At 37.6% G+C, this 72,089-nt stretch overlaps 5 protein-coding genes and 2 long non-coding RNA genes across 11 annotated transcripts; all 7 read left to right on the top strand.

Moving 5' to 3' along the window:
• Nucleotides 1–6,567: 6,567 nt before the first annotated feature.
• LOC114825224 (serine carboxypeptidase-like 8) lies at nt 6,568–15,006 on the top strand. 5 transcript variants are annotated; one of them, XR_011581001.1, is made up of 10 exons: nt 6,568–6,868; nt 7,117–7,178; nt 8,273–8,341; nt 12,750–12,851; nt 13,110–13,196; nt 13,617–13,784; nt 14,005–14,076; nt 14,181–14,299; nt 14,405–14,518; nt 14,639–15,006. XR_011581001.1 is itself a non-coding variant. In XM_029103643.2 (9 exons), exons 4-8 carry the CDS (start codon nt 12,822–12,824, stop codon nt 14,259–14,261), a joined length of 438 nt encoding a protein of 145 aa, XP_028959476.2. In that variant the 5' UTR covers nt 6,568–6,868; nt 7,117–7,178; nt 8,273–8,341; nt 12,750–12,821; the 3' UTR covers nt 14,262–14,299; nt 14,639–15,006. The 5 variants fall into 5 exon arrangements, 3 of the variants coding, with proteins under 3 accessions (XP_028959476.2, XP_028959477.2, XP_070677732.1); XR_011581002.1 differs by having other exon boundaries at nt 13,994–14,076; XM_029103643.2 differs by lacking the exon at nt 14,405–14,518.
• On the top strand, nt 12,025–12,483 carry LOC139196133 (uncharacterized). The gene has a single exon (XM_070821793.1). It carries the CDS (start codon nt 12,025–12,027, stop codon nt 12,481–12,483), a length of 459 nt encoding a protein of 152 aa, XP_070677894.1.
• A 4,496-nt stretch (nt 15,007–19,502) lies between the features above and the next one.
• LOC139196000 (uncharacterized) lies at nt 19,503–20,372 on the top strand. The gene is made up of 4 exons (XR_011581093.1): nt 19,503–19,673; nt 19,773–19,872; nt 19,998–20,048; nt 20,172–20,372. It is a non-coding gene; the product is annotated as an uncharacterized lncRNA (long non-coding RNA).
• Nucleotides 20,373–21,992: 1,620 nt separating this feature from the next.
• LOC139195922 (uncharacterized) lies at nt 21,993–23,938 on the top strand. The gene is made up of 4 exons (XR_011581000.1): nt 21,993–22,092; nt 22,179–22,289; nt 22,357–23,219; nt 23,859–23,938. It is a non-coding gene; the product is annotated as an uncharacterized lncRNA (long non-coding RNA).
• A 4,882-nt stretch (nt 23,939–28,820) lies between these two features.
• LOC139196132 (uncharacterized) lies at nt 28,821–31,334 on the top strand. The gene is made up of 2 exons (XM_070821792.1): nt 28,821–30,687; nt 31,240–31,334. The coding sequence occupies exons 1-2, from the start codon at nt 28,821–28,823 to the stop codon at nt 31,332–31,334; spliced, it is 1,962 nt and encodes a 653-aa protein (XP_070677893.1).
• Nucleotides 31,335–46,902: 15,568 nt separating this feature from the next.
• Nucleotides 46,903–52,764, top strand: LOC103401929 (serine carboxypeptidase-like 1). The gene is made up of 15 exons (XM_070822367.1): nt 46,903–47,095; nt 47,236–47,376; nt 48,983–49,059; nt 49,181–49,306; nt 49,397–49,499; nt 49,589–49,626; nt 49,751–49,852; nt 50,018–50,104; nt 50,203–50,361; nt 50,436–50,507; nt 50,598–50,722; nt 50,840–50,953; nt 51,072–51,129; nt 51,221–51,279; nt 51,632–52,764. The coding sequence occupies exons 1-15, from the start codon at nt 46,969–46,971 to the stop codon at nt 51,714–51,716; spliced, it is 1,473 nt and encodes a 490-aa protein (XP_070678468.1). The 5' UTR covers nt 46,903–46,968; the 3' UTR covers nt 51,717–52,764.
• On the top strand, nt 52,108–56,241 carry LOC139196131 (uncharacterized). Its single transcript, XM_070821791.1, has 6 exons — nt 52,108–52,821; nt 52,912–53,336; nt 53,922–54,127; nt 54,239–54,340; nt 54,518–54,756; nt 55,654–56,241. Exons 1-6 carry the CDS (start codon nt 52,108–52,110, stop codon nt 56,239–56,241), a joined length of 2,274 nt encoding a protein of 757 aa, XP_070677892.1.
• The last annotated feature ends 15,848 nt before the right edge of the window (nt 56,242–72,089 follow it).

The following is a 72,089-nucleotide window of genomic DNA, read 5'->3' as shown; positions in this document are numbered from 1 at the left end:
ACCGTCAAACTTATTTGTATATGCTTTGAGATCGCATAAGCCAAAAATCACAAAAAAAAAATACAAACATTCAGAGATCAAGTAACGGGACAAAACTTTTGATGGTTATAAACGAAAAATCACGATTTAACGGTTATTTTAACTCTAATTTTGATGTTTTTTTTACAGCTACACTCCTTGACCCTATATGAATACAATGAATGAATTCAATCTTCAATTTAAAATATTTACACTTGTGGATACCCAAAAATCTTATGTTAATACTTATTGAAAGTATAAATAAACTCAAAGAGTTAGTGAATCTATCGTTTTGATGGGATACGTATTTTACGAAACTAATTTCAATGATCCAACCGTCAAACTTGTTTGTATATGCTTCGAGATCACATATGCCAAAAATCACAAAAAAAAAAAAACATTCAGAGATCAAATAATGAGACAAAACTTTTCGACAATTATAAACTAAAAATCACGATTTAACGGTTATTTTAACTCTGATTTTGATGATTTTTTACAGTTACACTCCTTGATCCTATATGAATACAATGAACTAATTTGATCATCAATTTTAAATATTTACAGAAGTGGATACCACAAATTCTTATGTCATGATGATCGATGACAATTAAGGATTTTGTAAAAGGAATAACATGCAAGCTTTGAGTTCCATTGGCAAGGTTTAAACTTTTAAGAAAGGCTTCACAACCTTGAAAACAAAAACTCTTTCATTTTGCATATCCTTGCACATTTAACATTTTGTAATAAACTAGTAGTGTATGGATGCTTGTTTATTAGGCTCTTATTTTTTAGTGTAGATGTAGTACTTAAATGACAAACGTATTTTAATTTTTTGAAGTAATATTTATGTGGCAATGTGTGGTATGTGCAAATTTAAGAAAAAATATATATTTTTCTTAACGGGTCATAACGGGTCGGGTAAAGTGACCTAACCTGTTAAGGACCTATTAAGATAATGGGTGAGACATGACATGACTTGTTAAGATAATAGGTGTTACACAAAAATGACAGACACGACCCGTTTGCCAAGCCTAGTTGCGTGCCACGTCATAAACTCATCCTTAAGAAAGATGCAAGAGAGGAAGAAGAAAACACGGGGGAGAGTATATAAAAACCATCAATCTGTCGCTTACAACCGACACCAAATTTCAAAATATTAAAAAAAACTAAAATCTATGTCACTCAGAACCGTCGCAGGCTTTAAATTATTTAAAAACAATAATTAGTGTGGCCTAAAAGCGACACCCATACTTTATGTCACTTAAAAACGACACTGTTTTATTTAAAGCGACATCATTATTTAAAAATTATTAAAATGTATGTCAGTTATAAGCGACATTAAATGTTTACGTCAGTTTAAAATCGACATAGACATTTTATGACGCTTATAAGCGACAGTAAATCCAACATCATGTTCAGTAGGTGTCACAACTGCCTTGTTCGCCACTATATTATATTAAAGCGACACCACCCACTAACACTATAAGGCCTTTTGTAGTAGTGCTTAATATGGCACATCCCCACATAACGGGTATAGATGTATATGGCTATAAGACACAGTTGATGAGGATGAGTAAGATATGACATATGATATACCCCCAGGTTCACTAGCCACGGCTAGTGTCGGTATGGATGTATGCTATTTTATACAGCTTCACCTTTGGGTAATGGACATGTCATTTAGCTTCACATCCGGGTGATGGACAAGTTATACAGCTTCACCTTCGGGTGATGGACAAGTACTGCCTTTGGGCGACTATGATACCTAGAGTACAATATTGAGGAGATTTGTGGATTTTCCTTCGAGCGGTGTTTTCAGCATTACTGGGCATGGTTTTGCACGTACATGTTTACGAAGGTTTTGGCATGGCATGCTAGGGTTTTCATAAAGTCTACTATATAGTAATATATTTGTTTCCAAAACAAAGGGTCACTATGTTCTAAAATAAAATGGTTTTCCTATTATTAGTATTATTATTGTAAACTTTGGTCCACTCACTTTTTCTGTTTTGCACCCCCTCAAGAGTTAGAGTCGAGACACATAATCCCAACGTCAGGACACCTCTGCATAGGCATATTCGAGTCTTCTCTAGGTAAGACCCATTCCTCGATTCGTGCCTTTCTATCATAATTCTTTCACTTGATTCTTGGTTAGTTGTATGCTCTAAACATGATTCTGCACTAGTGTATCTTTTTCTAATTACATATTTTATCGGTATGTATTTTTTAATGGCTTCGTCACCCTTAGGTGTCGGGCAGCACGTGCCTATCCTGATATTTGGGGATATTGGGGTTGGGGCATGTTAGTTTGGTATCAGAGCATGGTTTGTTCAGAGCATACTTAGGATCTTCTTTTACTCGGTTAATGTGTCAGCCTTGATATCATTTGGATGTCACAGCTTTCGTTTGTTGATGTCCTTCTGCACGATTGTGCAACACCCATTCTACCTGATTAGTCACATCTTATTCAAAGTAATAGAAATTCATGTCGAGATTGTGCCTCAAGTTTGACGTCATAGGTTACAAATGACTTTCAACATCCGACCGCTACTCTGCGACATGCGTTCCCAATGAATGGCGGGTAGTGTCAGTTCTGCATAAAATGACACGAATTAGAAGAAAACTTAGTAGGATGAAGTCTAGTTGGGATCAGTTAAGGATCGAGGGCGATGATGGTTCTCTACGACATGTTTTCTTAGGAATGGCGAGTAAAGGCATACCTGTTTGGAAATTGCTTATGACATTCGAAGTTCGTGTTGGAGAAAATTATGGAAACACCAGTCGTAGGCAAAGTTAGTAGGTATCTGTGAGCTAGACCTAATCAGCTTCATCGGACTTGTTGCTTCCACTAAGGAAATTCATGTGGAATCTCAGGAAAATCTCTTAGTGATTGTTTCACTGATAATATCCTTGTCTACTTCAAGCACGAGGTTAGTTACTAGACATCTACAACCAGCTTTATAAAAATTCCTCAAATGTCGACCTCGCTTGGACTTCGTACCTTTCTGGGGAGACATGAGCATAGCAGAAGTTAATCTTACCAAATCCAAGGTTATGACAGTCAGTAATCGATGATCCTCTTGAGGGTCGTGAATTACAAAATATGATTAATCTTGTCGATTCCTATCGACAATTGTCATTGATTCATTGACCATAACCCAAACTCTCATCTTCAGTTAGGAAATGAGTCAGTTTTGCTCATGATGTTGCCTTACCCTACCATTGTTCTTAAATTCTTCGGTGACATCAATAAATTTTCATTTGACAGTGATGTTTTACTGAAGGTGTAGTTGTGCACTGACGTAACATGATTGAGTGAACGCTTTTACCTTTCGACGGTTGGGATCATCTGATGCGAACCATTCTATCTACGACCTTGAGTTATCTGCTACCATCTTGGCTTGGAAATTCGATGACACATCTCCGTGGCGAAATTCATCAGATCGTTATTAAGCTCGCACTTTTCCTAGTTATCTTCACTCGAAAATAGCTAAATCTTTGATAGCGGCGATGGATATGATACATCAATGTCTACGATTGCACCATTGCGTACCACCCTGATTGTGCAATTGTAGTTACTGACGATCGTAGTAGAAAAACACTTAGGTATCGAATGCTTTTCAAGCAGTTCTATTTTCACCTTATGCAGAACCCTCGAATACTTTTGTGATGTTACTTGTTTGATCATCAAGAAACCTTGTTAACTAGTCTTCAAGTTCGACCTTTCTATCCTTGGCCTAAAATGACAAGGAACTGAGTAGTCATTTAGCATAATTCTTCATTTTTGAAATCATCAGACTCTCTTACGTTTTGGTCTGCATTTGCTTTGTTCGTAATCCCATATTCACCTCCTGGCACTAAAAGATGTTTTAGTCAATCATGGATCACTCTTCTATTTTTCGTATCATTTCTAAAGTAAACGGACTGCCCAGGAAGACCACTTAGATGTTGAAGTTTTTAGTTGAGGTCATGAGTCCTTGAATCACCCAATCAGCACCCTATCGACCGAATCTTCACCATTGGTGATTTATTATTCCCAGAACTACCATTGTAACGAATTGTTGTGAATTATGGGTCAAGGAAAAATCTAAGTTCCCATTTGTCAGTTTCATTAGATTATCGTCCAAGTAGAGTTAGGTTCGACCATTTCAAGTTGTTGTTACCTAATTAAGTTAGGTACATATATGTACTCAAGCATCGAAGTTGTATATTCAATCCAGAGATCTTGTACTCTAGACTTAATGGAGTTGTTTTAACCCTCAAATTCTTGAGTGTTCTTTTAGTCTTCCTAACATGGTTTCTTGCTAAATCCGTGAGGAATTCAGGATAGATCGACTCGACTGAAATGTGTGCCCACTTTCATATCGATTTTGACAAGAACATTAAGAGCATAACCTTTTCACACGCATACCAGACTTATCAGGAAGAGTTCGAAGTGGTTTTGAGGTTAAAGTTGTTTTTTTAGTAAGGGATTGGTGAAAGTAATAATCCAAGTGGTTAACAGATTACATCACCAATCACTATCTTCACGTATAAATGAATAGTCACATCCTATTATCTTTCTACAATTCATAGGCATCATATCATACTCTAGTAGTTATTTGACAATGATTTTGCCTAAATATTTTAAGGGTATTTCTCACCCAACCCTAAAACACATTTTATATGCATCGACAGAGATTAAATTCCATCTTGGGTTCCGAGTATGGTGATCGTAAGGCTAGTTCTATGAATAGTTTGAAGTAGTAACCATTATTCGGAGAAAGTGAGCAAATTTATGGTTCTTTTATTATAGATTTCGAGTTTTATACCTCTCGACCAGGAGAGCGACAATTGTGGTTAGTCATAGAGGAATGTTATATAACATGTGTTCATCTCTGCACATCTTTCAGCTACTTCACTCTAGGATCTTATTGTTCGTGGGAATGTGGATGTTGAGGCACTTCTAGCAGTTTTGATTGGTGCGCGCTGGGATAGTGCGGGAGCATGATCGAGGCGTCAATGGGATGATCTAGGCATATTTCACATTAAGGAGCACAATAACGCTTTGGCAACTTCTCATTTGCTTACCGAAACAATGATGAGTTATTAGCATTACAAGCTGCAGACTGTAATATCGATGGCTTAATTGTTGGGTTCACTAAGCAAGTGGGCAAGTCGGCAAGTTGGCCCGTCTACAGTAGGAGGTAGGAGTTATGAGTTAGCTATGATTAGGACTCGACTCAAGACACACAATCATTCTCGAAGTACATGACATGACGAATGCTTGGGCAAGGCCTATTTTCATTTTTGGTTTTGATTTTCCGTACAAACATTTTGAAAATTCATTATTTTATTTATATAGGTAATTTTGCCATTACAAATTTTGGGTGAGTTATTTCCACTTTCGGTTTTAAACTTAGTACAAGCATTTTAATTCTATGTTATATATCTATTTTAGAAGTTGTTTTCTTATACGTATATATATTTTTGAATTTATGTTATTGCATAATTATATGTATTTGCAACTTTTTATTTTTATATGAGTATTATACTACTATATTATTGAGGAAGGAAGAAGGTGTGAGCTTGGAGGCATGAATGAGGATAATTGCAATCTGATTACAACGGAATGACATTCTCTTTTGTGCAGCTGCTCTAACTTGATTTTTTTCCTTGTATATATATTTATACATATTTTCTACCTAATTTCGAGTATTTTACATATAACTAGTTATTTCAAAATTTCGGGGACGAAATTTTCTTAAGGGGGTAGATTGTAACAACCCGTCCCCAATTATTACGAATTTTATAATTTTAAAATGTGAAATTTTGAAAATACCCTCTGAGGCAAATGCATTGACTTTTGTTGACTGTCTTGTCATGTCACGTACGATCTATTTTCTTGGCATATCCTCGTAGTACTCGTCACTACGAGTGCGTGGGTGTAAACGGAACATAACTTGAAGCTATAATGAAGGAGTTATTAACGAACGAAGTTGAGGGTAAAATGGTCATTTGACCATAAATCTGGAAGGCTCCAGATTTTGTTGGAGCATTGATTTGGTGCCATATGTGTGGCTAGGATGAAGAGATAAAGAGAAGGAGGAAGAAAATGAGAGGCACGAGAGAGAAAATAAGGAAGAGGGTGACCAATCAAAAAGCAGAGAAATGAGAGAAATGAGAGAGTTGAGGGAGCAGCCAATCAAAAAGCAGAGAAATGAGAGAAAGCAGAGAAATGAATTATTAACAAACAAAGTTGTGGGAAAAATGGTCATTTGGCCATAAATCTGGAAGGCTCTAGATTTTGTTGGAGCATTGATTTGGTGCCATGGTTGTGGCTAGGATTGAGAGACAAGGAGAGAGAGGAAGACAATGCGGGAGAGAAAATAAGGGAGAGGGTGACCAATCAGAAAGTAGAGAAAAGAGAGAAAGGAGAGACTTGAGGGAGTAGCCAACTGGACCCTTTCCTCTTAACCCGTTACACAGCGACTCGACACATGTTCCGATGACTTTTCCTGACGATTTTCTATCCATTTTTTCGCTGATTTACGGCCTTCCACCCCTACCAAACAACTCCTTGGCCTTCCTTCTTCCATTTCCACCCAAAACCTAGTTCCTTTAACCCATGATTTGAGGAGAACGGAACATGTGGGTTCCCAAATGGTCACGGTGAGAACCGCCAATCCTGCAGGTTCCGACCACCACTACCAACACCAAACCACTCCTCTACAAGCCAGGAACAAACCCCAAAAAGTTTGGGGGCGGCAGAGCATCGGAAGAGACGAATCAATAATCACCCATTTTTAGGGTTCCAGCGAGAACGCGGGTCAATCAGGGTGTTTTCTGATCAAATTGGACTTCGACTCAGGTATGAAAGTTGTTCCTCTCATTGAGATCTACTTGCCTATAAAATTTAGGAATTTTTAGAGTTAGTCGGAAAATTAGGTTTTCATTCGTCGGGAACCGCTACCTCTTAACGGTTCGTGTGGCAGCGTGTGGGGGAACCCGGGGTCCTTTCTTAGGTTTTCTGACATGCCAAATCTGAATCCGCCATCCGTTTTCCCAAATTCTATCGTTTAGGTATAGTTTTAATAAAAGGTCTCTAATTGTGTTTAGGCGCGTTGACGGGAAGCGGCATCATCCTCTCTAGTTCGAGCAGTTCTCGAGCAATAAAATCTGTGAGTGGACCCCTTCTTAACTTGCTTGTTTTTATAAAATATTAGCCTAGCCTAGCATGCATTCCATATTTCATGACTTGAAGATGATTTATAATATGCTTTATGGACTTTTATAATTATGGTTTACGAAATAGTTTGATTTATCGAAAATACATTTTATTAAAGGTATTGAATTGTTGGATTTGCTTATATGAATTTATATGGATTTCGAATATGACTTATTATGGATTTACGAATATGATTTACCATGGATTTGTGAGTTGAGTTTAGGAGTTTTTGAGTTTTTGTTTGGATATGAGATTTTGAGGTATGTTTTCGGTACTTATCTAGTGGGTTATCATATGGCACATCCGCACACCACGAGTATAGATGTATATGGCCATAGGAAACAATTGATAAGGAGGAGTTAGATATGATATATGATATACCCCCAGCTTCACTGTCGAAAGTAGTGTCGGACAGCTTCACTAACCACGGCTAGTGTCGGTGTGGATGTATGCTATTTTATACAGCTTCACCTTTGGGTGATGGACATATTATTTAGCTTTACCTTCAGGTGATGGACAAGTTATCCAGCTTCACCTTTGGGTGATGAACAGGTTATACAGCTTCACATTCGGGTGATGGACAAGTTATTCAGCTTCACTTTCGGGTAATGCACATGTACTGCCTTCGGGCGACTATGATACCCCTAGAGAGTACAGTATTGAGGAGATTTGTGGATTTGCCTTCGGGCAGTGTTTTCAGCATTATTGGGCATGGTTTTACACGTACATGTTTACGAAGGTTTTGGCATGGCATGCTAGGGTTTTTTCAAGCGACTATGATACCCTTGGAGAGTACAGTCTTGAGGAGATTTTTAGATTTTCTTTCAGGCGGTGTTTTTAGCATTATTAGGCATGGTTTTACACGTACATGTTTACGAAGGTTTTGGCGTGGCATGCTAGGGTTTCGTAAAGTCTATTATATAGTATTATATATGTTTTCAAAACGGGGGGTTACTATGTTCTAAAATAAAATGGTTTTCCTATTATTAGTATTATTATTATTATAAACTTTGGTCCACTCACCTTTTTTATTTTGCGCCCCCTCAGGAGTTAAAGCCGAGGTACAAAATCCCGGCGTAAGGACACCTCCCTAAGGCATATTCAATTCTTCTTTGGGTAAGACCCATTCCTTGGTTCGTACCTTCTTATCATCATTCTTTCACTTGATTCTTGGTTAGTTGTATACTCTGAACACGATTCTACACTAGTGTATCTCTTTCTAATTACATATTTTAGCAATACTCATGTTTTTAATGGCTTCGTCACCCTTGGGTGTCAACCAACACGTGTCTACCCTGATATTTGTGGAAATTAGGGTTGGGGCGTGTCATAAATTGAACTCCATCATGATGTCGTGCATCATATTACACAACATGATTATGGAGGATGAGCGAGAAAGCTATATTGATGGAGAGTCTGATGACGACCAAGATGATCCAAATAGGTTAAGGAGGGCTCGTGCAAAAATATATGATGGGCCTAATTTTCCTTTGGATCCAAAATTGGTAATATCTCTTTAAATGAGTACATGAGGCGCCATAAGATGATACGTTCGCGTGCCACAAATAAGTACCTCTAATAGGATCTTCTTGCACATCTTTGGGCCGAAAGAAGCATGGAGTAGGCATTTAATTTTTATGTTGTTAAATGTTTTTTTTAATGTTGTTTAAGTTTGAATAACTCCCCAGAGTAGCACTAGGGTGGAGATTGTGTTGTTTAAGTTTAATGTTATTTAATATTTAATGTTGTTTGATGGCTTAGGTAGTTATAGGAAAAAAATTAGAATTTTTTTAATTTTTTTTAAATTTTGTCCTAAAAAAAAATTCAAATTCAACGGTCACCTGGCATCATGCTGACGCCAGGTAGCCGTTGCATTCAAACAATTGGATCGGCCCAGGGCTGGATGGCTGGCCTGTTTTCCCATTTTTGGTCCGGCGGGGCCCACGCGCCCTTTGGCCTATCCCTCGGTTGACAACGGTTTTCGTGTTATTTCGGGCTATTTTTAGCCCTATGACCCTCTGGCTAAATCGGTTGGAGATGGCCTAAGGTGCACAAGATAAACATACTTTTAAGTCTATAAAACGAACAATCACAAATTACTCAAATACTAAAACCCTAATTATGCAATTCCCCAATAAATCACAAATTACAAAACAAAATTACATCAAATTTCAAATGAACAATCACAAATAGAAGACCAAATCCTAATTCTGCAATTCCACCAAACATTGAAACCCTAAAATACACAATTTTATACACACCAAACCCTAAAATAGAAGACCAAATCCTAATTCCTAAATTCCACAAAACAGTAAAATCCTAAAATACAAATTAAACATCACGTAAATTAGAGAATCCACAATTTTGTACTTGCTTATACTTCTTCTGTCGCATTCCGTCCGCCGTTTCGATAATGAATTTGGTGGAGAATATGTTCGTAAGCTTGGCACCGTAGCCTTTGCGTCCACCGATGGTCTTCTTCACCATATTATCATAGTTGCTACTCATCAGGAGGTGTCCGAAGATCAACTACGTGACATAGACCTCTCTTCTTAGTGAATCTTGACAGGGAACTCCAACACTGTTATTGTAGATGCTAATGCAGACATCAATGGACGGTGACAATGAGGAGATGAGTGAGAGTAGTACCTGATGATATTGAGAGTGGTTGAGATGACGAAGGCGGTCATTGTTGGGGTGACGGAGCAACTGAAGAGAAGATAGAGAGGGGAGATAGAGCATGGCCAAGAGATTTGGATATTAGACAGACAAAAGACTTGTCGTTAGGGGTAGAATTGGAAACTCATTGTTTGAGCCATTTTAATTGGACTGGTTTAATGTTAGGCTTTGTCCTAACCATTAAATAAAGTTATTATATGGTTTTTGGTTAAAATTCAAAGTATTGAAACCATTTTCATTAGTTTTCCTCTCAATAAATAGGCTGTTCGGATCGTAGAAATTGAATATATAATGGCCCCACAATTAATCCTCATTTTTACCAAATTAGAGATTCATTTGAATAAAGGCTATATGTACATGTGCATATATACTCTGTGTGTATGCATATTTTTTTATGAGAAAATAAAAAGCTTAAAGAGATTGATTGCCGTCACTTCCAGTCCCAATATAATGAAAAGGCTAAATAGCCAAAATGGTCCCTGAGATTTGCATAACTCATCACTTTAGTCTCTAACATTTCAAATCGATAAAAGTGGTCCCTGAGATTGTCCACCATCCATCATTTTGCTCATTCCGTTAAAAACTCCATTAAGTGTCCCGGAGCTCTTGGCCGGAAGTTTGGACAATTTTCAAAGCTTCATAACTCAATCATTTCTTAACAAAATTCGACCCATAATATATCAAAATGAAGATAGGAAAGTGTATAATATGATTATATCTATTTGGAAGCCTAATGGCTGCTGGTGATAGCTAGAAATTAGCCTCAAAGTTGGCTGATCTGAAGGAAAACTGGAAAACTCGCCGGAAACTGGGTAAACTTTAAACGTTCATATCTTCTTCAATACTCAACGAAATCAAGTGATTTAAAAACAAAAATCATACTTCTTGATGAGACGAAGAGAATGGTATATTTTTCGATGGCTAAGTCGCAGTGTTTTGGCTGGAAAACGGCTCGAAAGTGTCGTGGTCTCAAGTTAGCCAATTTCGAGCCATTTTTCGGTCAAACCACTGCTATTTAGCCATCTAAGAAGGTACCATTATCTTTTTCTCGTTGAGAAGTATGATTTTCGTTTTTGAATCACTTGACTTCGTTGAGTATTGAAGAAGTTATGAACGTTTAAAGTTTACTTAGTTTTCGGCGAGTTTTCCAGTTTTCCCTCAGACCAATCAAATTTGAGGCTATTTTCCAGCCATATCCGGCAGCCATTGGGCTTCCAAATAGGTTTAATCTTATTCTACACTTTCCTATCTTCATTTTGATATATTATGAAATGATTTAGTTATGAAGCTTTGAAAATTGCCCAAACTTCTGGCCAAGAGCTCCAGGACACTTAACGGAGTTTTTAACGGAATGACCAAAATAATGGATGTTGGACAATCTCAGGGACCACTTTTATCAATTTGAAATGTTAGGGACCAAAGTGATGAGTGATGCAAATCTCATAGACTATTTTAGCTATTTAGCCTAGTGAAAAACATGGCCATTCTTACCACAGACGAGAAAGACCTATTCCAAAGATTAAAATTATAAACTGAAATCAGTATTAGCAATTTTGTCCGCCAAAAGTTTCGCTTCCTTGTGGACATGGTTCCATGAATTGGAATCAAATATGGATGTCAGCCACTGATATCTTCAATGGTTAATTTTATTATATTGTATGCTTTTGTCACATTGTTTTTTTATTTTGGTCCGTTCTGTTATATTATACTATTTACACATTTGAACCTTTCACATGTCCCATTTGATTCAAGAATTTTGATTTAGTGGATTGTCGTCCCAATTAGACTACTTCTAAATCTACTTCTAAAAATCAAGTCCAAACCCCAAATCCCCCAAAACTTTATAAACTCACATCACTAACTCACCCTCATCATTCAGCTCAGCTCACTACAGTTCAAATATTTAATCAATCACTTCTCTTGCTTTCAACCCTTAACAATTTTACCAAAAATGAGGAGCTCTACCAAAGCAAACAAGCAAAGCATGCTAAAAAAAGGTCGTACCCAGTGAACAAGGCTCCCACTTTACGCAGGGTCTGGGAGAGGTAAACAAGCAAAGCATGCTGATGTACATTATTTGTGCACCCATAAGGACCTTGACCAAGGCCAGGAATTTTTACATGAGAAGTGTGGAGGATTGTGCGGGCAGGGTGGGTCATGGTGGTGGTGGTGTGAGCGGTTACACTGCCTCACAAGTTCCGCACGTTCCCAGAAGCTTCAGTATCAATCCTTCGAGTTCTAGCAATGATGAGGACGTGAGGGAGCTTTTTAGAACATCGACGTCAAATAGGAATAACAGTGTAGAGAAATATAATAAGAACAAGTCAGCAAGTAATTCAGATATGCATAGAAGACCAATCGCTCAACCAATTGTTAGACAACCCAATAACACTATGAATGGAATGGGAGTGCGGAGTTACAGTGTTGGGTTGACGATGGGAAGGATTGATGAGGAGACCGCTTGTTCTTTTCGGGAAGATGAAGTGAATGTGAAGACTGATTTGTATCCAAGAAGGAGAAGTTATGCAGTCGAGAAGAACTGTTGGGCTTGCATAAATTGTGAAGTATTAAGTTCTTGATAGTCTAGCCCATTGTTTGTTTCTTTCATGACCAATCGATATTTGGAAATTTAGATAAAAACTAGAAATTAGGCTCGAGCGTTGCCGCGGAACCAGCTGTTTCAAGTGTAATGGGATGAATAAAACACATTTAAGTTGAATAAATTCAACACAATTATGAACAAACAAAGGGATGAAACTGACATCCCGAAAAATTCCTTCTTATACTGTCAAATTTCATGACATCATTGTGCTAGAAATTGATTTCATCTAAAATGGGTTTTCAGGGATACATAATTGGCAATCCAGCTACAAATGTTAAAGGGGATGTTAACTCGAGAATCGAGTATGCTCATCGTATGGCGCTTATATCAGATAGAATATACGAGGTATGCATATCGCTGTTGGTTTTGTTTCAGGTGCTAAGTTTTAAGGTCCCTTTGTACCTTCTAAGAAGCACATAGCAATATCATATCTAAAGTTTGAATAAAAAATATACTTATGAAAAGCAAAGGAATAAACCCTCATAGATAACAATTATACAAGTGTTGAGAACACTGTGTGGCTACATTCTTATAAGATTCGGATGCAATAGTGCACTCAAGTTGCACTCCACAAATTAACAGTTTTAATTGCTTTATTTTTAGTCAACTACAAGGAATTGCAGTGGCGAATACGTAGATGTAGATCCAAACAATCAACTATGCCTCAACAGTCTTCAAGCTTTCCAGGAGGTACGTATCACCATGGTTGCATATCCAAAGAATTAAAGTATTCTGGGGGTCATCTCAAAGTGTGGTTCGATGATTCAAGCTTTCAGAATCTGTGTGAAATTTTTTAAGAAATCAGAAATCGTTGATCATTTGATTATGCTTATCAAGATTTCATTATTGTTTGTCAATAAAGGATTGTTTTATTTATTCTCTCTTAGGTATATGACTAAATAATTTCATATTTAGTTCATGTTTTTATAACGATAATCCTCAAAGGAAAATCTAAAATGTGGACCGGAACTTGACACCCTATATACATTCTTGAGTTTCAATCTGATCATGTAAAGTGTCAAATGTGTACACACACACACACACAATCCTAACACCCTACATGGTTTTGATCTTCTATTATATAAAGTCACTTGATCATTGAGTATGCAGTGCACTGGAAGACTTGATTCCGAACACATATTGGCACCTTTCTGCCCCAAGGCAAACGACTATAACGAATTTACAGTGTTAGAAATGAACTGGAATTGGAAGGCGGGTATCTCACTCCCTGTTGAGGATACTTTGAAAGATTTCCCCTCTTCTCTGCAGTTGTGTCGGGTATCTCTCTCTCTCTCTCTCTCTCTCTCTCTCTCTCTCTCTCTCTCTCTCTCTGATATTCATCGTATGGTAATTTGCTCTTAGTTTAGCATTACTTCTTTTCAATGCTAGAAGAGGTCACAAATACGAATCCACCCTCTCTGTTAACTGAAAAGGGGCTCTATTAACTGCAAAATGACTCATTTTATTGAGTAGTAACAAACTGACAGATGTGTTGCAGGAAGATAGGATCCGCTACGCTGTTCTTTGGGCGAATGATATAAACGTCCGTAAAGCTTTCAACATTCGAGAGGTATATATATCCTAATGCTATCTCTAATCAATTAAATAGAAGATACAAACTTGCAGCCATCTAATTTCAAACAAAAAAATATATTAATAATTAATTACAAACAGGGAACAAAAGGTGAATGGGCTAAATGCAATAAAACCACACCTTATACGTTTGATGTCCCAAGTAGTTTTGAATATCATTGAAACCTCAGCAAAAAGTCCCTTCGTGCTTTAGTCTACAGGTAAATTGTTAAATATGATACGTTCTTCATGTTTTACCGTTCTAAGAAATTAAAAATTAGAAAAAAAATTGAAGAGGCAGCTTAGTTACATGTATTTATCTACAGTGGTGATCATGATATGAGCATACCATATGTAAGCACACTGGCGTGGATAGAATCCTTGAACTTGACACTTGAAGATGATTGGAAACCATGGTTTTCTGATCATCAAGTTGCAGGGTTGGTATATTATACGTATAAAGCTTAGTTTTTATTGTTTTCGTGATTTTTTCGGAATATTTAATACTAACTCTTGATCCTTTGTTCTCATTTTTCTTTTGTCACTGATTCATTTTGCAGATACACAATTTACCATTCAAATAAAGAGTATAATTTGACATATGCGACCATAAAGGCATGTCCGATAACATCCGTACATTAATGTACTAATTAAAATCACAAACCATTTCTGATCTTAGAATTGATTCCAAGTTGCAATTGTGCATGGAGGAGGGCATACAGCTCCAGAGTACAATCCTAAGGAGTGTTTTGATATGTTCAATAGGTGGCTAGGGCATTCTCCTATTTAATCTGTTATACCACACTAAGGCCTCGTTTGATAGAGATGATTGAGTTAAGTATGACTATTACTGTGTAACTACAAGTACATTTACTTAACCGTAACGTCTTTCATAATTTTGGTACATTATGTTTTCCCATATCATAGTTTTTCGTGCTTGATTAAAGATTATGATGACTTGTACATGTGAGTTTTTTTTTATTATTTTTTTTAACAAGCGATATTATTTACGTAGGAAGTGGGGGAGTAAGCTAAACCTCGTAATGGGCTAGTCATAATAATGTAGTTTAAATTTGCCTTTTGTGAGAATCAAATTTATGACCTCTCACTTACAAGTGAAGATGAATACTACTAAATTGTAGTACTATGTAGTGGTAGATGTGAGTTAAGCCAATGGAATAATGTGTTTACTTTCTTGCACTCGAGCTTGAATTCTCTTGAATTAAATTTTTTTAGAATATTCCCTTCTAAATAAATAAAGGCCAAGGCTTTCTCCAATCGAATATACAATTACCTTAGTCTAAAGAATGAGGAGAAATTGTTGTACAAATGAACAATGTTTGGGTCCAAATTTCAATTTATTTACGAGGTTGCCACTACTCTCTTTGTCGCTGATCTTCAAGCCGCGTGTTGATAATTCTGGAAAGGCAGGGGTGCGATGGTCATTTTAGTCTGTAAGGTTTCGAACGGATTGGGTGGGTTAGAGACTTTCAGGGTGCGTTTGTTTAGCTTCCTTAACTCTCACTGGCTTAGACTGGACTATAGTCCAGTGTTTGTTAGATACTGGGATTATGTTTAATGAGACTAAAGGGGACTCGTGTGGACTAACAGGCTCGCTAGAAGTTCTTAGCGAGAGCCCTCGAAAAGGAAGGGACTAGCTAAGATCGTATTCCTTCTCTGCTCTCTTCCATCTCTTCCTCCTCCAACAAGACCTACATAACTACACCACCTCCGACCATCGTCCGCACAAGCCGCCACCGATGGTCTCTGTTCTAACCCGAATCATGGGATCTTTGTGAACCCAATGGTGGGTGAGGAACACGACGGCTGTTGAAACCCAAATCACGGAATCCTTGTGAACCCAGTGGTGGGTAAGGAACAAGACGGCGATGAAGGATTGGAGGCCAAAACGCCGGTTCCCGCGACGGTGATGAAAACGGCAAAGGTCTTGGATTGGGATGACAACGGCTTGGGATCGCCAGCGATTAAGATAGGGTAAGCAACCTGAGAAGCCAAATTGTGGAATTGGTTTTGATTTAATCTCAAATTATGGAATTTAAAATTGTCGGGAGTTGATTTTGATTTGATATGTAATTGCGGGGAGTTGGTTTTGATCTGATATGCAATTGTAGGAAGTTAGTTTTGATTTGATCTCAAAGTATGGAATTGGGTTTCAAAGAAGAGGAAGAGTTTTCAAAAAAGAGAAGGAAGAAATGAGAGAATTAAGAATAAAATATTAATAGAAATATAGATAAATTAATAAAATATTATAATTTATTAATTATCCTGCTTCTTAGTCCGACACTGTATCAAACGCTTCACTAAGTTAGTCCAGCTTAATCTAGTCTAAGCCAGTCCAGCTTAGTCCATGAAGCTACTCCAGTCCGATATAGTCTAGTGCAACAAACGCACCCTCATTTCCTTTCTTTGTGAGCTGCAGTGGGACTCGGTAAGACCATGCCGTCGGAAAAGAGAGCGAGCGAGCAGAGAGAGAAGAGAGAGAGAGAGGGAGGGATGGAGAGAGTGATAGGGATTTGGTGAGAGGAAGGCATACGGCTTAGGCAGACAGAGTCAAAGGGGTGTACGATTCAAGGGAGAGAAAGAGAGGGGGATTGAGTGGTGATGCTCGATTTGGGAAGAGAGAGAGAGAGAGAGAGAGAGAGAGAGAGAGAAAGAGAGAGAGAGCGCGATTTTAGGGTTAGACGACGACGGGAGATAAGGCGAGGGTTGTTGCATCTGTGTCACTCAAAGTGGGTTGCGAGAGAGTAAGAGTGCTGCATTCTAAGGTTTGAGAGTTGGTTTCTAGAAAGTGAGGGGGCTGGATTATTTACAGACAGAGAATGGGAGGTGTCAGGAAGAGGAAGGGAGAGGGGACGTTTTATTAAGGGTAGTATTGTAAAATAACAATGAGTGATAATGTTGTAATTTGTTACAATAACAAACTACATTACTTAGTCATTAAGATAGATGGTTATTCTATGTGAATACTGGTATATATATACCTAAGTGTAATCTTATTGATATGATGGAAATATACACAATATTATTTTACTCTCTCTCTACATTTCTCTTACTAAAACCTCTCTGGACTATAATGAAACCTTCAATCCGGTTGCCAAACCGGTCACTATTCGACTACTACTCACCTTAGCATCTCATTTTGATTGGTTTCTAAATCAGTTAGATGTGAGTAATGCATTTTTGCATGGTAATCTCATTGAAGATGTCTACAGAGTTCAACCCCTCGGGTTTGCAGATTCTGTCAAACCACATCATGTCTGCAAATTGCATATGTCTTTGTATGGTTTGAAACAGGCTCCCAGAGCCTGGTATGAGAAGTTGACAACTGTGTTACACTCTCTTGGATTCTCTGGTTCTCAAAATGATCATTCCTTGTTTGTCAAGAAAGATACTTCTGTGGTGTATGTCTTAGTGTATGTGGATGATATTCTTGTTACAGGACCAGATTCTGCAGCTTGCAAACTTGTGATTTCTCAACTCTGTGCTCTATTTCCTGTTAAGGACTTAGGATCACTTCACTATTTTCTCGGACTTGAAGTCAAAAGGTCTTCCAAGGGTATTTTTGTTCCACAGACTAAATATATCCTAGATCTTCTCAAAAAGGCACACATGGATAGTGCTAAGCCTTGTGCTACTCCATTGAGCAAATCCACATTAGATCACTCTTCCCCATTACTTCCCAATCCTGAGGATTACTAATCCTTAGTAGGAGGGCTTCAATACCTGACTTAGACTCGCCATGACTTATCATTTGCAGTTAATCTTGTCTGTCAGTTTATGCATAGTCTACCGCAATCTCATTTTCAGCTTGTTAAAAGAATTTTCAGATATTTGAAGGGTTTTCTCTCTCTTGGTTTGTGGTTTCCTAAATGTTCACAACAACTCAATTCAGTTTGTTCAAGGACCGGTTTCTTCTTCTTAGAGACAAACTTTCTCTTCGATTACCTCAGTTCAGTTTGACGGGGAATATTAAGGGTAGTATTGTAAAATAACAATAAGTGATAATGTTGTAGTTTGTTACAATAACAAACTACATTACTTAGTCATTAGAGCACTTCCAGCGTTGGCTGGTGCTCAGGGGATAGGCAGCAAAAAGGGCCCGAGAGCCCGAGTTATTGGCACCAACGTGTGGGAGCCCGAGGGACAGGGCAGGCCCGAGCAACAAGCTTGTCACGAATTGCCAGCCCGAGAACCCGAAGGCAACGTGACGTGGGCTGACATCAGGGCGACGTCAGCCATAATATAAAATTAATAAAAATATAAAATATTAATAAAATATTAATAAAATATTAATAAAATAAAAAGAAAAATTAAAAAAATTGTAAAACCCAGGCTTTGAACTCAACGGCTCTCGCCGGAGTTCGTCACTGAAGTTGATGAACACCCACAGACAAATGGCAGAGATCTAGTCCCTCTTCCATCGTAGCTGCCGCCGCACCCCACACCGCCTTCTCCCCCACGCACTCGCGATCCTCCTCCTTCCACTGGCGCACCCAGATCGCACGATTTGGGATTTTTTTTAGGGGAAAAAGGAAAGAGAGAGAGAGTTTGGTTAGGGAGCGGGGAAGATCGGGACCGTTGATGGAGGCTAAGGTGGGTGGGATGGTGAAGATGGAGGAAGAAAGGCGGCAGTGGGGTGGTGAAGATGGAGGAAGAGAGGCGAGGGGGTGTGTTTGGGGGGGGGGGAGGACACGGGTGGAAATGAAGGGCTTTTGGAATGGTGCGTTGGCACCATCTGAAAAGAAGAAGAAAAAGAAGGGCTTTTGGATTGATGCGTTGGCACCATCTGAAAAGAAGAAGAAAAAATGTTTGCCAAAAAAAACAAAAAAAGAAGAAGAAGAAATAATAATAATAATAAAAAGTTTTGGAATGGTGTGTTGCACCATGTGAAAAGAAAAAATAAAAATATTTTTTAATATAAAATTGTACAACGAGATTGATTAAAAATTCTATCCAAAATTACAAATAAAATTATTTTGTATTATTTTAAAAAATTAATATTTTATTGCGAATTGCCAGGGGGAGGGCTCCCACGCTGGAGATGCAAAAGACAGTTACTGTTCATTAAGGGCAATTACTGTTCACTGGGTAGATTAAATAGTGAATTGCATGGGAAGGGCTCCCACGCTGGAGTTGCTCTTAAGATAGATAGATGGTTATTCTATGTGAATACTGATGTATATATATACCTAAGTGTAATCTTATTGATATGATGGAAATATACACAACATTATTTTACTCTCTCTCTACATTTTCTCTTACTAAAACCTCTCAGATTCTAACACGTTTGCCAAAAAACGTGGGTTGCAGAGCTACAACGAGGGAGATGGGCGTGGATTGGTAAGGAGGGGAAGGGAGAGGGAGGATAGAGACTTGCAAAAAGGGGGGTTGGAATGATTTTTCCTCCTCAAATCAAGGGTTGGCGTCGGGATTGAGGGGTGGGTCGAAAGTGGGTATGGTTGTGAGGGAGAGAGGGATGGCAGAGACAAAGGTCATGGAGTTGGGCGTGGGAATTCCACAAATCAAGGGCTGCTATCAGTGGGTGTTAATATCAGCAATGAGCATTACTGGGATGTGAGTTTTCTCAACCTTTTGATTAGTTTTTTATATTTTGGTTTTTTATATAAGCTATGTAAATGTTTAATTTCCATTTGAAAACTTGGGGAATTCTAGGTATATTGTTTATGGAAGAAGCTCAGTCTCAAACCCCTCAAACAATCTCTCGATTTCTTCCCCCCACCCATGGCTAACTCCCTCCTCCCAACCCCGAGAGGTACCGCCGTTGCCTTTACTTTCTGTCATTTTTGGGATTGTGAAATTATTGAGTTGAATGTAGTTTTTTTTTTTTTTGTTTGAAAATTTGTGTTTTAATTGTTGCTAATTTTTTTTTTCTTGCAGTAAAAGACTTCGCATGAGGCACAGCGTTAGTGAAATTATAAAGTTGAAATTGTTAGTGTTTTTCTTTTGGTTTTTGTGACTTATAACCTTTCTGAAATTATTGAGTTGAATGTAGTTTTTTTTGTTTGAAAATTTGTGCATTAATTGTGCTCACTCTTTGTTTTTTCTTTGCAGTAAAAGACTTCGCATGAGCCACAAGGTTACTGAAATTATAGAGTTGAAATGTTAGTGTTTTTCTTTTGTTTTTGTTTTTTTTTTTTGTGAATTATAAGCTTTCTGAAGTTATTGATTTGAAGAATGTTGGGTTGGAATGAAAATTTTGATTTGAATTATTAGATAAGCATGGAGTATGTAGGATTCAATATTGAGTGGTTCTGAATGACCTTCTGATGCCCTTGCCCTCACAGGTATTATTTGTTCTAATTGAAATTTCTAATAAGCAGTTAGAAGTAGGGAAGTTATAGCTTATTGTTCGGCAAAATCCTGCCTACGTCCCCGAAGAGATATTGTTCTTCACTATGAGAATAACTCGTACAAGATACACTTGAGTTAAATCAACATAACTCAAACCCCAATCCCTTATATACTCACAGAATTTTCCCAAGAGCCTCACTCTACCCCAAGAGTTTCTCTCTCACTCTCTATTTTCTCTCCTTTGTGTTCTCCTCTGAATGCACTCTCAATGCATTACTATTTCCTTCACTTATAGTCATGCACCGACAATTATGCCAACAACCAAGACCAAGAAAATCTTAAGTTCACACAGCAACACCCTTTTCTATACCTAGCCTATAGAGTACAACTTTTTCTCCATTTGCCATTTAATGCATAGAAAATAAAACATGCACAATTGCGTTCAAGCAAACACAAAGTCAAGACTTGCTTGCTTCCAACTTTGATTGTGCCAATCACCATGTCTTCTCTTGAAACAAAACTTCCATGCCACAACCGAAAGCCAAACACAAAGTGGCTGCTGCCATTTCCCTGTAGCACTCAGAAAGTTACACTATCAAAATTGTTGCCAACTCGTAAGTATATGAGCCAAACACAACAGAAGGCCGAGTCAAGTCACCAATGACTCTACGAGTTCGCAAATATGTGAAGGTACATATAGCGCAATGTATTAAAAGGCGAAGGCGTAGGCGAGGTGTTTCATGGATAGCCCCGCCTAGGCGTGAGGCGTGAGGCGTGAGGCGAAGCCTGATGGGACCTAAAATTATATATATATTACAATACTTGTAAAACAAATTAATCAACTTCAACAATCAAACAAGTAGCCAAACTACTAGTGACCAATTAATTAGAATATGAAAAAACTTACTTGGTGGTGTGGAGAATTTTGAAACAAATTGAGGTATGAGATTGGAGTAAAATTGAAATATAGGATTGGGAGGGGGGAAGGAGGAGGAGACCTCCTGTGATTGGGTTGCTTGTTGCTGATATATGGGGACCAAATGTTCCTATATTAAAAAAAAAAAGACTTGGCCAAAATGACGTCGTTTTGGGCCAAGTCATTAAAAACATTAAAGGGCTTGGCCAAAATGGAGTCGTTCAGGGTCAAGTTTTTATGAAGAAAAAAAAAACCCTTCTTCTTCTTTGCGCGGTCGTCTACTTCATAAAGACACTGCTGCAACCCAGACTAGGTTTCCAGAAAACTTCAAATTTCAAGCAAGATTTGGGTCACTGAAGGGTACTGGGAACACCAAATCAAACGCCTCAGGCATGCCTTGGATACCTAGGCACACCCCGACGCGAGTTTTTTAAAACACTGATATAAAATGATGTTAAATTTACCCAATTTTTTTATTTTGATTTAGTTCAGAGTTTTTGGGTTTTTTACTATTCAATAGAGCGGTAGTTAAAGCAGACATCTTTGTGTTTGTACAGTTGGTTGGAAATGAAAATTGCCCTGCATTATTTGTTAATTAAACAAACTGTATGCAAGCTTTTAATTATATTGGTTGTTTGGAAATTTCGTAAAATATTTTTTGTATTTTTATAGGTTGGAGCACCAAGAACGTGATACTCAGTCTAAAATCCGAACACAGTGAAGAGCTAAAGCATATCCAACTGCAAGCTGAGAATGAACTGAGAGGTTCAAACAAATAGTTTGAATTGGAACTGCTAATTTAAGTAGAGTGTTATATGCTTACGTTACAAACCAGTTTATCATTTTCATAGAAAATAACTTCAATGAGGAGCGAACATGAAGCTGAGCTGACAGGTTTGCGGCTTCAGCATTAAGATGAGTGTGAGAAGACGCAGGATGAATTGGATCTTCAAAAGTCTAAAGTAAATATCTACCATTAAATAATTGATATTTTTGTACCTTTTACTTACGGAATGATAATTATCGCAGGAGCAGAAGCAGAGGGCATTACTGCAAATGCGGTGGAGAGTTTTGGTAATAAGCCACAAGAGGACCAAGAAGTGAATTCAAAGAAGGCTGGCTTTATAATAGATAACTCTCTCTCTCTCTCTCTCTCTCATATCCACAAACACAGATTAAATTACTATAAGTTGTTTAGTTGCAGTTAATGGGATGTATTAATTAATCTAAATTTTTGTCCACATAAATTACTATGGCTGTGGAAATTGAACTAAAAAGTACATTTCTTTTTTAAAATTGAATTTTTTTATTTTTCCTCCCAGGAAATAGGTGCTTACAAATTATTTACTCCACTAATAAAGAATTTGTTAAATTTCTATAAGCCATTTAAATGTTTAATTTCCATTTGAAAACTTGGGGAGTTCTAGGTATGTTGTTTATGGAAGAAGCTCAGTCTCAAATCCCTCAAATGATCTCTCAGTTGCCACTTTGTTTTCGTAGGTTGTGGAACTTGATTTTCTCTATCCGTGTGAATTTGTGCCTTAGGTTACATTTATCTGCTAAATGTGTATTTTGGAAATGCTTATTTGATGAATGCACTGGTATAGTTGATGTGGTATAATTGATCAGTAAATTACTATGATCAGCGTGTTTCTGTAGAAGTTCATGAAGGGTCTGGATAACAGTTTTTGGGGTTAGATTTTTGAATCTATGGGATTTGTTGACAAAGAGTCTCTGATTTTAGGGAGGGGGCGAGAGAGAGAGAGGGAGTTCATAGTAATGGTGGAGGATGCGCAAGATAGCGAGAGCCCTCTGAAGGAGGCGCACGGTCTCCATTCCTAGACTAAGAGTGTTATGCGCTCATGCGTCCCTTACTTCAAAGAACTATCCGAGTAATCTCTCTCTCTCTCTCTCTCTCTCTCTCTCTCTCTTCTCATTGAATTTGTGTGCTTTTGATGAATTTAATTTCAAATATTAGTTGTGATTTTTTTTTTCTTTTATGCCAGAATGTGTGGTATAAATTCATGCTGGATTGATTTGAACTCAAAGTTTGTAACTTTGATTTTTGTTTTTTAGGGTTTACTCATGCGTATTATAACTTAATTAATGGCCACTGTGTAGACACAATTGTGTTTATGTGTGTGGTTCACTGTTTTTTATATGGGTTGTGTTCTTAGGATTGGCATGTTTAGCTATTTTGTTTGGGGTTCGTGGGGATTTTTTGGGTTGATATATTCTTAAGTTGCATATAAAAGCTTAATTGCAGAGAACCAGTAGTAAATAACTCACGGTATAATGATGTAAAAGTCTATGAATTATGTCATTCTGTTTTGTAAATCAAATTGCTCACGCAGTGTGTTTGATTCGTTTCCTCTTGAGGTACTTTTGGGGCCTGCTGCCAGCCCAATGCAATTGATCGCATCCCACAAGATTAATTTATCCACATTCGAGAATTTCTCATTATACAATTCTACTGCATTTTTTCTTTAAATTTTAATTTTAATTTTAAAATATTGGTTTTGGTTATGCAGTTTGTGGATATATGCTGTTGTCGATTTCTGCTATGATAATGATGGAATCTAGAGGATCGAGGCCAGTCGATTTGAGGTTTGTACTACTCTATCCCTTTCTCTCTCTTTCTGTGAATTTCTTGAAATTGACGATTCTTGCTGTGTTTGGGAGCGGAGAAAGCTCTGGATTAGCTTTGATTGCTTGAATGTCTTATTTAGTTCAGCACAGTCGGACTACATAATCCTATTATTGGGCTATTTCTAGGAAGGCTGTATGTTTATTTTGCTAGTCTATTGACAGTTGGTATGTCTATCATGTTGATGGAACTAAATTGTGAGTTAATTATGGTTTAGATTATTGAATTTTGAATTTGGAATTCCCTTTGGAAACTGTCACAAGCGATGTGTCTGTTGTGGCACAGGAATCAAAAGCGAGTGAAAGGTAAAACTTTTTTCTCAAACATTCATCGTCAACAATTCCAGCCAGAGCCAGCTACATCTCTCCTCTTGCTTTCTTTCTATGATGTTCTTTCTCAATTTCTATCAGAAAGTAAGGGTTTTGGTTTGTATTCTTGGATTAGATTTGTATATATTCCATTGCATCTCAGTTTTGTCTGATTTAATAGCATAATCTGGCTCTTGGTATTCTAACTTTGCTTTCTTTGCATCAAAATTGTATCTGGTCTTGGTTTTCTTGATTTAATTTTTTTTCATTTCTATAATCAGACAAATTAAGGATAAAATTTTCTATTAGTATATGAGTAACCGATTCTGATATATCATTTTCCTCCATTTGATGTGATTTTGGATTATTAGGGACTCCGGCTTGCCTTTGAAAAAAGGCTTTTAGGTGAGTAATTTACTAATGTGGTTTTTATTATCAGAATAGGGGGTTTAATTTGTAATTATTTTGATGCGACAAAAAATTTTAGATTTTACAAATTTTTCTAGTTCAGGATGATAAAAATTTAGGGCTTTGAGTAAAATTTCAGTCAAAAGTTTTAGATTTTACAAATTTTTCCAGTTCAGGATGATAAAATTTTAGGGCTTTGATTTGTTGATGTGATTGAGTAAATTTTCAGTCTTCATCTATTTGTTTAACCCTTAACGATGTGAATTATTGATTGATAATATGTATGCTATTATTGATTAAGAAAAATTAGTTCGTTAATTTGTTGGGCTTGGTTGTTTTGACATGTTGATGTTAATTTGTTGGGCTTGATTGGTTCGGTCTGTAATAGATGATATTGTTTTGTTTGAATCAAAATTTGATCTTTTTTTTTGTGTGAAATTATAATGGAATTGCAAATTTGTCATACCTTAGATTCTTGGTTGCATAATCACCTTCCCACAACTATTACATTGCCTCTTGATTGGATGGATTTTAATAATTTCCAGGATTTACGGTTGCAATGCATTTGATGCATGAAGTAAGGAGGAAGCTACTACTCTTATGGAGCTTCTTTGGCATGGTAAGTTGAAGTTGCGTATCATTTTTTTCGCTCACATAATTCATTATCTTGCTATATTGGCAATTAGCAGACAATTGGTAAAGTGTGGGAATAAATGTGTAGAAGTTTGAATTGTACAGATGAAAGTGAATTTTAACTACTCTAACATAGATTTCTTGATAATTTGATCCGTCTTTCTTTCTTTTGTGTTTGAGTATTTTACTTTTTTTACTTTATGTAAGTACAACTATTGATCGAAAACCACAGAAACTACTTAACGACCGCAAAATTGTTTGTGTTAAAAGAACAGAATATGATGTAAAGCTTAAATTTTGGGCACTTAAATATATGTTTTTTTTTTCAATTACAATCACTCGCATGAAAATTCAATTGGGTTTGTTCTGGTCTCCAAGAATTTTTCTTTGTTTAGTTACTGATTAATTCATGTGGTGGGAGTTTAGTTTTTGCTTTGCTGCCTATGTATGTATGATTTGAAGTGGACAGTTCAATTTGTTGTATATAAATTTGTAATATAAAAGCTTGAAGGAGAGATGAATTGGAAACAATGGTGGGAGAGGGATGGAGTTGAGTTGAGAGTTTACGGGGTTCACTTTAATTTCTGTATGATGTCCCTGGTATTACTAGATCATTGAGACTCACCGTTTGATTGATTAATCAATAATTTGAAATATTTTAAGTGTAACTTTTCTTTAATTCCTTGTCCTTTTGTATTGTCATTGGATTCGTTTTGTTTTTCTGCTTAATTTATCTTGAGAATGTTTGCATCTTAATACTTATCTCAAATATGTTAATTTGTCTCATTTTCTATAGAATGTGCAATGTAAATGTAGGTTATTCTCGATCTTCAAATAGTGAGTATTTGACGATTTCTCTATACTTGGCTACTCAGCCTTTCAAATACAGAGCTGCAGATGAGAGAGGAGTCGGCTGAGCTAGAATTGGGTTTGTACTGTTCTAAATTATTCGTTTAGATGCCAATAAAAGATCGGGTTTGTACCGTTCTAAATTATTCGTTTAGATGCCAATAAAAGGTATGGTTGCCCAATTCAGTTTTGCATTTTCAATTACATTTTATCTTGGGTCACAGTAAAACGTTTAACGATTGAATTTGTAGATAATATTCCTTTGATACCATCTCTGCAAACATCTTATCGTATTCAACTCTCTTTTGTACAACAAAGTAATCGTTTCGCCTAAAAAAACATCTTTGAATTTTATGTTTGACAAAACAAGGAGAAGCAATACAAACAGAAACGACTACGACAACTCACCGATAGACTGTTTTAAGCAAAATTAAGAGGTGGAAGCTTTCTATTAAAGAAGAATCATCATCTCCGGCTTATTTTCTTTAACTTTAATCTAATTGTAGTAATGGTCATTGAACTTTAACTTAATTGGAGCAATGGTTTCTTAACTAAAAATTCATCATCATTGGTCCCTTAATTCATCAAAACGTGCAGCTATGGTTTTTCAACTTTAATCCAATTGGAGAAATGGTCTCTTAACTTGAACTCAATTGTAGCAATGGTCCTTTAATTTTAATCCAATTGTAATATTGGTCCTTCAAACGTAATTCATTTTGACAAAATTGTGAAGAAGTTGACGAAAAGAACCATAACTACACGTTTTGATGAATTGAGGGACCTCAATTGTAGCAATAGTCTTAACCATTGACTCCCATCCTATCCCCCTCTTACGATCCATGATCATACACACAAAGCCACGGATGCCTAATCTTGAAACATAACTCCTTTCATTTTGCAAACCCTTTGAACATTATGATATTTTGTAATGAACTAATGTTTCTTTCATTACGCTCTTATTTTGGGTATGTAATATGCTAATTTAGTATTATGTTTTTCATTTGATTATTTATTGGTTTAAAATATATTTTATTTAATAGGTAACGGGTGGGTCATATTACTCATTAATATTAATAGATCGATTTCGAGTCAAGTTATATTACTCGTTTATTTTAATGAGTGTTACACAATATAGTCCATTAAGATATCTGGTACGACATAAAAACAAAAAACACGACACGAATGATAGGTCTACCCAATCCATTTTTAACAATTTGAAGCCCAAATTTGATGACCCAAATTCGTTGGCAGGGAAATCCCCATCGGCGGATAGAAAATCTCATAAGCAGTGGCGAAGCCACGTGAGGGCGAGGAGTGGCGGCCGCCACTCCCCTCGCCGGAAAAACAAGACTGGAGTGCTGGTTTTGCCCCTCCCCTGCTGGAAAACCCACTAGTTCTTCTGCTTTGTTTGCTCCGGTCGTCTATCTGGTTGGTTCTGCTGTTTAGGCAGCAGAGCTGACTTAATTTTTTTTTTTAAACAACCAGGCCAAAACGACGTCGTTTTGGTCCTGGTAAAAAAATTTTAAAAAAAATGAGAAAATGAAACGGGGCCGTTTTGATAAGTTGGAAGAAATAAAAAATTCATATAGGGGGGACACGCGGTCCCCCATTCATTCAATCTCTCTGTCGAACCCTTTACAACTTCCAATCAAACCAGCAGCAAAGCAGACGCTGCTCCCCCATTCGAAGCAGAAAACGGAACAGAAGTCAGAAGGCCCAATCAGCACAGCACAGCACAACATCACTGTTTGGCCTTTTTTGCTACGCCAGCTCCACTACAGTCGTCTACACTACAGGGCAGCCCTTCAAAGTTTCAAACCCACTATTTAGGTAAATTTTTTAATCCCTAAATTTATAATCCCTAACCCTAATTAATTATTTAAAATGAATTTTGTTTAATTAGTATAGAATCATATAGTAAAGCACTAAATGCACTAATATGGTTATTGATATGAAATTATGAAATTATTTTTTAGGGTAAAAATTAAAATTTGAATTCTCGATTATTGAATTGAATTATTACATAATGTATTATGTATACAATTATTCATATGATTAGTTGAACTGAATTTTTATTTATCGAATAATTTGTATGCTTATTGGTATTGATTAATTGAATTGTTGGTTGGATTAGTTATTATGCATACTATAGTATAATCTACTCTAGGATTAAGAGTCTAAGTATTTTTTTTTTCTTTCTATTTTACAGTTACATAATAGAATGATACTATAAGAAACAATGCTTAAATCCTCCTTCAAACATTTTGGGTAGTCCTTCTCCTTCAAATATTCCGAGTAGTCCTCCTCCTCCTTCAAATATTCCAAGAAGTCCTCCTTCGAATATTCCTAGTAGGTCACAACAAAGTGAGACCACTGAGTTGGATGAAATATTGGCTAATCTTCCTGCAGACCCTGGACATAGATGTCGAATGCTTGATTATCCACCTAATTTTCGTGAAGCAATTCGTAGACACTATCTCCAAAATGATCCTTGTCAACCTAGAGACCACATCATGCCAAGAAAAGTTAGTGACAAAAGATGTTTTATCATCGGTTGGTTTGATAAGTTTAAGTGGTTGGAGTATAGTATATCAAAAAATGCTGCATTTTGCCGTTATTGCTATCTTTTCAAATGTGATTTCGATCAAATGGGTAGCACTGGAAGTGATGTCTTCATTGAGAAAGGGTTTACAAATTGGAAGAAAGGACCCCAAAATCTTCGAGTCCATGAGGGAGGTGTTGGAAGTCTTCATAATAAAGCTATACAACAAGCTAGAGATTTGATGGCACAAAAACAACACATTGAAACATTTGTGAGTAAGCAAACCGATGAAGCGCGCATTAATTATCGTACTTTATTGAATGCCTCACTTGAGTGTACAAGATGGTTGTTGGGACAAGGTTTGCCTTTTCGTGGCCACGATGAATCGTTCAAATCAAGCAATATAGGTAATTATTTAGAGCTTATGCAATTTCTTTCCAAGCATAATGAGCAAGTTAGAAAAGTTGTGTTTGAGAATGCTCCCAAGAATCTTAAGTATACTTCTTCCGATATTCAAAAAGATCTTGTTCGTGCTTGTGCCATTGAAACTATAGATGCAATCACTAAAGATATGGAAGGTGCATTTTTTTCTCTTTTGGTTGATGGATCACGTGATTCTTCAACTAAAGAGCAAATGGCGGTGGTATTGCGTTATGTGAACAAAAAAGGAGAAGCAATTGAAAAGTTTTTGGGTGTGCAACATGTCACCTCTATAACTAATAGCTCACTTGAAGAGGCTATTGAGAGATTCTTTGCTACAACAAATTTGAGTATGTCTAAGTTACGGGGACAAGGCTATGATGGAGCTAGTAATATGAAGGGTGAGCTAAATGGCCTTAAAACAAAGATTTTGAACAAGTATCCTCAAGCATTTTATATTCATTGTTTTGCACACCAAATTCAACTAGATCTTGTAGCCTTTGCAAAGGGAATTGAGGGTGTCGCCATTTTCTTCAACAATGCTAGTATCTTGGTCAATACTATTGGATCATCGTGTAAGCGTCGTGATGTATTTAGAGAGAAACAACTAGAACAAATTAAGAATGCTCTTGATGTTGGTGATCTTGAAACGGGTAGAGGGTTAAATCAAGAGAGTAGTCTCATGCGTCCTTGTGATACACGTTGGAACTCACATTATGGTACTATAGTGAGTATTATTGTCATGTTTGAAGCCGTGGTGGAGGTGCTTGAATGGATTAAAGATGATACCAACCAAGACAATTTCGGAGAAGCAAGTAAGTTATTCCATGACATACAAACTTTTGATTTTGTGTTTCACCTTTTTTTAATGAGACTTATATTGGGAATTAGAAATGAGTTATCACAAGCATTACAAAAGAAAGATCAAGATATTGTGAATGCGATGGCGTTAGTGGAAGTATGCAAGCAAAGACTACAATCCTTGAGAGATGATGATTTTGGGGACTTGCTTAATGATGTACAAAAGTTTTGTGAAGAACCTGATATTGTCGTTCCTAACATGGAGGATTTGCATTTCGTACCCGGAAAATCAAGGCGTAAAGCTCCAAGACTCACAAACTTTCATTACTATCGTGTGGATCTCTATTTTCAAGTCCTTGATACGCAATTAAAGGAATTGAATGATCGCTTCAATGAGGTAAACACCGAATTGCTTCTTTGTATGGCATGTTTGAGTCTGGTGAATAATTTTGCATCTTTTGACAAAGCAAAAATTGTTCGTCTAGCCCAACTTTATCCTCAAGATTTTGATCGTATGGATCTCATAAATCTTCCCATTCAACTTGACAATTACATTCACGATATGAAGATGCATAGTGAGTTTTCATCATTAAGAGGAATTGGTGATCTTGCAAAGGAGTTGGTGAAGACCGGAAAGTGTGCAAGCTATATGTTAGTGTATAAGCTTCTTACATTAGCTTTGGTGTTACCGGTTGCAACCGCTTCGGTAGAGAGAGCTTTTTCTGCTATGAAAATTGTGAAAACACCATTACGTAACAAAATGGGAGATCAATGGTTGAGTGATAGCATGCTTGTTTACATTGAGAGAGATGTATTTGCTTTTATTGATAATGAGCCTGTTATGCGACGTTTTCATGATATGAAACCTCGTCGGCAACAATTGTAATTTGTTTATATTGATAAATTATGGAAGGCCTTACTATATAAAAGGATTTGGTTGTTGCTATTCTTTTGAACCTTACAATCTTTTAACTTCGCCCCTCCCCCAGTCAATTTCTAGCTTCCCACTGCTCATAAGGCAACTCCGAGCTCATCGATTCAAGCAAGAAATTCTCCACCAAGCTTAAAACCCCGATTATGAGATTTATTAAACATTACCACGACCAAATCGATTTTATATTTTACATTCAACTCATCTTCCTCGGGGCTCTTTGCAATTTTGGTTTTAATTTCTGATCAAATATTGAGGGCATTTTAAAAAAAAAAAATTATGAATTCTTGTTTTTGGCCTCTAACTTCAAAGAGTCTTGTTGAGTTTGAGTTTGTATTAGTTGTGGAGCTAAAAATAATTTCAAAAATTTTAGAGGCAACACGTGAACTTTTGCTCAAGAAACACAAGATTGCCCTCATTAAATGGGCAAACTCTTTAGATACTCTCATGCGCAATTCACACCTCTGAAGGTCCCTGCAACTGAATAAGACTGCCCACAGCTCACCTGTCATTGGCTTGGAAAAGTCAAAGCATTAAAGATTAGGATTAATTACCCAAATCCTATCTTTAATACATTCTCAATTGAAGATTGACTCTATTCAAGTAAGTAATCCCTATTTAAATCAATTAGGAATAATTACTCCATTATCTCAAGATATTATTTCTTATTTAAGATCTTGAGAATATTTCTCCATAAACCTTGGCCAATAGGATGTTGCCATGTGTAGGGCAAAACCTTAACACCATGGTCGGCCTTCTCCCCCATATATATATCCCCAATTCTACCAAATTTTAGTAAGCTATTGCTACCCCTAAAAGTCTTAAACACTTACTAAACCCACCCCCCCAACCTTGTTTTGCAGGTGCATTTTTGTCAAAGCTAAGGACAACGGTGCTTTCATTGAGAGTTGATTCAAATACTCGAAGAAGCTTATTAGATTTGGTTTCTCGAATTTTCTGTTACGTTGATTTTCTCAAACATTATATCAATTAATCATTCCTATAAAAATTAATTGATCAATCCCTAAAGAAATGATACAATGGTAGGAAATTCAGAAACCACGGCGAATGAAACCTTGTGCGTATAAGGATTTGGACTGGAGAGCGAAAACGAAGGCAGAGGTAGTACTTTGAATGGCAAAGAGAGGCTGCTCGGCAAGGAAAGAAGAAGCCCCACTACTGTAATCCTCAAGACTTAACGCGATGGCGGGAAGAGCCTTACCACCATTGAGCCACACAACCACTGCGACCACCATCTTGCAGCCCACGGTAAGGACCACTGTAACAGTAGTAACCCAAGTTGGAGCCCAGCTGCATGCTGCAATTACCCACCATATTGCACAGGAGTTCACGGCCCAAGGGCAGGAGGCCTATGACGTGGCAGCTGCCACAACAGGCCCAGGGTAAGAGGCACAGCCTACTACAGCCCTAGCTGTTATCCAGCGAGCCCAGACACTCTAGGCCCAGGCCTAGGTCCACGGGAACACAGCAGAGATGGCCCAGCCAGTAGGAGCAGCCTACAGGTAAGTAGCCTAGGTCCAGCTCGTTGCAACTGAGCCCAGCCCACTGCAAGGCGAGCCTAAGCCTGCGAGGAGTTAGCACCGACCCAGCACGCAATGCAAGCCCAAGGCCAGCCGCCATACGTGCGAGCCCAACGTGTGCTCGTGCATTCTTTGATGACCCAGGCAGGTTGGCCCGACTCGCGACCCGCTCTGGCGACTTGGCCTGCTGATAGGAGCATATTTATGTGACTTAGTAAGCTTGTTTCTTGGCATTTATGTTGTTAGTTCGTAGTTATTTTAGTATTTTAAGCTATTTTCGTGTGTTTGTAGGTCCAAAGGGTTAATGTGGCAAAGAAGTGCATTTTGGAGCATTTTTAGGCATGGAATGGATAGCATATGCTTGGAGCAAAATGAATGGACAAAATTTGAAGTTTGTGCATCATCCTCTCCCTAGCCTATAAATACATCCACCCTTCACCATAACTAGGGAGATCCATCAAAAGATACTACATTCACATCTCACAACTCCATACAGTTACACTTTCATTGCTTGGCCGTGAGCACCATCCATTCATCCATTCATTTCCCACAAATCCCAAAACACAATTCCATACACTCCCTTCCCTTGGCCGAGACATTCACCAATCCTAAAACACATTCAGCCATTCCCTTCCATATATCCATATGCATCCATCAAACCACACCTTGTGCCACAACAAAGAGAAGAAGAAGGACCTTTGGAAGTGCTTGCCATTCAAGTTGGATTGTTGGAGCGTTTTTAGGTGTTTTCATTCTTTGTTTTCAATGTCTAAATTTGTTTATCTTTGCTTTGTGAGTATGAGGAACTAAACCCCCCTTAGCTAGGGGAAATTCGAAACCATGTTCATGATTGCAATATGATTTGATTACTGTCAGTTGTGATTCATAAGTTATGAATTCAATTTACTTATCCATTTGAATTAAAACTGATTTGTGTGTGTTGGTTGAGAGTGCACGCTTAATTTTCATGCATAAATCTGATGCTAGGATATAAGGGAGTTTCACCTAATCGTTATGCACTTATATTCACAAATAGTGAAGGTTGCTCGTCACAACCGTGTTAAGTAAATTCTTAGCATAAGTTTCATGCAATTCATAGTTACAAGTGTTTCGTCAATGCTTATGATTTTCATATAACTTAATGATTCTTGCTTGTATCTCTATTATGCAATTCATGTAGGGAACTTGTGGGGAATACTTTGGGTTGTTGTATGCAATCATCCAATTCAATGAAATTAGGAAAATCTGAGGGTTAATTAGTGCATTTCACAGTTAATCTGGGGCTTTGAGAATTCGTAGTTTATTGAAAAGCAACTGGAAATCGTTCTGTTTGCAAGTGTGCCATGTGTGGAGAAGAACCTCCTAGCTAGCCATTCAATTTACTCAAATTCGTGCAGATTTCATTAGTTCTTTAATTTACTTGTTTTGTTTTCAAATTCGTCAAAACCAAAACCCCTTTTACCTTGTTGAGTCATATTAGTTAGAAACTGATTTAGTTTGTGTTTTTAAGTGTTTCGAACCAAGTTAAAACAAAAATTCATCCAAAAATGTGTTTAGAGTCCAAATCTGCCCAGTTTGTGTTTTTAGGCAGATTTGAGCGTTTTTAGCTTGTTTTGAGTCTTTTGAGTTTGGTTTGAGCTCTTTAAGTCTTGTGTAGTGTTTTTAACTTTGTTTATATGTTTTTAAGTCAGTTTAGAGGTTATTAGCAAGCTCTCCTAATCCCCGGCCTAGAACGATCCCTACTTACATTCTTTACTACAATTGATACAAGAAGGTTTAATTTGTATGTTAAGTTAATAAGGACCACTGCAATAGTAGTAACCCAAGTTGGAGCCCAGTTGCATGCTGCAATTGCCCACTACATTGCACAGGAGTTCACGGCCCAAGGGCAGGAGGCCTATGACGTGGCAGTTACCACAACAGGCCCAGGGTAAGAGGAACAGCGTACTACAGCCCTAGCTGTCATCCAGCGAGCCCAGACACTCTAGGCCCAGGCCCAGGTCCACGGGAACCCAGCAGAGATGGCCCATCCAGTAGGAGCAGCTTACAGGTAAGTAGCTTAGGTCCAGCTCGTTGCAACTGAGCCCAGCCCACTGCAAGGCGAGCCCAAACCTGTGAGGAGTTAGTGCCGACCCAGCACGCAATGCAAGCCCAAGGCCAGCCGCCATACGTGCGAGCTCAACGTGTGCCCGTGCATTCTTCGATGACCCAGGTAGGTTGGCCTGACTTGCGACCTGCTCCGGCGACTTGGCCTACTGTCCAATACAATCTGAGGCCACCTCTGGCGATTCTGATTCCGACCACCAACATCGTGATCGACCCAAGGTTATTTTCACCCTACTTTTATACAGGAATCCCGCTCCAGGCCCAAGTTTTGTACCTGCAGTCCACTACACTTCCACCACACATGGAGACCCCATTATCTAGACTATTCTAATCCAAATAGCTAGCATCACTTGTCCCAGCAGGTCGTCGACTTGACTAGCTTGGTCAACGAGCTCCTTTAGCGCATCAAGACACAGCGCGCCCTAGACGTGGTGTCCCAAAGTAGAACAAGGGTAGATATCGTGATTCATTTAAGCGACCTATTGGCAAACAATCGTTCAACCCACCAAGAACCGCGCACTCGGGTAATGTGCACTCTAGTTTAGGCCATCGGGAAAACGTATTCTCCCATCTTAGTGCATAAAGAAACTTTCATTCCCGACTCGGCTCACGAGTCAGTGTGCATTTGAGGTTAGGTCCACACTCCAACGAACACTCAAAACATTATAAGCAAAGAATCCACACGAGGCTAGGCCCACAAGGAGATCCTCCTGCGATGCACCAGAGTAGGCAACCACATGAAGGACCAATGAGAACACGAGAGCAATCCAGCTTGAGTTCTATTGGCAGCCCTTTCCAAGTGCGATGGTGAGTAGTATAAAATGAACCATGTGCACCGCAACACAGGGGCCAGCCGTAGGCTCTGCTACTTTACCAGAGGAAAATCCAAGAGGAATTACAAAGGCTCGTAACAGAGCAACTGCGTGAATTCCAGCGTATTAAGACCACCGACAATACTCTTCGAATAAACGTAGCCAACATGAGCAGGTCACCATTTACAGATGAGATCAAACAAACGGAGCCATCGTGGAAGTTTACTTGCCACAATTCACCTTGTTCAAAGGAGATGAAGATTCAGACAGGGACCTGATGCACTACCTAAGCACCATGACCCTCTACGGCAACAATGATGCTCTCACGCTCCAAGGCGAGGCGTAAGACTGGTTCCACACCTTGCCACCACACTCAATCCGGAATTTAAGCCAACTTTCCTTGGTTTTCACTAAGGAATATTTGTCATACCGCTCGATTAAGAAGAAGTCTAACCACATTTTCAACATAAAGCATATGTAGGGACCAATCTTTGGCGAAAAGAGGCTCTGCACCCAATGTGTACACTAAGTTCTCAGTCCCAATCAACCAAATCATTCACGACCTCAAGGACAAGCCATGGTTCAAAATGCCGCAGCCCATGAAGGGAGATACCTCTAAGATGGACTAGAATAAGTACTGCGCATTCCACAAAGGTCTAAGGCATGTAACCAATGACTGCATCACATGGATAAAGTACCTTAAGAAGCTCGTGAAAGAAGGCAAATGCAACTAGTATGTTAACAGACCAGCTGCCTGGTCGAGGTGAGAAGCAGATGCTAATGCTGAACCCCCAGCCAAGATAATTCGAATCAACAACATCTTTGCCGAATCCAAGCATTTGGACCAATCATCGGCTTCATCGAGCAGAACGCTGAGGGAGTAGATTTTCCCCACGATGACGCCTTGGTGATTTATGTTCAACTAGCCCACGCCATCGTTGACTTAATTATGGTGGACAATGGTAGCTCATTCAATATCATACAACTGTCAGTCATCCAGAAGATAGACCTGGAAAACATGATCAAACACAAAGTAGAGGTCTTGACCAAATTCAATAAACACATCTCAATTGCCATTGGCATAATCATGCTCGATGTAACCAACCTTCAAATTGTCTTATCGTAGACCTTCATGATCGTCAGCGACCCATCCCCTAATAACAGGATTCTGGGCTGACCTTAGCTAGTGAAGATTGGAGCTGTGACCTCGATCGAGTATCAAAAAATTCAATTTTGCATCCTAGGATGAGTAGTTGGAGAGATCAAAGGCAACCAGGCCATGTCTCGATGATGCATCCTGGGAGAAGGAGTCGAAACCAACTGCTCAGCTTCTTAGACGTGTACTCAGGCTATAATCAAATTGTTATGCATAAGTCCGACAATGAGAAAATAACATTCGTGATCGAGCAAGGCATATATTGTTACAAGGTCATGCCCTTTGGCCTTAAGAATGCAAGAGCTACCTACCAAAGACTTGTTAGCATGATGTTTAAGAAGCAGATCAGAGTAACCATGGAGGTTTACATCGATGATATCATAGTGAAAGGCAAACAGCATTTAGGTTACATTGGCAACTTGGCAAAGATTTTTGGCATCCTTTGAGAATACAAAATGAAGCTCAACCCAGCAAAGGGCACATTTGGAATCTCCTTAGGTCGGTTCTTAAGGTACCTTGTAACCCAGCGAGGAATCGAAGCTCATACAAGGCAAATCAAAGCAATCCTGGACATGAAGTCTCTCACGACTCGGAAGGAGATCCAAAGTTTGACCGAACAAGCAACTACACTTAATTGTTTTCTTTCCCGGTCCACTAACCGATGCAAGCCCTTCTTCAAGGAAATCAAGAGGGCGTAGAGAGAAAAATGGAACAACGAGTGAGAGAAAGCATTTCAGGACCTGAAGTAGTACCTGACATCACCTTCATTACTATCTAAGTTGGAAGAAGCAGAGAACCTGTACACCTATCTAGCGGTATCAGAGGTAGCAATGACCTTTGCCCTCATATAAGAAAAACTGGGGGCCCAATTTCCTATATTCTACACATCCAAAGCTTTCATCAATGCAGAAACGAGATACCCAAAGATTGGAAAGATAATTTTGGCGCTAGTTATTACATCTTAGAAGCTCAAACCTTATTTTCAAGGATATTCGGTCATCGTCGTGATACAGTACCTACTAAGGTCAGTTTTGAATAGTCTAGACGTTTCTCAACGAGTGATGAAGTAGGCGTTGGAACTTGGCTAACACGACTTAGCATACCAACCCCACAGGGCAATAAAGGCCCAAGCATTGGAGGACTTTTTAGCAGAATTCATCCCAAGCTTGAATGACGCTGCAACTCAGCCCAAAAATGCCTTAGAGGCACACTGTAGCCGCACCAGCCCTATCTGCAGGAGATTTCTAGCACTTACACGTCGACGGATCATCCAACTACTCTAGACGGTTCGAAGCTCGAGCAAGTGATCACTCTAAGCTTCAAAGCGTCAAATAACGAAGTAGAGCATAAAGCCTTAATAACAGGTCTCTGATTGGCGAAGGACCTGACGGTGAAGAAGCTCATAATATATTTTGATTCCTAGCCGATCACCAACCAAACCTCAGGGGAGTATGTTGCGAAGCATCTAAGGATGGCATATAGACTGGGAATGGCATGCTCGTTCGCATATTCTTTTCAAGACCACATATCTACTGTCTATCGCATCCTGACGGCCTAAAGACTCTTAGATCAATCCACGAAGGCGTCTGTGAACAGACAATTGAACCGGGGGTATTTTCACCTCATTTCTCCGTGGATTTAGCATATCCAACTCAAATCTCGCGCCTGAAGTCCATTACACTTCTACTACTCAAGGAGACACACATTGTCCAAGCTCTTATCTCGACAAGTCATATAGCTGATAAACGCTTTTGTTCAATAGACGAACTTGGTGAATCAGCTCTTGCAGCGTACCGAGATGTAGCGTGCCCTAGACAAGGTGTCTTGAGGTTGGACAAGAGTAGATGACGAACCTCTCTAGCATCTTCTAGGTAAGTAGCCACTTGACCATTCACGAACCGAGTGTTTGAGTAGTATACGCTCCCGACTGGGTCCCCGAGATAACGTATACTCTCATCTTAGCACAAGAAGGAACGTACACTCTCGATTAGGCCCACGGATGAGCATACATTCACGGTTGGGACCATGCTCTGATAATCAACATGAGCAACCTCTAGGTGAAGTGTTCATTCATGGCTAGACCCGTAAGGAGCATCATCCACCTCACATCGGAGTAGGCAGCACGAAGGATAATGAGAAACAATCACTCAATCCTGCTTAAGTTTAACTGGCAGCCTGCGAGGAACTCGCTCGCCTATTAAGAACGTACCATATGCACAGCAGCCATTGCATAGACAAGCCAAACCCATGGAAGAGTAGCCTAGACCAATAGGTCATAATCGGAGGCATCCGAGAGCTCCGCTACCCTAACAAAGGTAAATTTAGGAAGAAGTAGAGAGGTTCCTGACTGAGCAATTGCGCGATTTCCAACATAACATGGTCATTGATGAGGCACTAAGACGGGACATGACCAATATAAGTAAGTCACCCTTCACGAACGAGATCGAGTAGGCAGAGACTCCATGCAAGTTGAGTATGCCACATTTCACATTCTTCAAAAGGGATAGACACCCAGAGAGACACTTTAAACACTAAAACAGAGTAATAATCCTCTATCGAAATAACAACGCTCTCATGTGCAAGATATTCGCCACCACTTTACAAGGCGAAGTGCAAGATTGGTTCTACACCTTGTTGCCACAATCTATCCAGAATTTCGATGAGCTTTCTTTGGTCTTTACCAAGGAGTATTCATCATATCGCTTGAACAAGAAGAAGTTCAACCACTTGTTCAACGTGAAGAAGAACCCAAAGAAGTTGCTCCGTGGTTATGTGAAAAGGTTCAAAGCAGAAAAGGCAAAGATAGTTGGATGCAATGACTCGATAGCTAGTGAAGCCTTCTAAAAAGAACTCCTAGCAGATCAACCGTTGTTCGAATAATTAATCATGAAACAAGATCTAACTCTGGCAGACTCTTTTACTCTGGTAAAGAAGCATGCACTTTGGGACGAGGCTCGGCGAGTAGACAAAGCACCCGAGTAGCCTAAAAAAGAATCGATAGTAGCTCAAAAAAATGAAGACGGGAAACAGTACAACAAAAGCAGGCAGGAGGCCAAGCGCAATGACCGATCCCTAATTAAAGAAGGCTCGACGCCTAAGAACTACTATAAGTTCTTGATCTTGATCCACCAAATCCTCCACGACATCAAGAGCGAACCATGGTTCAAGTTGCCAAAACAATCAAAGGGAAATACCTCCAAGTTCGACCACACCAAGTATTGCACATTCTGTCGAGGTCCCGATCACACAATCGACATTTGTTACACTTAGAGGAACTACCTATAGAAGATGGTGAAAGAGGGCAAGGTCGACAAATACTTGGACAAGCTAGTTGCATAGCCTAGAAGGAACACAGACGCCAATAAAGAGTCATTGACCAAAAGAATCCAGATCAATGGCATCTTTGCTAAATCCGAACACTAGGAAGCCACCAATAACTCCAAAAAGAGGAAGATCCAGCAAGCTCTATTAGTTTCACAAGTCCAAGAAGTCAACACCTAACTTGGAACTATCGTTAACTTCACCAAGGAAGATGCCGAGGGCGTCGATTTCCCACATAACAACGCATTAGTGGTATCTGTCCAACTAACCCACGATATAGTCGACACAATGATGGTTGACAACGGAAGTGTGGTTAACCTACTTCAGCTCTCAGTAATTCAGAAGATGGGCCTGAAAAGCACAATCATTGTTGAACGGAGGTACTCACCAGATTCAACGGACACACCTCGACAGCCATCGGCAACATACACTTGACTTGAGAACACCGCCAGTTGTCTCAAAGTAGATGTTCACAATAGTAAGCAACTTGTCTCCCTACAATGGGATTCTATGGTGACTTTGGCTGATAAAGATGGATGCCATAACCTTCATCAAGTATAAAAAAATACGATTCCACATCCTAAGAGGAGATGTCGAAGAAATCAAGTCTGACTAGGCCACATCTTGACGATGCATTGTGCAAGTATTGAAGGAGTCAAAAAATAAGACTTTTACCCCATAGAGGCTACCGAGGTCCCAAGGGACGATGAAGCTACCAAATAGCAATCACAGCGGATGGATCAAGAATATGGTGTCTAAATCAATGCGCTAGTAGACGATACAAGATGGAAACCTGAAAATGACTCCGAACACATCATTCTTGATCCCTAACAGCCGAAGAACACTACTAGAATCAGCTTATTCCTGAGCTCGAAAGAAAATTAGAAACTTACATTTTTCCTTAGGGTGAATCGTGAAGTCTTTGCATGGACACCTTCCGACATGCCAGGCATCTACCCCAAGATAGCTTGCCACAAACTCCATGTCGACCCTGCTGCCAAACTGGTAATCCAAAAGAGAAGACATTTTGCACCCAAACGAGTGACCATCATAGAAGTGGAAATCGACAAGCTATTAGAGGTCGAATTCATATAAGAGGTAGCACTCTCAGCATGGCTTGCCAATGTCGTGCTAGTAATGAAGAAAGAGAAGGGCAAATTGAGGGTTTACGTATACTACACTGACCTCAACAAAGCATGCCCGAAAGATCCTTATCTAGTTCCCCGAATCAATCTACTTGTAGATTCGACTTCCAGGAACCAGCTGCTCAGTTTCTTCGATGCATACTCCGGCTACAACCAAATAGCCATGCACGAGCTCAACAAGAAGAAAACCGCATTCGTGATCGAGCGAGGCACTTATTGCTACAAGGTCATGCCTTTTGGCCTCAAGAATGCGGAAACCACTTACCAATGATTGGTAAACATGATGTTCAAGAAGAAAATTAAAGTAACCATGAAGGTCTATGTCGACGACATCATGGTGAAGGGAAAGTAGCGATCAAACCACATCGGGAACTTGGAAAAGCTTTTGACATCCTTAGAAAGTACAAGATGAAACTCAATCCCGCCAAATGCACATTCGGAGTATCATCAGGTAGATTCTTTAGGTACCTAGTAACCTAACGAGGAATTGAAGCACATCCCAAGAAGATCCGAGCAATCCTAGAGATGAAGTCTCTAACTACCTTGAAGGAGATCTAAAGCTTGATCGGACGAGCAGCTGCGCTCAACCGTTTCCTTTCGTGGTCCATCGATCAATGTAAGCCTTTTTTCAAAGCAATAAAAAGGGCAGCACGAGACAGATGGGATGATGGGTGTGAAAGATCTGAAGAAGTATTTCACATCACCTCTTTTAATATCCAAGCAGGAAGCAACGAAAGACTTATACATCTACTTGGTAGTTTTAGAAGTAGAAGTAAGTTCTGCCCTCATACAAGAAGAGATGGGGACCCAACTGCTGGTATTCTACACTTCTAAAGTTCTTCTCCATGCGGAAATTAGATATTCGAAGATAGAGAAATTAATTTTGGCATTAGTTATTGTGGCTCGGAAGCTTGGACCATATTTTTAAGCTTATACAATCATCATCATGACTTAGTATCTTCTACGATCAATGAAATGGGCGTTGGAACTTAGTATCCTCGACTTGTCCAGATGCTTCTCAACGAGTAATGAAATGGGCGTTGGAACTTGGCCAACACGGCTTAGTTTTTTGACCCCGTACGACGATAAAGGCCCAAGCCTTGGCTGAATTCATAGTAGAATTCACGCCTAGCCTGGGCAACTAACATAGTGACCCAGCAATGCCCCCAAGATAACCGAGCATGCCATAGCTACTCCTACTTCACCCATGGAGACTTTTGGCATTTGCATGTCAACAACACATCCAACTACAAGGGCTCGGGAGTAGGCGTGGTTCTTGTCACCCTAGATGGTTCAATGCTTGAGCAGGCAATCACTCTTGGCGATGAAAAAACTTGCAATTTATTCTGATTCCCAGATAATCACTAGTAAGACTATTAGGGAATACACGACAAAACATCCAAAGATGGCGCAATACCTAAAGAAGGTACAAGAGCAACTCGAGGCGTTTTAAACTTACATCCTCACGGCCTAGTCTTTTCTCCCTCAGCCCAATTTAGCTGGAAGAAGGGCAGACGCCCTCGCAAGTCTGTTGGGCCCAATCTGGCCAAACGCTTCACACGCCTCCATTCTCTCTCCGCATACGGGCCCAAGCCCAACAAGGAAGGAGGCCCACACCTTCTTGGTCCAGTCCATTGCACACGTGCCTGGCCTATGCCAGGTCTAACCCAGTGTCCCAGCGCCCTGTCAACTCAGCCCAAGCTGAGTCATACCTGGCCCAGCCAGCCGCTGCTTCACCGAGCCGATGAAGCAGCCCAATGGCAGCGGTCATGCCGTGGCTTCCTAACCATTGTTCACACATTCTCAACCCCGTCGAGCTATATTTCAAGCCCTAAGGTTCCAAAAAATTACAAAAACAAGAAAAAATTAATTTTTTCTTACCTTGGTGCGGTGTGAAGACGAAGAAAGCAACGAAATGCGGTCCTTTGCATGGGCAAGTGTAGAAGATTGCTAGGGGATAGGGAACAAATATCCTCTAGCTTTCTTTCTCTTATAGGGTAGAATAAATTGCTCTCTGAATTGATTTAATCCTATACTTAATGTATACTTAAATAGACTTTGGAAGTGATTTATTTCTCTTTCTTAGAATGATCTAATTTCCAATTAATGTGGGAATTTACATCAAAATAAGAAACAATCTTATGTTTCCTAAAGCAAGGGAAGATCTCTACACCATTGGCCCTTTCCTGTGAGTAGCCCAATAGATGTGGGGGTATTTGTGGAGCCAAAAATAATAAAGTAAATTATGGAGGTGACACATGGACTTTTGAGTATAAAAGGACAAAATTACCTTCGAGGCACACTGGGATTCTCATGCGCATTTAACAAACAATAACGACTCAATCAAGGAAGAATGAAAGGTGATCAAAATGGTATTTATTCAAATCCCTCTCATCACTCCTCATAAAATCCTCACTCAAAGGTAACTCCTAATTTTGCTATTCAATTTAAGATTAATTGCCAAGTTAATTGCAAGATATTATTTCACATAATATTTTGTAATTATACTCACAATTTCACCATATGTGGCCGACCACTATTCTCCAAATAAGGCCGGCCACTCCCCTATGAATAGCCCTATTCTCCCACTAAAAAGTTAAGTCATTTGCTACCCACAAACTCCAAAACACATTTTTCTCAGAATTCTAACTTTGACAACGGTGATTCTTCAGCCAAAGCCTTCCCCTAGTTCATTGTGGACATGTAAGGCTTTTGGACTTAATCTTAGGTGTTATTATTTTGTAGGTGCATTTTTGTCAAAGGAGAAGACGACCAAAATTTGCATCCACAAACTATTTTGCAATTTATGCATTCCAATACAATTATGTATTTTTTTTAAGTATAAATATACATTTTTTATGTGATATAATAAACTTAATTAAAATTTAAAAAAAATCCACCTAGGTCCTACCTAGACTCCTAGGCACTGAGGCCCTGCCCACCGTCCAACTAGCGCCTAGCGCCTTTTATAACCTTGATTTGTACAGGCAAAATGGTCAAGAGAGAAAGAAGGAAGACAAATGAATACGAGAAAGGATGGGAGAGATACAAAAATTCAAGTAAAAAAAGAAATAAAAAATAAAAAATGATAATTAGTTTCCCATGTTGCATAGTTTTATAGGAAAACTAATGAAAATGGCTTGAAAACTTTGAGTTTTAATTAAAAGGACAAAAAATGTGTTGTAAGTGAATAGTATCATGAATGACATTTTAGAGAAAAAATGTCATTTTCGTTAAAAACGTACAGTACTAGAAATATTTCATTAAAACTCCCTGGTTTTATTGGGTGGTAGTCTACACATGTTGCCATATACATAGCTTTAAAACCACATAAGCAAATTTAACGGATTGTGTAACGAATTTAATGAAAACAAGGCAATTTGGAGTAAATTTTGAATTTCAAGAGGTAAGGTACCGTTTGGTACGTGGGACGGGACGGAACGGAACGGGACGAACCGTTCCATCCCACGTTTGGTGCGCCTAAAACTGTGAAATGGGTTGTCCCATTGGACGAAATTTGGCTGATTTTTCGTTCCACCTCTTCCCCCTGGAACAACCCGTTCCACATCCGTGGAACACAAATTTATAACATTTTATGACAAAATTTTTCCTTATCTTTTTCAATATTTACATCATCTGTTCCGTCCCGTCTGAGTACCAAATGGTACCTAAAGTGACGACTTTTGAATTTCGAAGACAAAGTGTGATCAAAATCAAATTTTAAGGGACTTAACAAAAAAAAAAAAAAAAAAAAAAAAAAAGCTTTTAAGTTTTACATTTTTGAACCCTAACTTCTGAAGGTTGGTTACACGTGTTCACAAAGCCAGTGGCTTGGCCAACTGTTGGTTGATGACCGTTAGTTGGATCCGAAAACAAATTAATTTTGGTGACATGTTTTGATGGCTACACAGACGCGTGGTCCATATAAAGTTAAACGAACTTTTGGTTCCAACTAACGTTGATGATCACGAGGTTCCAACTAATGTTCTGTCAATCTGTCAATCTGTCAATCTGTCAGTCTTTGTTGATGGCGAATGTTTCACCTACTCTTGTACTACTAACTTATACGCATGCTTAAAATGATGCATTTTTTATTAGAAATTTTAACGAAAAATTTTCGGTATTGTTAATTTTAACGAAAAATCACATTTTACACTAAAAAGTTAATCATGGTACTATTCACTTTACCTTTTATTTTATCCTTATCATTAAAACTCAAAGTTTTCAAATCTTTTTCATTAGTTTTCCTTTTTTTATTAACATGGGCAGAATTACTGTAGTAAACAATACAGAGACAAAATTGGAAGCGCGGAAGAGAGAGTGGGGTTAAAAATCAAAATAAAATTATAATACTCTTTGCTTTTTAAAATAAATATTAGAAACTTTTGGTACTTAAAGGTTACAACCGTCATTTTAAACCTCTGTAATTGATACAGAGAATTCTCTTAATATATAGTATGAATAATCACCACGAGGTGATCAATTAATTGGAAAAGAATTTCAGATCCGTATTCCACCAGCACATTCTGAATCTAGCATGATGAATCACACGATGATGGACATGAATGCTGAAATGCCTATGTGCCCACATGCACATACTATAGCCATTTAAATATAGCCCAACAGGACAAACCGAACATTTTGGTAAAGAGAAATTTTATTTGAACCCATAAAACCTTTCTCGACATCTAACTTAAACTTTGAATGTGAATTATCCTTTTTACCCTATTGTATAATTACCACTAGCTACAAGATGAAATTAACAATAAACTAAAATTTATCAATAAACCCACATCTAATAATCAAATCCTACCATCATGGAATCTTTATCCTACATTCATTCTAACTAAAACCTAAGACGCTTTCATAGAGAAAAACAAGCTCTTTTTGAACGATGGATGGTGATTTAGAAGTTTTGAATCCTCCAACTAAAGTTTGAATCGATTTTTGCAAGTTTTTTTTTCGTTTGATTTCAATTTTTATTAGGATTTAGGAACAAATTCAGCACATTTTCTAAAGCATAATTACTAGCAAAAACATATATACAGGATTTAAAATTTTAAAGTCTAGCAACTTGTGCGAATGTCACGCTTTCTTCTCCTTTCATTCGTGAAGGGTGGAGGCTATACTTTGCTTGTAGTTTTGATGGCAGTGCATAGCAGCATTATAGCTACTGTTCTTCAATTTAAAGGTCTTGAGATCCTTCTATCCGGTGAAACAAATGTATGTAGTCTCCAAAAGGTTCCCCTTCTTTCTCTTGTTTCAATCAAAATTGTTTTTCATAATTTAATTCGGTTGTTTGGATGTCAAAAATGTTTTGATTTCATTAAAATATAGGAACTTGAGGTTCAAGTAGGTTCATAGCATGAAAAAATATGCCTTCAATTTTAGAGTTGAATTTTTTTTATCTTGATTATGATAATTAAAACATAATCTTGTTTTGATTACGAGATTATTAGGTACCCTTATCGTCATTTAATGGGAAGAAATTGTGCCTCTACTTCTCAACAAATTGGTGCAGGCCTTGCAATTACCCCTCAACATTGCAAGAACGTGACTTTATGAAATGCTTAGAGTGGAAGGCAAAGAGTTTAAGATAATCTTTATCTCTTTCGGTTGTGGTGAGGTTAAAAATGAACACTTCAAGTGCATGTCATGGCTGGCATTGAACGGATGCTATTTTTCATAAAAGTTGAGTGACATCTACTGTTGGGTTTTTATTTTCTAAATGGGTGTAAAGATAAATTTATATATTGAATTTGGTATGTGAGGGTAGTTTAGGTAGTAAGTTGGGTTTAAAGAGATATTGAGAATTTAATTAAAAGTAATATGGGTGTAGAAAGTAAATTAAGTGTAGAAAGAGGTTATATGAGTTTAAATAAAATTTCTCTTTTTTAAATTCATGTCACCTATCATTCCCTATGTTACTACGTAGTATATACAACGTTGGCCCCGCACAGAGATAATGCCATCCTATATATATGACGAAATGAGACTTGCAGCAAGTACAGCATCCTCACCATGTTGCCACAAGCACTTCTATTTATGGCTCTTTTGACCACGAATGTTGCATCCACGTCAAACATCATCACAGCCCTACCCGGCTTTCCCGGTAACCTTCCCTTCAAACTTGAAACTGGGTACGTAGGTACTTCTTGTTTCTTTCCAAAACTATTATCTTCTCTACTCTGTAAAAATAAACTTGAGCACTGTCAATTATGTTACTTTAATACGGAAGATGACTATGAAATTATACGAGTTTGAATTTGTTATACAAAAGGTACGTAGGAGTAGGCAACATGGATGATGTGCAGCTATTTTATTACTTCATTGAGTCTGAAGGGAGTCCAGAATATGATCCTCTTGTGCTTTGGCTCACTGGAGGTCCCGGTTGTTCTGCGTTTTCTGGCCTCATATATGAAAATTTAGGTACTTGCTTAATTATTAATTCACTGTCTGCATCATTTCAGAGGATATAATTCAATATTATTTTATATTTTCAGACATTGGTGATATGAAATTAAGGTTGTGAGTGACGTAGGCGAGAAGTCCAGTGCGAAAAAATTGTGATGTCAATTTTTCTGCTTAAATTTTGGTAATGAATCCCACAATCACGAAGAAGACAAGAACATGCCTGTATTGACTTATAATTAGAATCCTCTTATCTGCCCCCTATAGTTTGGGAAATGTTGATCAAACATTGATGAATTCATCAAGGAGAAATTAGGTTCTCATCCCTATTTTTTCTACTCAATTGATTAAAACCTTATTCATTTTCAATTTTTGATCAAGGTGGGTTTTAATTAACGTCATTAATTATTTTAAAAATAAAGTATTTACATGTCAAGATAATTATATTTTATTTTTGAATATATTCATTTAGTGTTATTTATAGCTATACTTTTTATCATATATTTCTATTTCTAGTTTGTACCCACATTTAGTTTGCAACCTTTTTTAAATTGTATCAGTTTTCTTTTAAATTTTAATTTGTACCCATAAAATATTAATTTCTTTTTGTCCCTTATTTTTTAAACTTTTATTTGTACTCAAAATATTTTTAACCTTTTATTTCTACCTATAATTTATTTATAATGTACCCATTTTTCTTTACAAATGTACCACTTTCTTATATGCAAAATGTATACTTTTTTTGTGTAAGTACCATGTTTTATGCAAAATGTACCCATTTTTTAATGTAAAATCTATTTATTTTTTAATCTAAAATGTACCATTGATTTTTTTTTTATATAAAATGTACCCATTGCTTTTTTATATAAAATGTACCCATTTTTTGTTATATAAGACGTTCCCCTTTTTCGTATTAAATGTATTAATTTGGTATGTAAAATGTACCCACATTTTTATATAAATTTACTCATTTTTTATATGTAAAATGTAGCCAAATTTTATTATATACATGTACTCATATTTTATAAAAATAAAATAAAATCCCTTTTTTTTTTTAATAATCTAGAATGCACCCATAAGCATATTTTTTTTTATCAAAACCCATAAGCAATTTTGAATAATTGAATTGGTAGTGTAAAACAGTTGAGTATTTATTAGTATATTATTGCATCTCTTTTATTATTATGTCATATATGTGGCATGAGAGAAACTTCAATAAAAAACCTAAAATGCATAAGGTTTGAATCTATAACAGTTAAGAACTAGGGACCACAACTAAACTATCCCAATTATCAATCATATATCGACAACATACCAATAAAAATTCTAAAAAACAGACCGTTTCAGAAATTGAAATGTGTAATTTCATTATTTAATCCAATTTCTATATAGTTTGATGAATGAATTTTATTTTCTTGAACTGTGTGGGTTATACGTTTATAAGTAGGAGTTTTGTAATTCAAAGGGTTTAGCCAGGTGTTAATTGAACACATATTACTCCCAAATTTCCAATTGCAACAATTTTGAACATTATTCAAAAGATTTTGTCCGGTGCAAGTAATTTTATTCAAAATTTGATTATTGTAAACAACTTTATTTTGTAATCGTTTTTACTTTGTTTTAGGTCCACTATCCTTTGACTACGCAAATTCCATTGGCAACAAGCCAAAGTTCAAGTTAAATCCATACTCATGGACAAAGGTGTGAGACTAATTCAATTGCCTTCAAAATGTGTGTGTTTTTGTATTTGATATCAAATGCTGCATCTTTGATTTATTCAGGATTTTATAAAAATATTGTCAATAACCCAAGAATTTTTCAGGTTGCCAACATAATATTTTTAGATGCACCTGTCGGCAGTGGATTCTCATATGCAAAAACTTGGACAGGATACACTAATATGAGTGACACTTTATCAGCAGCACAAACATATGAATTTCTAAGAAAGGTGAGGATATATTTAGCCACCAACATGGAGTATTCATTAATTTGTTTGAGAACATACAAGGTTTTTAGCTACATTCGTGTATTGGTGCAGTGGCTTATGGACCACCCTAAGTTCTTCAACAATCAACTCTATGTTGCTGGCGATTCTTATTCGGGTATAGTTGTTCCTATTATCGTTCAGGAAATATCCGATGGTAAGCTACTTACCATCACCATGTCGGGCATCGTTCTTCCTCTTACATTCGACCTTTAATTAGTTGTTTTGTTTGTTTCTTATGTGTAGGTAATCATGATGACAATGTGCCGCCAATAAATATCAAGGTACATCTTCTGCAACTAGAATATGAATGACTTCTGTTATGCTATAGTTAATTAGTTCCTGATCATATGCCTCGGGGTCTTAACACTATGCTGAACAATATAATGATCTCTATGTTGGATGCAGGGATATGTGCTTGGCAATCCAGCGACAGATTTGGACAAAGACGAGGATTCCAGAATTTTATTTGCTTACCTAAAAGCACTTATATCAGATGAACTATACCAGGTGAAATAGCCTCTTGTTGGTTTCATGTAGAGATTGGATTGTGGCTATTCAGATTAGTCTGAACTACATTTGATCAAAATGTTGGATTTGGCTCTTAAGTTATATCTATAGTTGTCTTAAAAACAACAATGTCTCTCAAGTTACAACGTTTCATAGTTTTGCTAGTCACTTGAAACTAATTGCAACGGAGAGTATATCAATGTGGATCCAAACAACGCATTATGTGTGGATGATCTAGAAATTTACAACGAGGTTAGTGGAAACATAGTAAGGTCCTTGGTTTCTGCAAGTACTTGTCACTTTTAAGTAATCTGAGATCATTATACTGACTTTACATTTGGAATTCACAGTGCACTGAAGACATACGTGCTGCACAGATATTGGAACCTTCATGTACTGTAACTTCGCCAAAATCAACGGGATCAATATGGAATCCCGACCATCTCAGTGATAGGGACTCTAAAAATACCCTCCTTACTTCTTCTGGACTTCCTAGGCTATGGTGTCGGGTATATATCTCTCAGCATGCACGCACAAGCGAACACACGTGCACTCTAATCATATCTGCCTTGTTTTAATGTAGGAATACAATTATATCCTCTCTGAAATTTGGGCAAATGACAAAACTGTTCAAGATGCTCTTCATGTTCGGGAGGTAATCAATTAGTTAATTCTAAAAAAATCCTCTTCAGGTTCTCATGACATTTTAGAGGACTTTAATTTTCTGATTTTAAATGACAATTAGGGAAGCATTGAAGAATGGGTGAGATGCAATTACAGCTTACAAGATTCATATATAAAAGATGTTTCCTCTAGTCTTGTATATCATGAGAACCTCATAAAAAAAGGCTATAGAGTTCTTATTTACAGGTAATATATCTGTCCAATTTTCTTTCGTTTGGGAAGTTTTCTAACAGAATCTGACACAATGTGTTTCCGTATATATCGCATGATCGTTGCTTCGGCACTCAAAATTTCTGTTAACAGTGGTGATCATGATATGGTAGTTCCTTATGTGGGTACTCTTGCTTGGATAGAGTCGCTTAACTTGACTGTTGACAATCGTTGGAGGCCATGGTTCGTCAGTGGGCAGATTGCAGGGTTGGTGTTGCATTTTCGCTTACGACATAATATTTGTTCCCCCGTTCATACTGAGTTTAATTATAAATTTAGATTACAATTATCACATGCTTACCACATATAATGTTTTTACGTTTAGATACAGTGTGCAGTACTCACACATAACTAATTACAAGTTGACATTCACGACTATAAAGGCAAGAAGCCAAGAACCTTCATGAACTTAATTTTTCATAGATACTAGAGTTTGCTTGAGCAAAAGCTGACTAAATTTTTCTCTTAATGCAGGGAGCCGGTCACACAGCTCCAGAGTACAAACCTGAAGAGTGTCTTGCTATGATTAGTAGGTGGTTTGCATATTACCCTTTGTAGTCAGTAATTCTAATTACGTACCCATCAATTTATAGATCCTCATTTATTTGGAGTAGATTTATAATTTATAATAATGTATGGAATAAACAATGTGTTGTATGATAGGAATCTAAAGGATAAATGGTTGTTGTATGACAACTGAGATGGTGCCAAGTGTCATCATATTAGTGAATAAGATTGTATTAGCGGTAAAAGTTGTTAGTTGGTTGTAATAGGAAAAGATTGTTGTGGTTAGTTGCTATATAGCAGGAATTGTAAGATACAAAGGATATGTGATAAAAATAGTATTGTCTTCTTGTTCATATTCTCTCTCGACTTCTATGGCAGCTTAAGAGTCAAGGTTGATTTAGGGTCTATCATTGGTATCATCAGAGCCAATCACGATCTTTCATCCCTTCTCTGTGCCGTATGACTCGTGCTTCTACAAAGAAAGCCATGGATTCATATAATCAACTTTCTGCAATAAACAACACTCTCAACATCCTACTTCAGAGGTTTGACGCCATGGAAGAATGCCAAGATTCATCCGACGCTCGATTTGAGAAATTTCATCGCGATTTTGTGCGAAATGTGATATGGGTTTTCATGTGGACTCCTCAGATGTGACCCCTTCAGATCCCAATTTGCATGAAGATGCAAGAAATCAACAATTCAATCGCCAAGATTCAGGTTTTCACCCAAGACCTCCATTGGTGAAATTGGATTTTCCTCGATTTCACGAAGGTGATGACCCTCTCGGCTAGGTTTATAAAGTGGAGCACTACTTTGATTACTTCACCATTCCAGAAGATAAGAAGGTTCGAATGGCCTCCTTCGACATGGAAAATGAAGCATTTCAGTGGTTTCAATGGGTGAATTGTGTCAAGAATTATCCTAAATGGGAAGATTTCACAAAGATTTTTTGTCGCAAATTTGGATCACCTGATCTTGTGGATTGCACTGAGAATTTAGTGAAGCTTTGCCAAACTGGGTTACTCAGGGATTACATCATGGAATTCCGTCGATTAGCGAATCGTACTATGGAAATGACTCCAAGAATCTTAAAAAGTTGCTTCATTGGGGGTTTAAAACCGGAGATTCAGCATGATGTCAAGATCCTTCGCCCTTTCGATGTTCATGAAGCTATAGCCTATTCGCAACAAGTGGATGCTAAATTGGCAGAGCTCAAGGTAAAATCTTTTTCAAGAAATCCATTCCCTGCATCACAATTCAAGCCTACTCATCTGTCTGACATTACCAATATACCAAAACCTGAATCTTCAACACAAAATGATAATTTTCGACGACTAACAGTTGCAGAAATTGAGTTTCGAAGAAAGAATAGATTGTGTTTCAATTGTGATGAGAAATTTTCTAAAGACCATGTGTGTGCTAGTCCTAAATGTCAAATTTTACTGATAGATGTGTATGAAAATGGCCATTTGATTGAGCATGAATCTGATGATACTGATGAACCTGAAGTTATGGCTTGTGCAGTTTATGGTATGCCTGCTCCAAAGTCTATTCGAACTATGAAAGTCAATGGGTTGGTGTTGAATTGTCTTGCTATTTTTTTGATAGATTAAGGTAGCTCTTACAATTTCATTGACATTGCTTTAGTAAAATAGTTGAAGGGTCACTTAGATACTACACAACCATTTTCTGTTAAAATTGCAAATGGAGGTTCACTCACCATTCCGGGTTGTTTAGCACAAGTCTTTGTGAGAATTCAGAATTATGCAGCTGTGTTGGATTTTTACGCTATTCCTTTGAGAGGGTGCGATATTGTTCTTGGAGTACAGTGGTTAACAACGTTGGGACCCTTTTTGTGGGATTTTGAAAAAATGTTTATGCAGTTTGTTGTTGGCATTACTACCTTCTCTATCACAAGTCCTCAAGTTCAAGATCCTCAGTCAATATCTTCCTTGCAAATGGATAGATTACTCAATCATGATCATTGTTTGGGAGTTGCACTATTTGTTTTACAATTCAGTGAGGAGACTATACTTCCTTCCAATCCTCGGCAACTGCCTTTTCCACAAGAACAGGATCTGTAGGTTTTGTTAAATCAATTTCAGTCTATATTTCAACCACTATCAGGGTTGCCTCCGTCACGGTCACATGATCACAGGATTCCTTTAATAGAAGGGTGCAAGCCTCCTAGTGCAAGACCCTACAAATATGGTCCTTTCCAAAAGACTGAAATCGAACAATGTGTCTAAGAATTGCTAGATTCTGGTTTTATAAGACCAAGCCATAGTCATTTTTCCTCTCTAGTTTTGTTGGTGAAGAAAAAAGAGGGTACTTGGAGAATGTGCATGGATTATAGGGCACTCAATTTGTTCACAATGAAAGACAAATATCCTATACCATTGATTGATGAGCTCTTAGATGAACTCTTTGGTGCCAAGTATTTCTCAAAACTGGATCTTCGGTCGGGCTATCACCAGATTCGTATGCATCCCAAGGATTTTGATAAAACGGCATTTCGAACTCATGAGGGACATTATGAATTCCTTGTTATGCCATTTGGCTTAACTAACGCCCCGACCTCCTTTCAAGGTCTAATGAATGAGATTTTCAAACCTTATTTGCGGAAGTTTATCTTGGTATTTTTTGACAATATTTTGATATATAGTGCTTCTTGGGAATTACATCTCCATCACTTGAATCTTGTTTTGAGTTTACTGCAAGATAATCACCTCTTTGTCAAGCTCTCTAAGTGTGCAACGCAAATTGAGTATTTGGGGTATACAGTTTCTGACAAAGGAGTGGCTGCTGACCCTTCAAAATTAAAAGCAATTGCACAGTGGCCTAAACTGGCTTCTATGAAAGCTTTAACTGGTTTTTTAGGCCTCATTTGGTATTACAGAAAATTTATTCCCTATTATGGCAAAATTTGTGGTCCTTTGACTCCACTCACTAAAAATGATGGATTTCATTAGACCCTTGCAGGAATGGCCGCATTTCAGGAACTCAAGAGTGCCATGATGTCTCCTACAGTCTTGGCTCTCCCAGATTTTTCAAAACCCTTCATTATTGAGAGTGATGCTTCAGGTACGGGTATATGAGCAGTGTTGCAACAAGAGGGTAGGCCGATTGCTTTTACAAGCCAGTCTTTAGGACCAAAGAATCAGGCTTTATCGACTTATGAAAGGGAAATGTTAGCCGTAATTCATGCAGTTAAGAAATGGCAATCGTATCTCCATGGGAACCATTTCATTATACGAACAGATTATCACAGCTTCAAGTATTTTCTGCAGAATCGTGCTAATTCTCCTTTTCAACAAAAATGGGTTTCGAAATTACTTGGTTTTGATTACGAAATTCAGTACAAGAAAGGGAATGATAACAAGGCAGCAAATGCTTTGTCTCGAATGTTCTCAAATTCGAGGATTCCACCTGACACTACTTCAACCACTCTGGATGTTTCTGCCATGAATAGTATTGCTCCTAATTCCGTGCTTCCGGGAGTACTTGGCAGTGAACTTACTGCCATATCTTATCCTTATATGTCTTGGCTCGATGACCTTCGCCAACATGTTGAGCAAGATGATTGGATCTTAGCCAAATCACAATCAGTTTTGAATAAAACTTCGGATTCTATTCCATTACAATTCTTGAGATATCACTTTGCTAATGGTTTTTTGAGATACAAAAATAGGATTGTCCTAAGTCCTACAAGTTCTTGAAGGGTGAAATTGTTTGAAGAGTTTCACTGCACACCTAGTGCAGGTCATGCAGGTTTTCTTAAGACTTATAAATGCATCCCTAAGTCTTTTTATTGGGAAGGTATGAAGAACAACATCAGGGATATGGTTGTTGGTTGTGATATCTGTCAGAAAAACAAGTATGAGTTCCTTGTTCCCGCAAGACTACTGAATCCTTTACCTATTCCCCAAAGAGTGTGGACTGACATATCCATGGACTTCATCACTGGACTTCCTCCTTGCAGAGGCAAATCTGTCATATTTGTTATGGTTGACCGACTTTCAAAAGCTGCACACTTTCTATCCATGTCTCATCCTTATACTGCTCACTCCGTAGCTCAGCTTTTCATCGATCAAGTGTTCAAACTACATGGGATGCCAACCTCCATTGTCTCAAATTGAGACCTTATTTTCATCAGCTCTTTTTGGAAAAAGTTCTTTAAACTTCAAGGCTCCAGATTGTGTCTTAGTTTAGGATTTCACCCCCAAACTGATGGACATACTGAGGTTTTAAATCGGTGTTTAGAAACATACTTAAGGTGTTTTTGTAGCTTAGAGCCCAAGTAATGGTTGAAATGGCTTCCATGGGTGGAATGGAGTTACAATACATCTTATCCTACTGCAACGAAACTTACACCTTATGAAGTAGTGTATGAGCAGTCTCCTCCACATATTCCAATCTATGAATCTGGAACTACGAAGATTGACTCGGTGGATCAGTGTTTACAAGATCGAACTCGGATTTTATCTCTTCTCAAGACCAATCTGGAAGCAGCTCAAGTAAGAAGGAAAAGTCAGGCAGATAAACATCGAACTGAGAGGTCTTTTGAAGTTGGTGATTATGTGTATCTCAGGTTGGAACCTTACCAACAAAAGTCCCTTGCTCTACATCCTTATCATAAATTGCATCCTCGGTTTTATGGTCCCTTTGAAATTTTTACGAAGGTCAGACCTGTGGCCTACAAGTTAAGGTTGCCACCTCATTCTAAGATTCATCCAGTTTTCCATGTTTCTTGTCTCAAGAAACAACTGGGCACATCAGCCTCTACTACTATACCGCTTCCATCTGCTTATGATGCAGGTCTGATTCAGGATGAACCAACAGCTATCCTGGATCGACGGGTCATTAAACATGGGTCGACTCCTATCACCGAAGTCTTAGTGCATTGGCGGAATCATCATGTTGCCGATGCATCTTGGGAGCGTTTGGATGATTTGAAAGCTCGATTTCCTGACTTCCAGCCTTGAGGACAAGGCTAATTTCAAAGGGGGGAGTAATTGATAGGAATCTAAAGGATAAATGATTGTTGTATGACAACTGAGATGGTGTCAAGTGTCATCATATTAGTGAATAAGATTGTATTAGCTGTAAAAGTTGTTAGTTGGTTAGTGAATAAAATTGTTGTGGTTAGTTGCTATATAGCAGGAATTGTAAGATACAAAGGATATGTGATAAAAATAGTATTGTCTTCTTCTTGTTCATATTCTCTCTCGACTTCTATGGCAGCTTAAGAGTCAAGGTTGATTTAGGGTCTATCATTGTAAGCTTAGTCGGGAGGTGTTCAATTTTCTTTTGCACATTACTAGAGAGAGCTGTGTTTCATCTTTTCATATTGAATTTAAACACTTCAACGCACGCTCTAAACATATCATTTGGGCGTCTAGATAAATTACATTGCCAATTGTCTATAACAAATTGATTGAATTCAGAGTGATTAAGCCACATTGCCTCAAACTTGAAAGAGTTCTTCCTTTTATAGCCAATATTATTACATTGAACTATAATAGGACTAAGGTCCGAGCCAAATATTGGCAAGCTGTGTAAATGAACCTTTTCAAACAGATTTAGCCACTCGAAATAGCAAAATTAAACACGGTCTAACCTTTCAAAAACTACCGAGTTATCTTAGGTTCATTTGTCCAACTGAAAGGAACTCCAGAAGCAGGTATAGAGACAAGATTACCATCACTTGTAAAATTGTTGAAATCAATCATGTACATAGTTATTGTTACATCCAAGTTTAGGATATTGTTAAAATCTCCCAAGAGTAACCAAGGATCGTTATTTGGGTTCGGTGTAAGAATTTTAATCCATAATTCCTATTGTAATTCTTTCTGAGGTTACGCATACACTAAAGTAATCAAATAACTTGTATCACAAACAAGATCATGCAAAGTAGCATTTATACAACGATCAAAAGAGCATATTATATTGATATTCAAGACATTTGATTCCCAGAACAAACAAAGGCCACCAGCCCTTCGACAACCTACTGCATTAAATTTACAATAAAAAAAAAAGCATTATCACATGTAGAAGAGATCTTATCAAGAGTAGTCTGCACTTCAACAATACAACAAAGGTCCAGTTTGTTAACCACACACAAATCTAAGTTGTGACACGAAACCAGGTCTAGGCAGACCCCTGTGATTCCATAACATGCTTCTCATCACTCAATTTCGTCAAGACAAAGGTTACCTGCTTCTGCAGCAAACTCCTCCCCTATACGTTTTCTTGGACTCAAAAGACCAATAGTTTTCCTACTTGCACTTGGCAGATCCTCTTTAGCACCCTCACTTGAATTCTTGCAGCCACCAGTATCTACTTTCCCATCCCAATCACTACGTCCTGACTTCATAAACTTGTTAACAAAGAATCATCATTCATCAACATTCTAAACAGATCATCAGTTTGCATCCAATAGTTCACCAAATCTGCAGAGGAACGTTGCACCAGTCAACCAGACAACAATCCCTCAATTGTTTCCACTCAGCCAAGACCTCCTCCATCATATTAAACTTGCTGATTGTTAGAAAAATATCAACAATCTATGACAAATTTATATATGCTAATAATAAATGCGAATAAATATTTTACAGAATATAAACAGAATGCAATAATAATTAAGTAGATAAACAAAAGATCGAGGCTTACGTACCACAATGTCCTTGAAATAGAAATTTCATCACTACTAAGTGCTTGTAGAATTCTACGGACGTCTGCTTCACCAAGATTCAACGATCAAGTAAAAATTCTAGCACCGGAAAACTTAACTTCTGGCGAATTTCTTTGTGATTCTCTCAGTAAGAATGCTTTGGCTTGTAGAAGGAGAATTATGTTTTTCTGTGTTCTAAATGTCATGCAGATGGATATATATATATATATATATATATATATATATATATATATATATATATATATATATATAATATGATTATGCATGTTTGCAACAAGTACGGAGAATTAATGTATATGTTGGGAGACATCTTCTCAGATGGGTGTTTGCTCTCTGCGTTCTTTCACCAGACCTCAAACTTATCTGTTGGTAAAAAAAAAAATTAATTAATTAAAGTGAGCCCAAGGGTGAGCCCAATTTTATTTTCTAAGGTCCATCACTCCAATTATTTTTTATAAGGGACAAAGCCTTCTAAAGTGAGGAAATCTTTTGGTAGTGACCAATGTGGGACAATGAAATTTCTACTCAAAATTTTCAACACTAATTGTATTACATTAATCGTACTATTTCTTTACCTGTAATTGCTATACAAAAGTCAATGATGTACGTACTTGTATATCTGTACCAATTGAGATAGTAAAGATCAATCAAGCTATTCTCCCAAAGTATAGATCTCTCTTTCTTGACAACTTACTCTCTGCATATTCTGTTTTCCCATCGCCTTCATATTCTGATTCTATACATGGTATCAGCCTTAACCAACAGCTAAACTACTCAATTTCGATCCTCTATGGCCTCTACTACATCCTCGTCAAACATCTAATCTTCTGCTGCTCTCTTGTCTGATTCTTCTTCAACCATGACAACCATCACCACAACCCTTCCCACTACCTTCAATATCTCTCACATGATCAACACTCTATGGATCGTACCAATTATCTCAGTTGACGATCTCAGAGATTCATGGTCTCGAAAAGGCCTGCAATTCTAAACCCTCCAAAAAGCTCGACGACAGCTCTGTCAATCTCGCCGACCCTCAAGACAAACTTGTCTTTGGTTGGATTAAAGCAAACTTGCTCCTCCTCCATCAAGCCTATCTTGCTTTCTTGTACCACTGGTTATGACGCATGGTCACTCTTGGAGAAGCTTGTCTCTCCTCTCTCTAAGACTCACATTCGCACTGTTCGACACCAACTCCAAAATCTGAAGAAAATCCCGAGCAACCTATGCATGAGTAGTTACTACATGCTCGAAGCCTTTCTGATTCTCTTCACTATGCTAGTTCCGGCATCACAGACTATGAGCTTATTGAATCCATTCTTGACGGGCATGGTCAAGAACATAAGGAGTTTAAGACATCGGTTCATCTTCGCTCTTTTCTTTCCTTTGATGACTGTTATGATCTGCTGATTCAAGAGGAGCATTGATGAGTCAATTTCATATTATATATTTTACCCTGTTCTTAGTATATTTTGGTTAATATTTTGGAAGAATTTTGATACTTTGAATTGTATTTTCAATATAGGATAGTTGATTTCCTCTAGAGCAAAACATGATCAAACGGATGAATTTTGGAGTGGTTCAAATTGGAGGACGTTCGTGAGTCACTCAGCTTGATCATATCAAAATATCAGATTTTTCCACTAGGCGGTTATTTTCTGACAATAGAATAAAAGAGCGATGCATGGTGCTGGAATAGTGACGTTTTGGGCTTGAATTACATTTTTGGAGCCTAAGATAATCTCGGATGGTTTCGTGGCCTTCTAGAGATGTGTTCGGAACGTCCTAATAATTAAAACAAGCTATTTTGAGCCAGATTTGAAGGACATTTGAGGCTAAAACGTGGCTGGATAGTTTCTATGCAGATTCTCCTAACTTAGTTAGGACTCTATTTTCTAAGTTATTTTATTTTTATTATTTAGTTTTCTAATTGGAAAAAAAAGACGAGGGTTTGTACGATACTTTGGAGGGGATTTTAAGGTTTTGGCCGTTTGGAGTTTTGGGGCTACGTTTTCTTTTATGCAACTTTGGAGACAGAGAGTAATTGCTAGGGTTCTTGGAGATTTTCTACTTTAAGGTGTTTTCATTCTTTTTTATTCTTAATAATATTTTCTATGATTTCAATTATGAATATGTGTAACTAATTCCTTTTTACTAGGGCGAAGTCTTGAGCCTTAACATGAATATGTGATATTTATTTAATTGCTTATGATTGATTACATGCACACTTTGAATTATTAATCACCGTGATTACAACTATCTAATTTTCTATAGTCTGATCACCATTAGAATCTTTAGAAAAGTAATTTGATGCAATTTTGGTCGGAAGGTTCTCTAAAATTGACACTAGCTTCTTGTGGTTGATAATTGTAATTTCACTTAAGATGAACACCACGTCTTAAGGGTTGCATGGTTTTTCAAAGGGTTTTCATAAAGCATAATGAGTCTCTCATGTTCAGATTTGATCTGAACGTCCGAACAGATTGCATGTTAGATATATGTTCTATGTTGGAAGTTCCAAGTAGGATATATATTAGAAAAACCTAACCTTCAAAGTGACATGTGTAGATCCTAAGTAATTGGTAAAAATGCATAGGATTTTTAGGTGATGGTGGAACCCTAGTGTTTTTATAAATTGGTATTTTAAAATTTGTTTCTTTTTCTTTATCTTTAATATTGCAGATTAGTTTATTTTTATTAATTAAATTCATTTTAATTTAAGTAGGTAATAAAATCAGTCATCTTAATTTCTACTTTACAATAATTAATTGGAATTTGATTTGCTTCGAATTATTTAATAATCCTTATAAAGAACGACATTGCGAGATCCATTTATACTACAAAAACTTTGTCATTCTTGCAAGTAATATAGGAATTTTTAACCCTTTTGCGTATGTGGTAAATTGCCTATCAAGCATCTCATTCAAAATATGTCCTCTCTTTCCTTGTCCAATGGCGCTGCCTTCACTGCAAACCGTGCCTCCGGCAATTTCCGAAATTCTCACCATGGTGTTGGCTCTTATAAACATGGCACAGGTCGTGGTCACGGTCGTGTTGGTGGTGGTTGGCGTCCTACCAATTCCAACTGTCACAGGCATTGGTCTTCTCATCAGATCCATATTGGGCCCACCAGTGATAGTCGCGCTTCCCACATCGGCATCTCCCCCGCCTCAGTCAAACTTTGAGTATGGTAAGCCTTGTGAACTTTGTGACACACCTGGTCATAAAGCCAAGAAATGTGCGCAATGTGGAAATTTTGCTACCTCGTAGCCACCACTATCGCTTCTCCTTCCTCCATTCCTTGGGTCGTAGATTCTACCCACTACATTACTAATGATCCATCTCACCTTACTCAACTTCAACCTTACACAGGTACTAATTCCATCGTTTGTGTGAAACGGTGAGCACTTACATGTATCTCATTTTGTCAAATCCTCCATTTCTGGCTCACATGGTTCTCTTTCTCTTCAAAATGTGTTGTATGTTTCCGCAATAAAAAAGAATTTGTTGTCGATTCGCCAATTTTGTCGTGATAATAATTGTTATTTTGAGATGGATGGTATGTGCTTTCGTGTGAAGGACAAGAAGATGGAACAAATACTTCTTAATGGACATCACTCCTAAGCTTGTGTTCTATGGCGAACGGACAACCCGAGATGTTTAGCATGCTGGCTTGGGTCATCCTTCTGATGCTATCTTTTGCGTTTTGGCAAACAAATACCACATCCCCATTAGTGGTGCAGTTTCTCCTAATCATAATTGCCACATATGTCCGTTAGGCAAGGCGTGTCGGTTACCATTCAATACTCCAATGACCATGACTTCTCACCTCCTACAACTTATACACCTTGATGTATCAGGTCCTACCTTGATTTTGTCAAATTTTGGCTATATTTATCTATTGTTGGTGCAGTTTCTCCTAATCTTAATGAAGTTTCGCAACCTTACTCTTGTACGTTAGTTTAACGTCGAGAACGAAATACAAATTGAGGCTGTGAGGGCATAATTGTAATTATAATAACTTGAGAGGGCAATTTTTTAATTTCACTTAAATGAGTTTAAGTGGGCTTACATTAACTCTCGACCTCCCTTTTTCCTCAGCTGAAAACTCTTTTATCTCTATGTATTCTCTCTTTGCACCCTTGAACTCACTCTCTCTCTAGCACCGAGAGAGAACTCTCACTATCACCCAAATTCCTTCATAAATCTGCAAACGTGCATTTTTGAGATCAATGGGACTCAGGCAACCTGGTGATGGTCTTGCATGTGCCATAGGTGCATTGTGAAGTGCAGTGCCATTAAATTCGAGAGCTTTAAGCTCTAACCTTCAATCTCATGTGAGATTCCTTCCTTCTCTTTGAGTTTTAAGTTTCTAATTGACACAATTGGACCCGAAATGTCCACCTAGACTCCAAATCAAGTTGTGTTGGCCGACACCAAGAAGGTGACGAAGTCATAAAGTGTAACCATGTGGAAAAGTGAGTAAATTTAAACCTAAAAGTGCCTAAATGTAAGAGTGCGCATGTGAGCGGGAATGAACCCATTTCATACATGATGTTAGAGCATAAACAAAGTACAGTAAAAATAAAAGAGGAATTATACCATCGGGAGTATTCCCATAACAACGTTTTGCCAGAAATCCTCCTCAACACGAAAACTCTGCCACTAAAACCTGGAAGGACGAAAAACAAGGGTGAGTGGGCCTAAAAATAAAGCTTTGTAAAACCTTTTCAAAACGTAATAACCCCTCACAGTAAAACAAGTATAGTTTCCAAATCTGACATACTACGTATAGCATGAAAACAATTACCGTAAATAGTAATATCTCGAAATGCAGTAATTCACAGTATTTGCATATAAAACATATAACTTCCAGAAATCACCATATCTCGAATAAACGAACATAAACTATCAGGTGCTCATCGACGTATGTTGACACACGAGTTCATGCAAATGTATTTTGACATGAACAAGACTGGGTGTAATAATGATTTATGCTCTAATACTACAATCACGTAAAGACTGGCACTATGCGAGTCACAAATGAGTCCTAATTGCCTATAGCAATCTAGGATAGGATTGGCACCTACAATGGATCCAAAGTGAGCGTACGGTGCAATGTGAACATACAAGTGAAGATTGGCTCTGGCCTGGGCGAGTACTAACACCAGTGTACCACACGATGAACGTATAAAATAATTATGATCATGCAACGGTAAATTGATAATTCTAGTCAACATAATACTATTCATGGCAACAAATATAGTTAAGGAATCCCATAATAATAGTACGCATACATGTGCATCTCGCAGGATTCAAAATAATTTCATAATTCTCAAGATTACGACCTTTCTTATAAGCGTTAATTTAATTATGGAAATCACGTAGAAAATTCATTATTAAATATATATGTGGAAACTAAACAAATATATATGCTATATAAAAGAATAGGCCCACTCATAGGTACTTGCGATGTCACATCCTTTCGAGCTAAGAAAAGTCAGAGTTTCCGATAGTAATCGCACCTAAGCATAATGTTAGGACCCATTAGTAAAACTTAACTAAAACGATTAAATTTGGAGAAACAACGTGCGGATTTGGAATCATGGTGTCGAAATACACTAAGAAGGGTCCCGGTCAATTTTTGTAAAACTCAACAAAAAGTCAACGGTCAACCCCAAAAAGTCAACCAAGACACCGAGCCGGTCAACTACGTTAAATCTACAGAATTTCACTAAATGGATGTCAAAAACGGACTTGGGACGTCGAAATTAGCCTAGGAGAGTTTCTAAGAAAATTTCAAAAAAGTCAACACAAGGAATATTCCAAGAATATCCCATGGAATATTTCCAGAATATTCCAAATCTAATTAGGAAATGGGTCAGGCCAGATCCCGGGTTCAGATCCGAATTCAGGTTAAGATTTCCCTTTTTTTTTGAAACTGGCCGGGTCAACTCGGTTGCATGTCACCAGTTTTCACGAAGAAGAACGCCATAAGTCCCTGACTCCGATCAACCACAAATCTCCCTTAAACTAATCATACAATATATCAAATTGAAGCCCAAGAAACAAGGAATCAAAATACACCATTGGAAGTTGGTTGGAAAAGGACTCGAAAGTCGCTAGACCCTTGCCGGAAAAATGGGTTTGTTACTCTCTTCATTCCTGGGTAATTCCATCATTCAAAATGTGTAACCTAGGTTAGAATCGAGCCACCAAAATGAAAGTGAAGGGATTTTAAGTATCCCGAGGTTTACCCTATGTCGGGAAATTCATAAACTCGTCGAAGAACGGCTACTCCTCTTCGTCTTCATTACTCTAGGGTTGACATGGAAGAGAGGGAGAGGGAATTGAGGTGGCGCTGGTTCACGTGGAAGAGGGGAACTCGACGCCGTCGTCGAACCTACGAGGTGGCGTCGGCGTGTCTTGGCGCTGGTGATTGCAGAGAGATGAGAGAGTTAGAGTGAGAGAGACATGAAAAGATAGAGAAAAGAGAGAGATGGTCCAGTTGTGTAGGGGAAAGGGTGACATGTGGCAAAAGATGATAGGAAAGTTTGAGTGTGGTGTGTGCCTCATGGGCCATAAATATTATGAAAATATTAAAAATATCTCACCAAATATTATTATAAAATAATAATATAGTAAAAAAATAATTATAAGAAATATATAAAATATAAAATGGAAATTTTTTACAAAAGTATTTCTCGGATTTGTAGTTTCGTAAAACTTCCACCATAACTCCGATTTCGATTCCGCATGCACCTACACATTTGTAACGTTGAGTACTACACAAATACGCTAAAATGGTAGTTCTTACACATCACGAAATGATGGTCAACGAAAATTCAACAATCTCGTGCTCTAGGGCATTTTCATCAATTCACTCTTTTAAAATTAATCAAATTGTAAAATTAGGGATGGGTTGTTACAATCTATCCGCCTTAAAAAATTTCGTCCCCGAAATTTGAAATAAGTTGCTAGACATAAAATACTGAAGATAGAAAGAAAATATATAAAGAAGAAATTAAGCTAGAGTTGTTGGATAAAAGAGAATGCCTTTCCTTCACGATTAGATCGTAATGATTCCTTTTTCATGCCTCTAAACTCAAACTTTCCTTCTTCTTCAGTACAATACTAAAATATAAAATCCTTTATAAAAACATAAAGTCAAAACTAGATATATAATAACATAACATCAAAATACGTATATAATAAAGTAAAGTTAAAGTAGTGGTACCGAAATCAAAACAGAACATAGAAAAATTTCACCTACGCACTCATAGCGTCACGTACTCTGAGAATATGTATGTAGTATCTTTGGGTCAAGCCCAAACAATAAATAAATAAATAAATAAATAAATACTAACGTAGACGAGCCTAATTACCCACTTATCCACTTACTTAACGAATCTAATGAATAAGTTATCGATATTACGGTCTGCAACCTGCAATACCAACAACTCATTGTTGTCTTGATAAGCAAGCAATAATTCCCGAGGGTGCAATATTACCATCTTACCCCTCATTGGGAAATACACATAAATCATCCAAATAACGCCTTGATCGCACTCACATACTACCCTCTCGGGAGACTTTGTCAACATCACACAATTTCCTACATCGTAACCTTAATCCTTTGATTACATGTTCATAAAACTCTTTTATAAATCATGTAATGTGCATAAAAATCTTTATACAACGGCGAAAACAGTACCGTAGCCAACACTGGAATAGTAAACCGCAGTTACACACAACTCTAATAGAGATAAGTGTCTATCGTAACCATGCTAAAACTATAGAATGAAGTTCGCCAAAAAAAAAACTATAGAATGAACAAACGCAACATGTCCGTTAAGGTTTGGATAATTCGTTCCGATTGACCATTAGTTTGAGGGTGCAATGCGGTATTGGACAAAAACTTAGTACCCATGGCCTTCAAGAAAGCTTTCCAAGGCTTAAAAATGACACTTGCATCACATTGAGATACAAGAGTGACAGGCACACCATGTAGCCGAACAAAATAGTTCACAACACTTTAGCAAGCAGATTCATTATAAATTTTCTACCGGGTTTGTTGAAAAACTACGCCGAAAAGACTAAGAGAACACTCAAGAATTTGAAGGTCAAAACATGTCCATTAAATCTAGAGTACAAGATAACTAGATTAAATGCATAACATTTTGCTACAACGGTAGCTTCCAGGATATTCAATCACCAATGGTAAAGATTCATCTAGCAAAGTATTTGTTAGGTGATTAAGGAATTAATGGTCACAACTAAAATTTCAATGTCCGAGCGATTCACCTAGACGGTCTGTCAGTTAAAGAAAAATGATACGAAGTGCAGTAGGATTGACTGAAAAGCTTTCCAGCACAAGAAGGTGAATATGGAATCACAGTCAGAGTAAATGTTAATCAAAACCCCAACAAATTTGATAAATTCAAGAATGAGAAATTTTACTGAGTGGTAAAAAAAAATGTAGTCCCCCTAGACCAACAAAAAGTGAGCTGAATTGTCAAGTCCGTCGATAATCATTAAAACATCATCATAATCTCCACATGTACAAGATACCTTGTACTAGAAGCTTATGGTGATATTTCCCCATCTATACATGAAGTGATTATAACCACTCGAACGATTTCTTGATGATTTGTAGGTAACGTCATATCAATACTCCTAAATATTAGCTGAAATGGGATAGGACAGACTGAAAGTGTTCAAGGGTACATATGTCTTTTGCTGCGGTAAAATAGTAACTACGTTTGCACAACCGGGGTAATACATGATAGTGCAATCATAGATGTTGATTTGGTTTTTCCATCGCCATTGTCAAAAATTTAGGTCCTTTCAAATAAAGAAGGTAACCATTGACTCAAGTTCATGAGTAAGATAGTTCACCTCATATAATTTTGACCGTTGGGAAAACATAAGCGATACTCTGATATGTTGGATCAGTATGCAACCAATACATCCAGACAAGCATTACTATGGGTTTTGAAATTATCGATGTTATAGAAAAGTATACGAGCAAGGATAGGAAATAGACAATACCTCATTTGTCAACTTAAATCATATTCCATGTCTTAACTAAATTGATTTTCCTCAGCCAACTTGGAAGGAAAAATGCTACGACTAAAAAGTCGTTAACGAACTGCCGATAAAAATCGAAAAGGTCAAGGATAATTCGCATTTCACAATAATTGGTGGGACTGTCACACTTTCTTTAGCTATAACCTTTTGGGGAAAAGAAAAGAATGTTGTCTGCTGAGATCACGTCTCCCAAGAAAAGTACCAATTTAAACAAAGCTAACATTTGAAGAATTGGTATAAAGATGACTGTCGTTGTTTATTGAATTGATCTCGTGGTTGAAATATGGGAGAAGGTTGTTTGTAGGACTGCTACGAATTCGTCAAGTTATGGAAGAAAATTTGGGCTCTAAAAGTTGGTTAGAGAGACCATCAATTCGAAATATTGGTTAACGTTCAGTCCAATGTTTTCGTGGCTAGGTTTGAGATTCCCTAGATAATGTGTTCGGTTGGGTCAATTCCTAATTGGTAAGTTTCTGCAACTAAGTTTTCTCAATATCAAAAGAGCCGTTTGAAAGATGTAAGGAGAATTAGAGTTGTATTAGAAAATAGGTCGATGATGTATCTTATTTCACAATCTGGTGATATCCTAGGTAAAATTTTGAGAAATGACGTCATGGATATACATCCTCAGGATGTACAATACTGTTTCCATTCTTTACGACACGTGTTAGGTTTTTTTCAACTTCCTCAATACTCATTTCACTCTTACAGCAGAAAATTAACTAGTACTTCAATTCTAGTACTTGTCTGTGGATATGATTGGAAATATGACTGGTCGGAGAGGTTTTAGTTACCTAGATGGGTAATATGGTTAACACAACTGTGAGTTTACTGTCCTGTTACAAGGTTTGCTCCTAAGTTTCCACGATTGTAATTTCTTCGACCCAGGTTGTCACTGATAATCAGTTTAACAGTCGCACTGCAAATTAACGCATTTATGGTAACAACTCATACTTCCATGCCTATACTCATCAGAATGACGAGTACAACACCGAAAGAAATTCTGGGAATTAGTGTTGGTTGAAGTGTTCTAAGGTTGGGAAAAAGGTTCGCCAATAACCTACTTCAGAACAGGGTTTAATGAGATTCAATCTTCCTCCTGAAGATTCAAAATTATAAATATGCTTGAAGGATTAGTATAGTCGGGGACCAAGGAATCAAAAATTTCGTAGGAACTCTTATAGGTGGTATTCTAACAGTTACTGCCATGGAATCAAAACTATTTCTGGTTTCCTATCTTGGAAGGATTGGTAATGATGATGGAATAGTAGTGTAATTGATGGGTAATTCTCCAATGGTGCACAACTATCGATATATTAGCCCTACTTCAGGGCCATTAACTTGTCTCAAATCTACATATTTCCTTGGCAGGGAATTTCTTTGCTTAAAGTCTAAAAGTGCTCACCAAAATGATCTTTTAAAATATCGATAAGTTCTCTAAATTGTCTAAAACTTAGAAAAATATAATACATTTTTCGTGCTCGACGAGGTGACAAGATTTGAAAGATAAGCTCAAGAACCGAGAATGGTTACATCACGCGTGTGACGGATGCAATATTGTCCAAACTTATGCTCTGATACCAAACTGACACACCCTGACCTAAAATGTCCACTTAGACTCCGAATTGAGTTGTGTTGGTTGACACCAGGAAGGTGACGAAGCCATAAAGTGTAGTGATGTGAATAACTGAGTAAATTTAAACCTAAAAGTGACTAAATGTAAAAGTGCTCTTGTGAGCGAGAATGAACTCATTTCACACGTGATGTCAAAATATAAGAAAGTAAAGTAAAAGTAAAGGGATTATACCATCGGGAGTTGATAAGCTCATATTTATATATATTTTATATAAAATTCACTTGTCTTTTCTTAGTTAGTTCCTTATATTTTTGAGCTATTTACTATGTTTTTGTGTTTTGTGTGATTTATCAAGCAAAGAAAAGAAAAGTAGCACAAGTGAGATATTCAGTAACAAATTCGTCAAAACTGCCTGTGCAGATTAGCTGACTTTGGAAGCATGTTACAAACCGCTCAGAATGAATGAGAGAATGATCCTTATATACTTGGAAAGCTACGGATGTCTATTTTCTGGAGCAATTACGGATTGTTAATATCATGTTTCTAGAAGAAGTTATGGGCATTGTAACACTGAAAGGTTCAGAAAAGGGCTAAGTAGATTTGGCTAATAAAATGAGAAAGTAAAGGCACTTGTTTTGTGTTTTGCTTTGTCATCAACACTCAGCAGCAAATGGGGTTATGATTGCACTCATTTGGCTTTGGAGCAAGTGGAAATACATAGCTAGAAAGAGAAGGCACGGCACATGCAAAGGGAGGAGACATCAAACAGCTCACACACATGCAAGGATGACATACACACACATGCAAACTGCATGGGCAGGTTGGAGAGTAGAAAATGTGTTTGTTTTGTGGTTGAAATGACGAAGAACATGTGTGTGCAAGTGTAACAGCTAGTACAATGTGGAAATGATGACTACATGGCAGCACACACACATGGGAAAGCAAAGAATGCACATCACATGGAAACACACGGCACATGGGCAGAAAATGGGTGATTTGTGGCTGAAATGATGAAGAACATGTGTGTAAATGTAAAGGAGAAACATGGCAGAAAATGTGTTTGTTTTGTGGCTGAAATGATGGAGGTCATGTGTGTGCAAATGTAAAGGGAAACATGGACATCACACACCCATACAAACCGCACATGCAAGGAATTGAAGTGGTCCTCTCCTTAGCCTATAAATACATCCACCATTCCCCTTCCTAAGAACAATCTTGATCCATAAAAAAAGAGCTACATTTCACAAACACAAATACATTTTCCTTCCCTTGGCCGAGACATTCACCAATCCTAAATACATTCCTAACCTTTCCATATATCCATACACATCCTAGACACTTGTGCCGCAACAAAGAGAAGAAAGAGGACCCTTGGACGTGCTTGCCATTCAAGTTGGATTGTTGGAGCGTTTTTAGGTGTTTTCATTCTTTTATTTTCAATGTCTAAATTTATTTATCTTTGCTTTGTGAGTATGAGGAACTAAACCCCCCTTAGCTAGGGGGATTTCGAAACCATGTTCATGATTGCAATATGATTTGATTACTTTCAGTTATGATTTCATAAGTTGTGAATTTAATTTGTTTAACTGCTTGATTGATAACTTATTCGTGTATGTTTTTTAAGAGTGCACACTTAGTTTGCATGCATGAATATGATGCTAGAGTATAAGGGAGTTTCACCTAATAGTTACAAACTTATATTCACAAGTAGTAGACGCTTATAAACGATCGCGTTAAATAAATTCTTGGCAGGAGTTTCATGCTCATCATAGTAACGAATGCCTCATCAATACTTATAGTTTTCATAATGCTTAATGATTTTTTATTGTATCTTTATTGTGCTGTTCACGTAAAGAACTTTTAAAGAATGCTTGAATTGTTGTATGCGCTTTCCCATCCAATTCAATAACTTAAAGAGAACTTGAAGGTTAATTTAAGCGGACTTAATTAACCTGGGGTGTTGAGTTTCATGATTGATCGAAAGAACAACTGAAAATTGGTTTATGTGCAAGTATGTCATGTGTGGAGAAGAACCTCCTAGCTAGCCTTCCATCCATTCAATTTACTCAAATTCGTGCAGATTTCATTAGTTCTTTAGTTTACTTGTTTTGTTTTCAAATTCATCAAAACCAAAACCCCCTTTACCTTGTTGATCTCTCGGTTCGAGAAATAAAAATAAGAGGATCGAACCATTTCTTCTGACTTTTTTTCAAATTTGATAAATGTTGGTTTTAAGTATTTAGAACCAAGTTGAAACCAAAATTCTTCCAAAAGTGTGTTTAGAGTCCAAATCTGCCCAGTTTGTGTTTTTAGGCAGATTTGAGTGTTTTTAGTTTGTTTTGAGTTCTTTGACTTTGTTTTGAATTCTTTGAGTCTAGTTTAGTGTTTTAAACTTAATTTTACGTTTTTAAGTCAGTTTCAAGTGTTTTAGCAATCCCTCCTAATCCCCGGCCGAGAACGATCCCTACTTATACTTCTACTACAATTGTCAAAAGAGGGTTAAATTTGTGTGTTAAGTTAAAATTCGCATCAGGAGTATTCCCATAACAACGTTTTGCCAGAAATCCTCATCGACACGAAAACTCTACCACTAAAACCTGGAGGGGCGAAAAACAAGGGTGAGTGGGCCTAAAAATAAATCTTTGTAAAACCTTTTCAAAACATAATAACCCCTCACTGTAAAAAAAAGTATAATTTCCAAATATAACATACTACGTATAGGATGAAAATACTGACCGTAAATAGTAATATCTCAAAATGCAGTAATTCACAATATTTGCACATAAAACATATAACTTCCAGAAATCACCATATCTCGGATAAACGAACATATACCATCAGGTGCTCATCGACATATGACACACGAGTTTATGCACAGTATTCTGACATGAACAGAACTGAGTGTAACAATGATTTACGATATAGTACTATCATCACGCGAAGACTGATGTTATGCTCGTCACATATGAGTCCTAATTTTCTATAGAAATATAGGATAGGACTGACACCTACAATGGATCCAAAGGAAGCATACGGTGCGATGTGAACATACACGTGAAGACCGGCCCTGGCCCGGGCGAGTACTAACACCAGTGTAGCACACAATGAGTGGATAATGTAATTATGATCGTGTAATGGTAAATTGATAATTCTAGTCAACATAACACTATTTATAGCCTCAAATATAATTAAGGCATCCCATAATAATAGTACGCATACCTATGCATCAAGTAGGATTCAAAATAATTTCATAATTCTCAACATTACGACATTTCGTATAAACGTGAATTTAATTACGGCAATCATGTAGAAAATTCATTATTAAATATATATGTGGAAACTAAACAAATATATATGCTATATAAAAGAATAGACCCACTCACAAATACTTGCGATGTCACATCCTTTTGAGATAAGAAAGTCGGAGTCTTCGATAGTAATCGCACGTAAGCATAATAATGGGACCCGTTAGT

This window comes from Malus domestica, chromosome 05, assembly GCF_042453785.1.
Source record: "Malus domestica chromosome 05, GDT2T_hap1".
NCBI lineage: Eukaryota > Viridiplantae > Streptophyta > Magnoliopsida > Rosales > Rosaceae > Malus > Malus domestica.
The sequence above is the reverse complement of the archived record's forward strand: the minus strand, read 5'-3'. Positions and strand labels throughout refer to the sequence as shown.

Bases quoted from the DNA above. Each gene is read 5' to 3' on its own strand.
- LOC139196131 (XM_070821791.1), top strand. From the start codon at position 52,108: ATGGCCTCCTTCGACATGGAAAATGAAGCATTTCAGTGGTTTCAATGG. The intron at 53,337-53,921 runs GTAGGTTTTGTT...TTTGATATATAG, and splicing joins TTTCCACAAGAACAGGATCT to TGCTTCTTGGGAATTACATC. The intron at 54,341-54,517 runs GTACGGGTATAT...TTATACGAACAG, and splicing joins TATTGAGAGTGATGCTTCAG to ATTATCACAGCTTCAAGTAT.
- LOC139196132 (XM_070821792.1), top strand. From the start codon at position 28,821: ATGGGTAGCACTGGAAGTGATGTCTTCATTGAGAAAGGGTTTACAAAT. The intron at 30,688-31,239 runs GTAACAAAATGG...CAAAAATTTTAG, and splicing joins AATTGTGAAAACACCATTAC to AGGCAACACGTGAACTTTTG.
- LOC139196133 (XM_070821793.1), top strand. From the start codon at position 12,025: ATGAGAAGTGTGGAGGATTGTGCGGGCAGGGTGGGTCATGGTGGTGGT.
- LOC114825224 (XM_029103643.2), top strand. From the start codon at position 12,822: ATGGCGCTTATATCAGATAGAATATACGAG. The intron at 12,852-13,109 runs GTATGCATATCG...CTTTATTTTTAG, and splicing joins TATCAGATAGAATATACGAG to TCAACTACAAGGAATTGCAG. The intron at 13,197-13,616 runs GTACGTATCACC...TTGAGTATGCAG, and splicing joins GTCTTCAAGCTTTCCAGGAG to TGCACTGGAAGACTTGATTC.
- LOC103401929 (XM_070822367.1), top strand. From the start codon at position 46,969: ATGTTGCCACAAGCACTTCTATTTATGGCTCTTTTGACCACGAATGTT. The intron at 49,307-49,396 runs GTGAGGATATAT...GTATTGGTGCAG, and splicing joins CATATGAATTTCTAAGAAAG to TGGCTTATGGACCACCCTAA. The intron at 50,362-50,435 runs GTATATATCTCT...GTTTTAATGTAG, and splicing joins TTCCTAGGCTATGGTGTCGG to GAATACAATTATATCCTCTC.